The sequence below is a fragment of the Oncorhynchus mykiss genome, chromosome 21 (assembly GCF_057628025.1).
Source record: "Oncorhynchus mykiss isolate SJ-2025 chromosome 21, ASM5762802v1, whole genome shotgun sequence".
NCBI classification, from domain to species: domain Eukaryota; kingdom Metazoa; phylum Chordata; class Actinopteri; order Salmoniformes; family Salmonidae; genus Oncorhynchus; species Oncorhynchus mykiss.
Genome location: NC_143042.1, coordinates 5710414 through 5782502, shown reverse-complemented (window position 1 = coordinate 5782502; position 72089 = coordinate 5710414).

Sequence of the window (72089 nt, the reverse complement as noted above, 5' to 3'; positions counted from 1 at the left end):
TTGCTGAGGAGTGTTGCATCATCACATTTAAGCATCCAGCCAACGCTCCACTGTTCGTAAAACTTCTTATACTAGAAGACTGTGGGATTTGAGACCATGTCACGGTTTGTTCCTGGGTGAACACCTTAGGCACTAAATCTGTGCACCACCTGAAAGGCCTGAGGAAACGGAGTGTCCCGCTGAACGCGCCCCTAGGTGTAAAAAGGACAGTGGAGTTGAGAATGGTGTGTAAAGGATATGGAGGATAGGGGTCGGCTTGAATGTTTCTGAAATCAAATGCATTAGCTTACAGCATTGTCTTTCCATCAGCTCTCCTACTGAGAGGCACAGCAGAAATAGTAGGAGACGTGTCAATGCCCTGATGGTGCCAGGGAGGTAGAGGAGATGGATGGGCTGAATGAACACTGACAGACAGTGACAGACACAGACAATAGGCCTACATTTATGAGATTCTCTCCGTCATTCTTTTTCTCTTTGTCACTCATGACAGGGTGGCAAGAATGTCATGACAGAAAGTGAATCCAGGGAAGAGTCCAGGGTTTCTTATCGATCAACGGCTTTATTTACAACTATTTTAGAATGTTTACTCCAATTTGAAACCCCTTCAAAATGCACGGTAGAACTAAATGCACCGAAGAGACTATTTCAATGTATGTGAAATATAGGACTGATTTCCATAGTAATGCTGTACATACAGTAGTTATTACACTGAGAAAACTGAAGCAGAGGTCTTGACAAAGCCAAACTTCAAATAGAAAGTCAAACAGGCAGGAAAAGAAACATTCCCCTACCTGGAAAAGGTCAATGTTCTCTATTCCATGTTTAATCAGCCGTTAAAATATCAAGGAAATCAATATACAAGTAGGGTTGCAAAGCTACCGGTAATTTTCAGTAATTTTGGTAATTAACAGAAACTCTATCGTAATCTATTGAAATTTTGGTAATTTATAATTGAATATTTTTTAAATTATTATTCCAATGTAGTATTAATTTATTATATCTGTGTCGAAATTGTCCATGAGCTTCTAGTAGATAGACCTTATGGTTCAAGGTCTATCCTACAATCTAAGCTTGATGCCCTCAATCTCACACAAACTATCAATGTACCTACCAGATACCACCCCTAATCCATAAACACGGGCACCCTCATAGATCTCATCCTAACCAACCTGCCCTCCAAATACACCTCTGCTGTCTTCAACCAGGATCTCAGTGATCACTGCCTCACTGCCTGCGTCCGTAATGGGTCTGCGGTCAAACGACCACCCCTCATCACTGTCAAACGCTCCCTAAAACACTTCAGCGAGCAGGCCTTTCTAATCGACCTGGCTCGGGTATCCTGGAAGGATATTGACCTCATTCCGTCAGTAGAGGATGCCTGGTTATTCTTTAAAAGTGCTTACCTCACCATCTTAAATAAGCATGCCCCATTCAAACGTTTTTGAACCAGGAACAGATATAGCCCTTGGTTCATTCCAGACCTGACTGCCCTTGGCCAGCACAAAAACATCCTGTGGCGTACTGCAATAGCATCGAACAGCCCCAGTGATAGGCAACTTTTCAGGGCAGTTAGGAGCCAATATACACAGGCAGTTAGCTTTTTCAAACAGACATGTGCATCCTGTAGCACAAACTCAAAAAAGTTCTGGGACACTGTAAAGTCCATGGAGAATAAGAGCACTTCCTCCTAGCTGCCCACTGCACTGAGGCTAGGAAACACTGTCACCACCGCGATAACAGAATTTCAATAAGTATTTTTCTACAGCTGGCCATGTGTTACGATCTAAAATGTCCCTCCCCGGTACCCAGCACCTCTCCTCCGGACCGTACCCCTCCCAGTCCACGAGGTACTGCAGGCCCCTCACCCGGCGTCTCGAGTCCAGAATAGCTCGTACTGTGTACGCCGGGGACCCCTCGATGTCCAGAGGGGGTGGAGGGACCTCCGGTACCTCACCGTCTTGTAGGGGACCAGCTACCACCGGCCTGAGGAGAGACACATGAAATGAGGGGTTAATACGATAATAAGAGGGAAGTTGCAATCTATAACACACCTCGTTTATCCTCCTCAGGACTTTAAATGGCCCCACACACTGCGGCCCCAGCTTCCGGCAGGGCAGGCGGAGGGGCAGGTTTCGGGTCGAGAGCCAGACCCTGTCCCCTGGTGCGAACACCGGGGCCTCACTGCGGTGGCGGTCAGCGTCTCTCTTCTGCCGTTCACTGGCCTGCCTGAGAGAATCCTGGACTGCCCGCCAGGTCTCTCTAGAGCGCTGTACCCACTCCTCCACCGCAGGAGCCTCGGTCTGACTCTGATGCCATGGAGCCAGGACCGGCTGGTAGCCCAGTACACATTCGAATGGCGACATATTCGTGGACGAATGCCGAAGAGAATTCTGGGCTAACTCTGCCCACGGGACGTACCTCGCCCATTCTCCTGGCCGGTCCTGGCAATACGACCTCAGAAACCTGCCCACTTCCTGGTTTACTCTCTCCACCTGCCCATTACTTTCGGGGTGATAACCAGAGGTAAGGCTGACCGAGATCCCCAGACGCTCCATAAATGCCTTCCAAACCCGAGATGTGAACTGGGGACCCCGATCGGAGACGATATCCTCTGGGACCCCATAGTGCCGGAAGACGTGGGTAAAAAGAGCCTCTGCAGTCTGTAGGGCCGTAGGGAGACCAGGCAATGGGAGGAGACGGCAGGACTTAGAGAACCGATCCACAACGACCAAAACGGTAGTGTTCCCCTGAGATGGGGGAAGATCAGTAAGGAAATCTACCGAGAGATGGGACCATGGCCGTTGTGGAACCGGGAGGGGCTGTAACTTCCCTCTAGGAAGGTGCCTAGGAGCCTTACTCTGGGCGCATACCGAACAGGAAGATACATAGAGCCTCACATCCCTAGCTAAGGTGGGCCACCAGTATTTCCCTCTAAGACCCTGCACTGTCCTATCGATCCCCGGATGACCCGCAGACGGTAGTGTGTGAGCCCACCGAATCAACTTATCACGGACACCAAGCGGTACGTAACTTCTACCAGTCGGACACTGTGCAGGCGCAGGTTCAACCCTCAACGCCCGCTCGATGTCCGCGTCCACCTCCCATACCACTGGGGCCACCAGCCGAGAAGCTGGGAGGATGGGAGTGGGTTCGATAGACCGGTCCTCGGTGTCATAGAGACGGGACAGCGCGTCGGCCTTAGTGTTGAGGGAACCTGGTCTGTAAGAGATCGTAAATCTAAAACGTGTAAAGAACATGGCCCACCTAGCCTGACGCGGATTCAGTCTCCTCGCTGCTCGAATTTACTCCAGATTACGGTGATCAGTCCAGATGAGAAAAGGGTGTTTAGCCCCCTCTAGCCAGTGTCTCCACACCTTCAGGGCCTTTACCATAGCTAGTAACTCCCGGTCCCCCACATCATAGTTCCGCTCTGCCGGACCCAGCTTCTTCGAAAAGAAAGCGCAGGGACGGAGCTTCGGTGGCGTGCCCGAGCGCTGAGACAGCACGGCTCCAACCCCAGCCTCGGACGCATCCACCTCCACTATGAATGCTAACGAAGGGTCCGGATGCGCCAACACGGGAGCCCCAGTGAACAGTGCCTTCAACTGGTTGAAGGCTCCATCAGCCTCTGCTGACCACCGCAAACGCACCGGCCCCCCCTTCAGCAGTGAGGTAATGGGCGCCGCTACTTGGCCAAAACCCCGGATAAACCTCCGGTAGTAATTGGCAAACCCTAAAAACCGCTGCACCTCCTTTACCGTGGTCGGAGTCGGCCAATTACGCACGGCGTTAACGCGGTCACACTCCATCATCATCCCCGAGCTGGAAATGCGATAACCCAAGAAGGAAACGGCTGGTTTGGAGAACACACATTTCTCAGCCTTGACGTATAGGTCATGCTCCAGCAGTCGCCCAAGAACCTTGCGCACCAGGGAAACATGCGCGGCGCGTGTGGCAGAATAAATCAAGATGTCATCAATATAGACTACCACACCCTGCCCGTGCAAGTCCCTGAGAATCTCATCTACAAAGGATTGAAAGACGGCTGGAGCATTTTTCAACCCATACGGCATGACGAGGTACTCATAGTGGCCTGATGTGGTACTAAACGCTGTTTTCCACTCGTCTCCTCCCCGAATACGCACCAGATTATACGCGCTCCTGAGGTCCAGTTTTGTGAAGAAACGCGCTCCGTGGAATGATTCCACCGCCGTAGCGATGAGAGGTAGCGGATAACTAAAACCCACTGTGATCGAATTGAGACCTCGATAATCAATGCACGGACGCAGACCTCCCTCCTTTTTCCTCACAAAAAAAAAACTCGAGGAGACGGGTGACATGGAGGGCCGAATGTACCCCTGTCTCAGAGCTTCCGTGACATATGTTTCCATAGCCAGCGTCTCCTCCTGTGACAGTGGGTACACATGACTCCGGGGAAGTGCAGCGTTCTCCAGGAGGTTTATCACGCAATCCCACCGTCGATGGGGTGGTAATTTGGTCGCCTTCTTCTTACTAAAAGCGATAGCCAAATCGGCATATTCTGGGGGAATGCGCACGGTGGAAACCTGGTCTGGACTCTCCACCGTCGTGGCACCGATGGAAACTATACACCTCTCTGAACACTCGTCTGACCACCCCTTAAGAGCCCCCTGTTTCCAGGAAATAAGGGGATTGTGAATAGCCAGCCAGGGAACCCCCAACACCACCGGAAACCCAGGTGAATCAATAAGGTAGAAACTGATCCTCTCCCTATGATTCCCCTGCGTTACCATGTCCAGCGGAATCGTGGCCTCCCTGACCAGCCCTGACCCTAGCGGTCGGCTATCTAAGGAGTGCACGGGGACAGGTGGGTCTATCTGCACTAACGGAATACCCAATTTACGGGCGAGTCCACGATCCATAAAACTCACAGCTGCGCCTGAATCGACTAGCGCCTTATGCTGAAGAGAGGGGAAAAATGCAGGGAAAAAAATTAACAAAAACATGTGACCAACAGGGAGCTCTGGGTGAGTTTGGTGCTTACTCACCTGGGGTGGCCGAGGAGCGTTCTGTCGACCATCTCGACTCCCAGAAGGACTCCTCCAACACCGGTCCGAAGTGTGTCCTCTCCGTCCACAATAGGAGCAGGAGGAGCCCCCTCTGATCCCCCTAGATGCAGCTCCTCCCAACTCCATCGGAGTGGGAGTGGGAGAGCTGGAAGGTGGAATTAACAGGACCCCTTCTGAACGCCCGCGGGCAGCTAGCAGGTTGTCCAATCGAATAGACATGTCTATTAGTTCATCCAGGGAGAGAGTTGTGTCCCTGCAAGCCAGCTCCCGGCGGACGTCCTCCCGGAGACTACACCGGTAATGGTCCATCAGGGCCCTGTCATTCCACCCAGCACCAGCAGCTAGGGTCCTAAACTCCAACGCGAAGTCCTGCGCGCTCCTCGTCTCCTGTCTGAGGTGGAACAGTCGCTCACCCGCCGCTTTACCCTCTGGTGGATGATCGAACACTGCTCGGAAACGGCGGGTGAACTCCAGGTAGTTGTCCCGAGCCGAGTCTGGACTGTTCCAGACTGCGTTAGCCCAATCCAGGGCCCTGCCCGTTAAACAGGAGACGAGGAGGCTCACACTCTCCTCACCCGAGGGAGCCGGACGCACAGTAGCCAGGTAGAGCTCCAGCTGGAGCAAAAATCCCCGGCACCCAGCAGCCGCTCCATCGTACTCCCTCGGGGGGGAGAGACGTAGTGCGCCGGACCCAGAGGACGACGTAGGTGGAGTAGGTTGTGTCGGCAGTGGGGGAGCTGGGGTAGACGTCGGGAGACCACTCCTCTCCCATCGTTCCATCCTCTCCATCATCTGGTCCATCGCGGTACCAATCCGATGGAGGACAGCTGTGTGGTGATGAACGCGCTCCTCCATAGTGGGGAGAGGAGTGGTCGCTGCTCCTGCTGACTCCATTTCGAAGGTGCGGGCTTCTGTTACGATCTACTAGGTGTGGTGGTTGGAATCAGGCGCAGAGAGCAGGGTTCAGTCGTATCTTCACATTTATTCCCCAGCGCAACAAAAACAGTCACGCCAACACACAGGGCGTAAAATAAGTTGCCAGTCAAAAACAACAGGACTAAACAGTCCGGAGAATAAATACAGGAAAAAATCACACCATCAAAACACAGAGTAACAAAAACAAGCCCGCACAAATACCCAGCGGGACTAGTGCCCCTAAATACCCTACAAACAAATCCTAATACAAAACAGGTGTACCCAATTAACCAATAACCCAAAACAAACGGAAAGGGAATCGATGGCAGCTAATAGGCCGGCGACGACGACCGCCGAGCACCGCCCGAACAGGAAGAGGCACCATCCTCGGCGAGGTTCGTGACACCATGCTTTCCACCTGGCTACCCCTACCCCGGTCAACAACCCTGCACCCCGCACAGCAACTTGCCCAAGCCTCCCCCATTTCTCCACCAAAATCCAGATAGCTGATGTTCTGAAAGAGCTGCAAAATCTTGACCCCTACAAATCATCTGGGCAAGACAATCTGAACCCTTTCTTTCTAAAATTATCAGCCAAAGTTGTTGCAACCCCTATTACTAACATGTTCAATCTCTCTTTCGTAACGTCTGAGATCCCCAAAGATTGGAAAGCTGCCATGGTCATCCCCTCTTCAAAGGGGGAGACACTCTAGACCCAAACTGCTACAGACCTATATCTATCCTACCCTGCCTTTCTAAGGTCTTCGAAAGCCAAGTCAACAAACAGATCACCGACCATTTTGAATTCCACCGTACCTTCTCCGCTATGCAATCTGGTTTCAGAGCTGGTCATGGGTGCACCTCAGCCACGCTCAAGGTCCTAAACGATATCATAACCACCATCGATAAGAGACAATACTGTGCAGCCGTATTCATCGACCTGGCCAAGGCTTTCGACTCTGTCAATCACCACATTCTTATCGGCAGACTCACCAGCCTTGGTTTCTCAAATGACTGCCTCGCCTGGTTCACCAACTACTTCTCAGACAGAGTTCAGTGTGTCAAATCAGAGGGCCACAGGGTGCCACACTCCATCAGGGTGCCACAGGGTTCACTCCTCGGGCCGACTCTTTTCTCTGTATACATCAGTGGCTCTTCCTGCTGGTGATTCTCTGATCCACCTCTACGCAGACGACACTATTTTGTATACTTCTGGCCCTTCTTTTGACACTGTGTTAACTAACCTCCAGACGAGCTTCAATGCCACACAACTCTCCTCCCGTGGCCTCCAAATGCTCTTAAATGCAAGTAAAACTAAATGCATGCTCTTCAACTGATCGCTGCCCCCACCTGCCCGCCCATCCAGCATCACTACTCTGGACGGTTCTGACTTAGAATATGTGGACAACTACAAATACCTAGGTGTCTGGTTAGACTGTAAACTCTCCTACCAGACTCATATGAAGCATCTCCAATCCCAAATTAAATATATTTCACAAAAAAGCATCCTTCACTCATGCTGCCAAACATACCCTCGTAAAACTTACTATCCTACCGATCCTTGACTTTGTCGATGTCATTTACAAAATAGCCTCCAACACTCTACTCAACAAATTGGATGCAGTCTATCACAGTGCCATCTGTTTTGTCACCAAAGCCCCATATATCCTACCCACCACTGCGACCTTTACGCTCTCGTTGGCTGGCCCTTGCTTCATATTCTTCGCCAAACCCACTGGCTCCAGGTCATCTATAAGTCTTTGCTCATCTCACTGGTCACCATAGCAGCACCCACCCGTGGCATGCGCTCCAGCAGGTATATTTCACTGGTCACCCCCAAAGCCAATTTGGCCGCCTTTCCTTCCAGTTCTGTGTTTCCAATGACTGGAATGAACTGCAAAAATCACTGAAGCTGGAGACTCATATCTCCCTCACTAGCTTTAAGCACCAGCTGTCAGAGCAGCTCACAGATCACTGCACCTGTACATAGCCCATTGGTAAATAGCCCATCCAACTACCTCATCCCCATACTGTTATTTATTTTATTTATTTTTCTCCTTTGCACCCCAGTATCTCTACTTGCACACTCATCCTCTGCACATCTATCACTCCAGTGTTTAATTGCTAAATTGTAATTATTTTGCCACTATGGCCTATTTATACCTCCCTTATCCGACCTCATTTGCACACACTGTATATAGACGTTTTCTATTGTATTATTGACTGTATGTTTGTTTATTCCATGTGTAACTCTGTTGTTTGTGTCACACTGCTTTGCTTTATCTTGGCCAGGTCGCAGTTGTAAATGAGAACTTGTTCTCAACTGGCCTACCTGGTTAAATAAAGGTGATCAGTATGGACACATGGTTTAACGGTGCACCTAACGAACGCTCTCGCTACGTGCTGGTTTGGGAAACACTAAATAAAGATGCATCTGGTACAATCATCGTAATGCTTAAGTTACATCGCAACTGGGAAACAAGGCCCAGAGCCTCACAGGATGGCATCACAGGAGGTTGGTGGAACCTTAATGGAGGATAATGAGCTTGTGGTGATGGCTGGAGCGGAATTAGGGGAATGGTATCAAATGTGTTTGATGCCATTCCATTTGCTCCGATCTGGACATTATTGTGAGCGTTGTCCCCTCAGCAGTCTCCTGTGGATGACATATTGGCTCGCAGTGTTGGGGTCCAGAAACACAGGAGCTTCAAAGAGAGAACAGAGACTCTTTAGAGTAGATAACTATTGATGCTCAATGCTTGTTTGGTCATAAGGCAATACTCACTGTATTGGCCCATGTTCTACATCTTCTCCCAGACTGTGAACTGCAGGTTGCCGAAGTTGCTATGCCACATCGATCAGCGCTCCTGAAACAAGCTCTGGATCTGACCTTGTGTACTTGGTTCTGGAAGATCAATAAAGAGTTACTGATGTGGGGTTGGGTTAAGAACCAATAAAGAGTTATACTGATGTGGGGTTGGGTTCAGAACCATACGCTTCTGCTCCTCTTCCTCCCTCAGGGCAGCTATCCTGGCCTCCTCTTCCTCTCATATTAAGTGGTGAAGCTTCCTGAACTCCTCCTTCATCTGCATGCTGGGAAAGGGAAAACCTAGTCAGTTGCACAACTGAATGCATTCAACTGAAATGTGTCTTCTGTATTTAACCCAACCCCTCTGAATCAGAGCGATGGGGAGGCTGCCTTAATCAACGTCATCGGCCTCCAGGGAGCAGTTATTGTGGGGGTTAACTGCTTTGCTCAAGGGCAGATTTTTTTCCACCTTGTCGGCTTGGGGATTCAAACAAGCAGCCTTTCAGTTACTGTCCCAACACCCTAACCGCTAGGCTAGCTGCCTCTCTGGGCCTAGCTTCAGAGCTCCACTCCAAGCATAATGTTGAGTTTTAACCAACTACAGAATTCCAGCTGAAGATGTAGCACCTGTTTCTGGTAAGAAGGACTAAGGGGAGAGGGTCTTGGTGAGTGTACTGCATTGGCTTAAATAGAACTGCATTCGTGAGCCATTTTGTTAGTGTATTTCATTTTGTGGCCACTAGGGGACAGAGAAATGACATTTCCGTTGAGAGTGCACCTTCAAAACAGTAATAGTCCATCTGGTTAAACGTCATCACCTTTCTGCACTTTAGAGAGGAACTCCAGTTTCTTCTTCAAGATCTCCACATCTGCCTTTAATACCACCTGAAACAACAACAATACTAACAATTAAGGTACAGATTCTTTGTTAGGGAAAACATTATGGGTAAATACTGCCGTTCAAATCCAAACCCTACAAATAAAAGCTTTGGGTGAAAAAACGACTTGAGGCTGAATTCCATCTCCTCACTGAAAACCCACCGGCCTCCATTATTTGTGACTGCGGAGAAAACTGTCAGATGAATATTTATATTTTCCGATTTCCTTGGTACATAAATTCCTGTAATGTCTGACATTTACTTCCCTGTGAGCCGGTTGGAGAACGCAGCTGAGCGAAGCCTTGACGTCTTCTGTCAGCGCTGAGGAAATATGGAGGAGAGAGGAGTCGCGTGAGAAGCTTGCTCATTGTCAGAATCCATCTGTTTGTTTCTGCACCAAAATTGTGGCTCCGAAAACAATAATTTCTCTCAAAAACGCATAAAAAATGCATGAAAGGAAAGGAAGCGATCGCCGGGGCTCCGGAGGCACTTAAGAGACGGGGGCTTCTATGCCCGAGGTGGATGGATCATTGCAAAAGAGAGAATTATCCTCTCAATGGTATTCCCCATTATAATAAACTAATAGCACATATTGCTCCCCTAACTCCATACTGCTCCGAGACAGACAGAAAAACACACTTAATGAGGTACATTTAGCTGAATAATTAACTTCGCTAGACACAAAACTTTATTAGTCGCAGGGGAGATGAACAGGCCGGGCAGGGAGGTTGGCTTGGCTATTGAATGAGCAATCAAACAGCACTCTGTGACCAATCAAGAGAGAGTGTAGAAAACAGTGGAGGGACTACAGACCCTAAACCAATCAATCAAAGTGACCCAGTGTTGTCATTCTGTCACAGCTAGGTGGTGATGCTGTGACACACCATGTCACACAAGCCTCTGGGACACATCAGGTGTTGGTTTCTCTCTCAAGGGGTGCTGTTGTCAGGTTACGGTTAGAGAAAATCCTACCTGTGTGGTTCAGGTGTTGGTTTCTCTCTCAAGGGGTGCTGTTGTCAGGTTACGGTCAGAGAAAATCCTACCTGTGTGGTTCAGGTGTTGGTTTCTCTCTCAAGGGGTGCTGTTGTCAGGTTACGGTCAGAGAAAATCCTACCTGTGTGGTTCAGGTGTTGCGTTCTGGTCCTTGCTACCATGGACCCTGGTGGGGACCATCGACCGATGAGGTCATTCTCAGTGGCGTAAGTGGAGGAGGAGGATGAAGGGGGAGGGGGGTTGTTATGCGGCGATGAGGAGGAAAGAGGGCGTCTGTGTGGGGAAAGAGAACAGATTGACAAGCACCAGGGGCTGCTGCCACCGCTGCAGAGAGCAAAATGCACTTTTCCAAATGTCACCTTGCCAACCCCTTTTTAAAAAGAGAGAGAAACAGAGAAAATGTGAAAGGCCTATAATTGTGAGTGAGATGAAAATGTCAGGGGTCTGTCTGGGGGTCTGTCAGATTGAATGTTGTTTCCTGTTCCTGGGACTCTTCCTGACGCTGGAGGAGGATTGATGTGAAGGCCACCACATAGTTGTCTTCTTCTTCTTTGATGCCATTCCATTCGCTCCGTCCCGGACATTATTATGAGCCGCTCTCCCCTCAGCAGCCTCCTGTGGAACACCATGTGACTTGATGCAGCTCCACAGCGTTAGACCTGGTGCCCCACATAACATGGTGTCGTACCGTGGGCCGTTGTCAAACTCTGGGTTTACACAGGCAGCCCAAATCAAGTTTTAACTCTTAATGTCACATGTTCAGTGAAATGCCTTTCTTGCTCCAAACCCAATGATGCAGTAATCGATATCAATGTAATACTAAAATAACATAGGGTAGAACAAAAACACAATAAATAAAAATAAGAAGAATAGGAGAAAGGAAGTACGCACACAGGGTCAGTCAGATCCAGAACCACATTTACAATGTGCAGATACTGGAGTGGTGGAGATAGATCTGTTTGAGGGTAAGGTGACTAGGCATCAGGATATATGATAAACACAATAGCAGCAGTGTAAATTAGGATTGTATGGGAGCGTGTGTGCGTGTGTAGAGTCAGTATACATGTGTGTGCTTTGTTATGTGTGTGTTGGAGATTCAGTGTGCGTGAGTGTGTAGAGTCCTGTGAGTATATAGAGTCCTGTGAGTATGCAGAGTCCTGTGAGTGTGTAGAGTCAGTATAAATGTGTGAGCGTGTTATGTGTGTGTTGGAGTTTCAGTGTGCGTGAGTATGTAGAGGCCTGTGATTGTGTAGTCCTGTGAGTATGTAGAGTCCTGTGAGTATGTAGAGTCCTGTGATTGTGTAGTCCTGTGAGTATATAGAGTCCTCTGAGTATGTAGAGTCCTGTGAGTATGTAGAGTCCTGTGAGTGTGTAAAGTCAGTATAAATGTGTGACCGTGTTATGTGTGTGTTGGAGTGTCAGTGTATGTGAGTCCTGTGAGTGTGTGTGAGTCCTGTGAGTGTGTGTGAGTGCTGTGAGTGTGTAGAGTCCTGTGAGTGTGTGTGAGTGCTGTGAGTGTGTAAGAGTCCTGTGACTGTGTAGAGTCCTGTGAATATGCATAGTGTACAAAATATTCTAATGAGGCTGCCTGTGTAAACACAGCCATGAAGTTAAAACAGTTTCTCTATCTCACACAATGAATGAAATAACTCATGACTAGGATACTCAAGGGCTTAGACACAGTATGAGCAAGACAGCCATCCCACTGGGCACAGACGTCAATTCAACGTCTATTCCATGTTGGTTGATTGATTTCATTGAATTGATGTGGAAACAGCATTGATTCAACCAGTGTGTTTCCACTGGGATATTATCTGTTCTTTACATTCCACTTTCTGTAAACATTCTGAAACCCATATGAACAAGCCTCTGGCAGGTTGGCAGAGGAGCCTGTGACCAATCAATGCAGAGAGAGAGAGACTGCCCCAGGGACAAGACGGGTGACATAAACATATGCCCCTGTGCCCATACATCAGCCAGCACAAGCAAGGAGTTCCAATCCATGCCACCTCACCTTCTCTCTGTCAACTCAATAAAGCTCTGTGAAATATAGGAAGGGAATCGTCCCAGGGTAATATTTCACTCCTCTACCACTACGGTCTGTTCATATCTCACCGTCTCAATAAAGTTGACTTCCGTGTGCCAGCGGAACGGTAATATACAGAGGTAGACAGAGGGAGGCTGTGGAATATGATGGAGAGGTTCATCAGAGTAGTGTTCAGACACTTTTTGTCTGTCACGAATGGCATCCTCTTCCCTATATAGTGCCCTTCTTTTGACAAGAGCCAATGGCACCCTATTCCATATATTGCGCCCTTCTTTTAACCAGAGCCCTATGGAAGGCATTACCTGGACATGTCCAAATTAAAACACTCCTTTCCCGTCGTAAAACATTTTAAAAGGTTTTCTGTTGTGTGCTCCAATGAACACAGCCCAGACCAAGCTGACAGACTCCTTGAGACACTGAGGCCTTTTCAAGTTCAAGTATATAAATGTATTAGTCGTATGTACAGGATACACATGGTATAAGTTGTATGTACAGGATACACATGGTATTAGTTGTATATACAGGTTACACATGGTATTAGTCGTATGTACAGGATACGCATGGTATTAGTCGTATGTACAGGATACACATGGTATTAGTTGTATATACAGGATACACATGGTATTAGTTGTATATACAGGATACACATGGTATTAGTTGTATATACAGGTTACACATGGTATTAGTCGTATGTACAGGATACGCATGGTATTAGTCGTATGTACAGGATACACATGGTATTAGTTGTATATACAGGATACACATGGTATTAGTCGTATGCACAGGATACACATGGTATTAGTTGTATATACAGGATACACATGGTATTAGTCGTATATACAGGATACACATGGTATTAGTTGTATGTACAGGATACACATGGTATTAGTTGTATATACAGGATACACATGGTATTAGTTGTATATACAGGATACACATGGTATTAGTCGTATATACAGGATACACATGGTATTAGTCGTATGTACAGGATACACATGGTATTAGTCGTATATACAGGATAGACATGGTATTAGTCGTATATACAGGATACACATGGTATTAGTCGTATGTACAGGAGACACATGGTATTAGTTGTATGTACAGGATACACAAGGTATTAGTCATATGTACAGGATACACATGGTATTAGTTGTATATACAGGAGACACATGGTATTAGTTGTATATACAGGTTACACATGGTATTAGTCGTATATACAGGATACACATGGTATTAGTTGTATATACAGGATACACAAGGTATTAGTCATATGTACAGGATACACATGGTATTAGTTGTATATACAGGAGACACATGGTATTAGTTGTATATACAGGTTACACATGGTATTAGTCGTATATACAGGATACACATGGTATTAGTTGTATATACAGGATACACATGGTATTAGTCGTATGTACAGGATACGCATGGTATTAGTCGTATGTACAGGATACACATGGTATTAGTTGTATATACAGGATACACATGGTATTAGTTGTATGCACAGGATACACATGGTATTAGTTGTATATACAGGATACACATGGTATTAGTTGTATATACAGGATACACATGGTATTAGTTGTATGTACAGGATACACATGGTATTAGTTGTATATACAGGATACACATGGTATTAGTTGTATATACAGGATACACATGGTATTAGTTGTATATACAGGAGACACATGGTATTAGTTGTATATACAGGTTACACATGGTATTAGTCGTATATACAGGATACACATGGTATTAGTTGTATATACAGGATACACATGGTATTAGTTGTATATACAGGTTACACATGGTATTAGTTGTATATACAGGATACACATGGTATTAGTTGTATATACAGGATACACATGGTATTAGTTGTATATACAGGATACACATGGTATTAGTTGTATATACAGGATACACATGGTATTAGTCGTATGTACAGGATACACATGGTATTAGTTGTATATACAGGATATATAATGGTATTAGTCGTATGTACAGGATACACATGGTATTAGTCATATACAGGATACACATGGTATTAGTCGTATATACAGGATACACATGGTATTAGTCGTATGTACAGGATACACATGGTATTAGTCGTATATACAGGATACACATGGTATTAGTTGTATATACAGGATACACATGGTATTAGTCGTATGTACAGGAGACACATGGTATTAGTCGTATATACAGGATACACATGGTGTACACTGTTCAACTAAATGCTTACTTGCAGGTATGACACGGAGGCCTTTCCCCCACAGGGTCGGCTGATCCTAGAGCGTCTTAAAAGAGCTACTTCTAGCCACAGCTAACTATGGGACATTGCTGATGCAAATCGTCTGATTGATGGAGGTGGCCGTCAATTCGCCACGCACCCTCCAGCCACACCCCCTACAAAAATCATTCAATCAATCAATCAAATGTATATATAAAGCCGTTTTATATCAGCAGTTGTCACAAAGTGCTGTACAGAAAGCCAGCCTAAAACCCCAAACAGCAGCATTACAGATGTAGAAGCATGGTGGAGCGTTACGTCTGTCTTCACCACACAGATGAGGAAGACAAAGGAACACATGATAGCATAGCCTGGTGAGTTGAAACATAACCTTTGTACATTATCAAACTTTTGTGAAAACGTTGACTTCTAACTTCAGTTTACTGCCGTCTTAAATTTGACATTCAATCTTAAAGAGGCCTGTCCAAATCCGATGCCACTTTCTACTTGTCCAGAGTCGGTTGTCAGTTGATTATGAAAAAGGAACACGCTTCTTTTGGTACATATTGTCATATTTCAAAGCGTATTACTTCCAGAGCTGATGTGTGATCTGGCATTTTGCCGTACGTCAGAAACAGGGAAAAGTTGGACACCTCGCCTGCTCTCCTACTCTTGAAAACACATCAATCATGCCAGTCAGAAAATGACAGAGACCTTCCCGTTGTCATTGAGCGATACTTTCGAATGACTGATGGCTCAGCGATCCCTCACAATCCCCCAATCAACTAACCCCCCCATCGATTGCCATGTGAAAAATAAATGATAACGTTTTGAAAAACGATGCACTTTATCCTCTAGCAATTTAGAGAAACAAATCCCTTTAAACTGAGAAAAGAGAGAATCATTTCCATGCATTACAATGTGGAAAGCAGAGGATGTTTTGAATATGTTATAGATGGGAGAGGCAGCAGTGTTCCCTATAGGTGGTGTGTATATACAAAGGCTCATTAAGCTGTAGTCTCTAAGGGGAAGATGTAGCCTATAAAGACAGTACACTGTGGCATATTAATAATGACTCTGAGGGGGGCCTCAGACCCTCCCTCTATCTCAGTGGAGGCTGCTGAGGGGAGGACGGCTCATAAGAATGGCTGGATTGGAGCGAATGGAATGGCATCAAACACAAGGAAGCCTTATGTCAATAGTGTACATACTCCTCTAAGAAAACCAATGGTCATGTCTCTATCATTATCCGTTCAGAAGTTATTGGTGTTTTTAGCCTGGTAGGATGTTTTTAGCCTGGTAGAATGTTTTTAGCCTGGTAAGATGTTTTTAGCCTGGTAGAATGTTTTTAGCCTGGTAGGATGTTTTTAGCCTGGTAGGATTTTTTTAGCCTGGTAGGATGTTTTTAGCCTGGTAGGATGTTTTTAGCCTGGTAGGATGTTTTTAGCCTGGTAGAATGTTTTTAGCCTGGTAGGATGTTTTTAGCCTGGTAGGATGTTTTTAGCCTGGTAGGGTGTTTTTAGCCTGGTAGGATGGCCAGAATTAGGGTGAATAATTCAATGGAGACAAGAGAAAGAAAAGTGGTTAAAAAAACCTTCAAATTGCATCTCGTCAGGCTGGATTCTGTGTGAGACTGGCCTACTAACAGGCTCACTTCCTGTTGAACTCGTCATCTTTCTTCTCAAAGACGCAGGACATAAACCAATATAGAGGTAAGATGGATATTGATTTTGAGAAATGACAGGTAAGTATATTCATATTTTAGTATACACTTTTCATGTTCATTTAAAATTCCTGTTATTTTTTTCTCACAAAAACAAGCGTATCTCTGTGAAATGTCAACTGAGCACTGAGCGTATAACAAGCTTTTTATATTCAAAGCCTTTTACATTTAATTCAGCTCGTGTCATGATTATTTAGCTTTTTGCGACCCGCAGAAACAATTTTGAAGACGACGACCACGTAAAATCCTCAAACGTTGTTAGGAGAAACGTACCACTGCTATGTCAACAGAGGCCCTGAGGCTTATTATGGGATGGATTAGGTTACGACTTCCTGAATATAACGTTAATGATATGTTATAGGGCTTACTATGGGATGGATTAGGTTACGACTTCCTGAATATAACGTTAATGATATGTTATAGTGCTTACTATGGGATGGATTAGGTTACGACTTCCTGAATATAACGTTAATGATATGTTATAGGGCTTATTATGGGATGGATTAGGTTACGACTTCCTGAATATAACGTTAATGATATGTTATAGGGCTTATTATGGGATGGATTAGGTTACGACTTCCTGAATATAACGTTAATGATATGTTATAGGGCTTACTATGGGATGGATTAGGTTACGACTTCCTGAATATAACGTTAATGATTTGTTATAGGGCTTATTATGGGATGGATTAGGTTACGACTTCCTGAATATAACGTTAATGATATGTTATAGGGCTTACTATGGGATGGATTAGGTTACGACTTCCTGAATATAACGTTAATGATATGTTATAGGGCTTATTATGGGATGGATTAGGTTACGACTTCCTGAATATAACGTTAATGATATGTTATAGGGCTTATTATGGGATGGATTAGGTTACGACTTCCTGAATATAACGTTAATGATATGTTATAGGGCTTACTATGGGATGGATTAGGTTACGACTTCCTGAATATAACGTTAATGATATGTTATAGGGCTTATTATGGGATGGATTAGGTTACGACTTCCTGAATATAACGTTAATGATATGTTATAGGGCTTACTATGGGATGGATTAGGTTACGACTTCCTGAATATAACGTTAATGATATGTTATAGGGCTTACTATGGGATGGATTAGGTTACGACTTCCTGAATATAACGTTAATGATATGTTATAGGGCTTACTATGGGATGGATTAGGTTACGACTTCCTGAATATAATGTTAATGATATGTTATAGTGCTTACTATGGGATGGATTAGGTTACGACTTCCTGAATATAACGTTAATGATATGTTATAGTGCTTATTATGGGATGGATTAGGTTACGACTTCCTGAATATAACGTTAATGATATGTTATAGTGCTTACTATGGGATGGATTAGGTTACGAAATCCAACTTTCTGAATATAACGTTAATGATATGTTATAGACCCCACACAACGATTCAGAACATGAAGAATCATTTGTCTTGGTCAAATGTTGTTTTTTATAAACATAAGGAATTGAAACCCTACTAACTGAGAGTGGGGTGAGGGAGTGGAGAGGAGTGGTACTGATGGACATGGCAAGATGATACCCTCCTTTGGGAATTCCAGTAGTAACAGAATTCTGGTTGGATACCGGTGTTGTCTGGTCGGAAAGTGGAGGTCGCCTTTACGCCTGAATGGATTGTGGGGAATTTGCTTCAGCTGTTGCCACTATTGTAACTGTTTTGTAACATATTAATGATACCTTCTGATGCTACACACTTAGCCATTCTATTTCTGTGGAGACAGAACTCAGCGAACCCAGAGCCATTTATTCAGAATACTGTATGGCTCTGAACAACCCTGTTGAAAGTCATGGCCATTGAAAAAGCATCACAGTCACTTATTTGCCATCTAAATTGTCTTGATTGCACATGGATTATTAATGCGCATTGAAATGGATCTGTGGAAACACATTGACTATTGGCACCGTGGCCGGTCTTTTAAATGGAGAATGATTGACATATTCCGAATGATTCCAAACGACCTCTGCTGTTTAGCCTCCATCATTGAAGTTATTGGCATGTTTACAACACCGGCTAACCGCACATCTGTTGTCCCACGGATATCCATATGGTCTCCATTGATCGCTAAAGAGTCAGAGAAATGCCTTTGGACAGCAACATGGCCAGGGGTCATGGAGGGCAGTGACTGCAGTGTGAGCAATAGGTGTCCTATAAAACACATTTTATTTTCATGCAGTATTCAATATATAGGGGTTGATTCAGCGCATTGACCATGACATCTTGGAGACACACTGGGTCAATAGAGACTTAAACTGTCAGGGGATGATGGTCCGTTATGACATACTATCATCTTCAAGTCACATGCTGATGGTCAAACCATGTCTAGACTAGCGCAACATCATATTTTAGTTAACGGTGCAATCTGCAATATTTACTGTCATTTCAGTTAATGATTTATCAATTGATTCTTGAAGAATATGACTTCTAACAGCCTCATGAGCTTCGCCTGTCGTACTCCATCATATCCCAAATATAAGGTTGCTTTATTTGATTGTAAACAGCATTGGTTGTTAAGGCCAGATTAGCTGTTGTCAAATCCAACCCACCAGTGGGACGATAAGCACATTTAACCACCTCCTTCTTCCTGAGGATGAATCCCAGAAAAGACATTGCGGAAGGTGATCTTTACCAGAGCTAGTGTGCTGTACATACGAACCTTACACTGGGTGTTATTTCAATATGCATATCAGGAAATTCATTTTGTGACTTACAATTTCCTGCAAGTACATAGCGTAATCTTCCACATAGGACCGACACTGATTGCACGTGTCAGTCAGGTAATCACGGGTACTGTAGAACCCAGGAGGTGATTATAAAGACCATCATTTCAACCGAGGGGGGGATTTTACAGGAAAGGCAACATGGAGAATTGTGATCAAGACACAGGCCATGATGACAGTGGTAGCCAGAGGTCAGTGATGGACCGTGACATGCGACATGTTTTGACAAATCTCTCTGCCATTCGCAATCAGCCTCCCCTCACCCCCTTTCAAACCATAATACACCATGTTGTCTTGACAACGTAGTTGTGCGGTTCTTGTTTGTCGAAAGAGGGAATGGGGAGGGAGGTGTGGTGGGGGGGTATATATAAGGACCATTAAAGTCTCAATGGGAGGGCTCGTGCACATTTAACTGTGTGAGATTAGCACCAGGCCAGTGGAGCCACAGCAGAACAGAACACTACAGGCCCCTGGTGGTGACGCACCATTAACTCCTGACTGACGAGGAGGCCTTAATGGTAGACATCAGTCACACCCCACATCAGGCAGATGGAGGAAGAGGGAGGGAGGGAGGGATGCTTAGCCCTGTTAAAAAATACGTTGAGCCTGCTGCCCATCAGGATACCACTCAAGGCTACTGGTCTGGCATGATGTCCGTCTGACTGTCTTTAATGGGGTGTGGGACTGGCAGATGGGTTGGTGTAGTAGTCCATCACAAACCACAGCTCCTGTCAATAGAGACAGAGGGTTTGAGATAATAACGTGGGTGTAAGGTGGGTATATGGTGTGGATTGTAATGTGGGTTTACACTGAGGGGTTGATACCCTCCTTTGGGAATAACTGCAGTAAGAGTCTAGACCCACAGGAGTAGTGTCTAGACCCATAGGACTAGAGACTAGACCCATAGGACTAGAGTCTAGACCCATAGGACTAGAGTCTAGACCCATAGGACTAGAGACTAGACCCATAGGACTAGAGACTAGACCCATAGGACTAGAGTCTAGACCCATAGGACTAGAGTCTAGACCCATAGGACTAGAGACTAGACCCATAGGACTAGAGACTAGACCCATAGGACTAGAGTCTAGACCCATAGGACTAGAGTCTAGACCCATAGGACTAGAGACTAGACCCATAGGACTAGAGTCTAGACCCATAGGACTAGAGTCTAGACCCATAGGACTAGAGTCTAGACCCATAGGACTCTGGTTCAAAGTAGTGCACAATATAAGAAGGCACTATACAAGAAGTCTGATGGGGAGACTGATGGGGAGAGTGATGGGGAGAGTGATGTGCTTGGGATCAGGCCCAGCGGGACCTTATCATGTGTTATCACCACAAAACCAAACAGGCTGTCATCCTGTACACACTTCCTTGTTGAGTAGAGGGCACCAAACAGGCTGTCATCCTGTACAAATCAAATCAAATGTATTTATAAAGCCCTTCGTGCATCAGCTGATATCTCAAAGTGCTGTACAGAAACCCAGCCTAAAACCCCAAACAGCAAGCAATGCAGGTGTAGAAGCACGGTGGCTAGGAGAAACTCCCTAGAAAGGCCAAAACCTAGGAAGAAACCTAGAGAGGAACCAGGCTATGTGGAGTGGCCAGTCCTCTTCTGGCTGTGCCGGGTGGAGATTATAACAGAACAAGGCCAAGATGTTCAAATGTTCATAAATGACCAGCATGGTCAAATAATAATAATCACAGGGAGAACAGTTGAAACTGGAGCAGCAGCACGGCCAGGTGGACTGGGGACAGCAAGGAGTCATCATGTCAGGTAGTGCTGAGGCATGGTCCTAGGGCTCAGGTCCTCTGAGAGAGAGAAAGAAAGAGAGAAAGAGAGAATTAGAGAGAGCGTACTTAAATTCACACAGGACACCGGATAGGACAGGAGAAGTACTCCAGATATAACAAACGGACCCTTGCCCCCCGACAGCGTAAACTACTGCAGCATAAATACTGAAGGCTGAGACAGGAGGGGTCAGGAGACACTACTCAACACTTCCTTGTTGAGTAGAGGGCACCAAACAGGCTGTCATCCTGTACACACTTCCTTGTTGAGTAGAGGGTAACAAACAGGCTGTCATCCTGTACACACTTCCTTGTTGAGTAGAGGGTAACAAACAGGCTGTCATCCTGTACACACTTCCTTGTTGGGTAGAGGGCACCAAACAGGCTGTCATCCTGTACACACTTCCTTGTTGGGTAGAGGGCACCAAGATAGAGAGAGGGATAGAGATAGATCAATCTATCTCTCTATCCCTCTCTCTCTCTCAGGGGCTTTATTGCCAGATGAAACATATGTTAACATTGCCAAAGCAAGTGAAGTAGATAATAAACAAAAGTGAAATAAACCATACAATTAACAGTAAACGTGTGTGTGTGTGTATGTGTCTGTAGGTACAGGTACGTGTGTGTGTGTGTGTGTGTGTGTGTGTGTGTGTGTGTGTGTGTGTGTGTGTGTGTGTGTATGTGTCTGTAGGTACAGGTACGTGTGTGTGTCTGTATGTGTCTGTAGGTACAGGTACGTGTGTGTCTGTAGGTACAGGTACGTGTGTGTCTGTAGGTACAGGTACGTGTGTGTCTGGAGGTACAGGTACGTGTGTGTCTGTATGTGTCTGTAGGTACAGGTGTGTGTGTGTGTCTGTAGGTACAGGTACGTGTGTGTGTGTGTGTGTGTGTATGTGTCTGTAGGTACAGGTGTGTGTGTGTGTGTGTCTGTAGGTACAGGTACGTGTGTGTCTGTAGGTACAGGTACGTGTGTGTGTGTGTGTGGGTGACTCTCCTCCCCAGATCTCCTCCTAATCTCACTAGAATTGCACAGTGAGCCAGTGAAGCAGTGGGTGTCTCTCTCCCGTCAGCCCCCTGTAATGCTGCAACTTCCCCGTGACCTTTCTGCATCACATTCAGCAGGAAACAAATGAAAATCACACAGTTCACCAACTTGCTGCCGATGCACAAGGCAAGGTTCAGAGCTATCTGACAATACAGCAGTGTGTAATGTTATTGTTATTCCCCCTCTCTCGCTCTTATTCGCTCACGCTCTGTCTCTCTGTCTCTCTCTCTCTCTCTCTCTCTCTCTCTCTGTGTCTCTCTCTCTCTCTCTGTGTCTCTCTCTCTCTGTCTCTCTCTGTGTCTCTCTCGCTCTGTCTCTCTCGCTCTGTCTCTCTCTCTCTCTCTGTCTCTCTCTCTGTCTCTGTGTCTCTCTCTCTCTCTCTCTCTCTCTCTCTCGCTCTCTCTCTCTCTCTCTCTCACAATCTCTCTGTCTCTCTCTCACAATCTCTCTCTGTGTGTGTGTCTCTCTCTCTCTCTCTCTGTGTGTCTCTCTCTCTCTGTCTCTCTCTCTCTCTCACACAATCTCTCTTTGTGTGTGTGTGTCTCTCTCTCTCTCACAATCTCCCTCTGTGTCTCTCTCTCTCCAAGGCGAGAGGTAAATAATAGTGTGTCGCAACATGCCATGTTCTCTGGTCCAAACCAAATTAAATGAGTATCAAATGTGAACTCGGACGGCTTGGCGCTGCAACATGCCAGTGCCTTGTTTGTGCGTCTTGGAGAACATATTCTCGTTATCAGGAATAAAAAAGATAACCGGGGGGATTTCTCAACATTCATTTTTAGAGTGTGAAAGAATGTTTGGGAGACGGCCGGGGTAGACAGCGAGCGGTAGGCCAAGGAGCCTGAGGAAGTGAGATAATTGAGCAGAGCACTCAGCATATGCTTTGGTTACCAGGGTGATAGACTTTATCAAAACACTGACCAATCCTCTTATGGGAAAGGGAGAGTAAGCCCTTCCCAGTGGCAGAGACAATTACGGTCGTCGGGCAGAAATCCCAGGGTTTCCCTGTTGTTGTAGCGGAGCGATTAGCGTGTATACAGGCAGCGCTGATCAGATCAGGGCCTATGGGCATGTTGAAACCAGTCCAACCCTACGAATGCCGTTGTCAAAACACTCACGGGAGCATTGATGGAATTAAATTCCCACCGAAATTCAATCTTTGAGCCGGTCTGTAGGAGAAATGCATGTGTTTTATGGAAATTATACCGAAATGGAGCAGGGAAAAAAAATATTGCGTTTTTGAAATTGGAAAGATTATGCTTTCGCTGCTGTTTTGGCCTCATCAAAACTAATTTTCAGTCCCATAGGATCTGTGCAGGCATTCTGAGAGACACCTGAGTGGAAATACTGTCTCTCTGTACATACATAGTGCCTCTAAGTCTCTCTCCTTTGCTCTGCAGCAGAGCATGGCTTTGAGCTATATTGGACACAATGACTACTGAAGGCCATATCGCATAATGTTGTCTCTGTCTTGGCTCTCAACGACACCATTTGGACCGATGGATATATAGAGGACACCCGACTGATGTCTTCTTTGTATACGCCAAACACTCAACCATCAGTAAGATAGAGGTAGAGGTTGTACACAGACACACTGAGCTAAATGGTGTGCAGGTTGTAACCAGACCATCAGTAAGCCAGAGATAACCAGACCATCAGTAAGCCAGAGATAACCAGACCATCAGTAAGCCAGAGGTAAACAGACCATCAGTAAGCCAGAGGTAAACAGACCATCAGTAAGCCAGAGATAACCAGACCATCAGTAAGCCAGAGATAACCAGACCATCAGTAAGCCAGAGGTAAACAGACCATCAATAAGCCAGAGGTAAACAGACCATCACTAAGCCAGGGATAACCAGACCATCAGTAAGATAGAGATGAAGAGACCATCAGTAAGCCAGAGGTAACCAGACCATCAGTAAGCCAGAGGTAAACAGACCATCAGTAAGCCAGAGGTAAACAGACCATCAGTAAGATAGAGATGAAGAGACCATCAGTAGGCCAGAGGTAAACAGACCATCAGTAAGCCAGAGGTAAACAGACCATCAGTAAGCCAGAGGTAAACAGACCATCAGTAAGCCAGAGATAACCAGACCATCAGTAAGCCAGAGATAACCAGACCATCAATAAGCCAGAGATAACCAGACCATCAGTAAGCCAGAGGTAACCAGACCATCAGTAAGCCAGAGGTAACCAGACCATCAGTAAGCCAGAGATAACCAGACCATCAGTAAGCCAGAGATAACCAGACCATCAGTAAGCCAGAGGTAAACAGACCATCAGTAAGCCAGAGGTAACCAGACCATCAGTAAGCCAGAGATAACCAGACCATCAGTAAGCCAGAGGTAAACAGACCATCAGTAAGCCAGAGGTAACCAGACCATCAGTAAGCCAGAGATAACCAGACCATCAGTAAGCCAGAGGTAACCAGACCATCAGTAAGCCAGAGATAACCAGACCATCAGTAAGCCAGAGGTAAACAGACCATCAGTAAGCCAGAGGTAACCAGACCATCACTAAGCCAGGGATAACCGGACCATCAGTAAGCCAGAGATAACCAGACCATCAGTAAGCCAGAGATAACCAGACCATCAGTAAGCCAGAGATAACCAGACCATCAGTAAGCCAGAGATAACCAGACCATCAGTAAGCCAGAGGTAAACAGACCATCAGTAAGCCAGAGGTAACCAGACCATCAGTAAGCCAGAGATAACCAGACCATCAGTAAGCCAGAGATAACCAGACCATCAGTAAGCCAGAGGTAAACAGACCATCAGTAAGCCAGAGATAAACAGACCATCAGTAAGCCAGAGATAACCAGACCATCAGTAAGCCAGAGATAACCAGACCATCAGTAAGCCAGAGATAACCAGACCATCAGTAAGCCAGAAGTAACCAGACCATCAGTAAGCCAGAGATAACCAGACCATAGTGAACAGTGTAATTCCATCTGATGTCTTCTTTACGTCCTTAGACATATTGTCAGGATGAGTAATGAAGTGGAGGCTGTTCATACACCAGGGGGGGGCACACAGTCTCAGAGAAGACACCATACACCAGGGGGGGGCACACAGTCTCAGAGAAGACACCATACACCAGGGGGGGCACACAGTCTCAGAGAAGACACCATACACCAGGGGGGGGCACACAGTCTCAGAGAAGACACCATACACCAGGGGGGGCACACAGTCTCAGAGAAGACACCATACACCAGGGGGGGGGGCACACAGTCTCAGAGAAGACACCATACACCAGCGGGGGCACACAGTCTCAGAGAAGACACCATACACCAGGGGAGGCACACAGTCTCAGAGAAGACACCATACACCAGGGGGGGCACACAGTCTCAGAGAAGACACCATACACCAGGGGAGGCACACAGTCTCAGAGAAGACACCATACACCAGGGGAGGCACACAGTCTCAGAGAAGACACCATACACCAGGGGGGGCACACAGTCTCAGAGAAGACACCATACACCAGGGGGGGGCACACAGTCTCAGAGAAGACACCATACACCAGGGGGGGCACACAGTCTCAGAGAAGACACCATACACCAGGGGGGGGCACACAGTCTCAGAGAAGACACCATACACCAGGGGGAGGCACACAGTCTCAGAGAAGACACCATACACCAGGGGGGGGCACACAGTCTCAGAGAAGACACCATACACCAAGGGGGGGCACACAGTCTCAGAGAAGACACCATACACCAGGGGGGGGCACACAGTCTCAGAGAAGACACCATACGTCCATGGCTGCGTCCTGTGTCTGTTTAACATTCATGGCAATTTCATCCCAGCCTGAGCCTTTATTAAAAAAAGACCAAAGTTCTGTACAGAGACGAGCGCCATAACCCGTTCATTACGCCCGCCGCTCCTTCCTCAATTGTGTCAGTGGTCCCTCAGCTTTTAGATTGTGGCCCTCTTAGCCATGTTTATTCAAGCTGTTACGGTTTGAGGAGCAGCCATTCTTGATGCCGGCAGAGTTTGAGCGAGGAGTAGTGCCGGGCCCTGAATGCAAAGCGTTTGTCTCTGTGTGGAAAACTCACAGTTGACTAAACCCAAGATGGCAATTAGGAAATGGTCTGTGAAATGGCTTGATAGTGCAAGACTGTGGGATAGCTCACTCAAATTCATTTAAAATAACATATTTGGGGTCTCTCCCCAATTGCAGGGTCCAGGGCTTGCCGATAGTAATGAAAATTAAGCCGCCGCCACCGGCACTTGACGACAAGCTTGAAAAACATAATTGGCGGAATGTGAAGTGCTCTTCGAGAGCTCAGAAGCTCCTGTAACAATGTCGAAGCTTCTCACTGCACAGACGCGAAAGGGGGGAAAACTTTGACAGACTTCTGTAGCGACAAAAAATATTTCCTGGAATTAACCAATGAAACCAAACGATCTAGCAAACTAGCTCTGAGTGTTATGTGAATTTGTCTCTTTAGGATTAGTGGATGATGTTTTTTAGTCTTATTTTAAATGTAACGACTTTTATTACTTTTTTGGAATGTTTTTCAAGTTATTGTTTGGAGAAACAAGGAGTGAGAGAGTGGTTTAAAATATCAACAAGTGCTGTGAGAGGGAGGGGGAGAGAGAGAGTTAATAGATATAAATAACAACAGAGATGATAGAAAATGATGGTTGTGAATTATAGAGAGAGAACAACCCGATGTTTAGCTTGTTCATGTAGCTGCACTAAAAAAGGTGCATATGCTCAGTCAGACAGGGGGGGGGGGGGGGGGTTGTGTGTTATGATTAGTGTGTTATGATTAGTGTGTAGTTAGTGTGCAAACCCTGCCTCAACATCTCCCTCTGAGCCAGTGCGGCCCATTGTTTCAACCCCATGTTAAGTGCCTGTGTGTTCTCCCCGAACACATTATGAAAACCAAATAATGATCTCATGAAAGCAGACAGTTGAGCAAACATTTTTTTTTAGTTATTGTAATATCCGGGTATACTTTCTCGATACCTCTTGAGAGATTCTGTTGATTCTGTTACTTTCTGTATAGAACTTTAACGTGTAATTAATTAAATCTCAAGGAGAGAGGAGGCTTCCTCACACATCTCACCGTCATTAGAGTGACAGGACTGCTCATAGACACCAATGTGCTATCAAAAGGCAGCTGGAGTGGACAAGGAGAATACGTTGAAGGACGTAATTGAGTAACGATTTCCTCATGCAAACACATTCAGAGGCGTATCATTCCATTGTGCCTGGATGCAAGACTGTGAATACGACCCGGGCTTCAGTCAGTGGAAAACCAGAGGTATTTGCACAAAAACGATTAGCATCAGTGTTGTACAACACCACACTAATTATGGACGGAAAATAATGTTAATCATTGGAACAGAACATCAGTGTGAATGTTAATCACAAGAACAGTTTTAATGAATTGTGAAGCTAAATCTCCCCCTCCTCGCGTCTGTCCTTCTGTAAACTACAGTTTCTAATAAACTGTTCTACGGTCCCTTGAGGGCTTTTCACGCTACTGACCAGAACCGACCTGAGCCAACCTGACCTGAGCCGAACCGACCTGAGCCGAATGGACCTGAGCCGAACCGACCTGAGCCAACCTGACCTGAGCCGAACCGACCTGAGCCGAACCAACCTGAGCCGAACCGACCTGAGCCAACCTGACCTGTGCCAAACCAACCTGAGGTAACCTGACCTGAGCCGAACCGATCTGAGCCAACTTAACCTGAGCCAAACCAACCTGAGCCAACCTGACCTGAGCCAACCTGAGCTGAGCCAACCTGACCTGAGCCGAACCGATCTGAGCCAACTTAACCTGAGCCAAACCAACCTGAGCCAACCTGACCTGAGCCAACCTGACCTGAGCCAACCTGACCTGAGCCAAACCAACCTGAGGTAACCTGACCTGAGCCAACCTGACCTGAGCCGAACCGACCTGAGCCAACCTGACCTGAGCCAACCTGATCTGAGCCGAACCGACCTGAGCCAACCTAACCTGAGACTGGCCATGTTACACAACCACTACATTAGCTGGATATGTTCTAGAAGGAACAATGTGAAAAAAATATATATCCGAACCAGCACAGTACGATTCTGGTAGGCCTCGTAGCGTGAATCAGGTTGAAATCTATCACAGGCCTTACAGAGGATCTAGTTTTTATGAATCCATCCAAACGTCAGTATGTCCTTTGACTTGGGCTTCCATTGGGGTCAGTAATTATGGTTAGTAACGAGGTGGTTTGGGGGCGGGGTGTAATCAAGGGGCAGTTAAGACCCTTTATATCCTCTCTGGGGGCATAATTGGTCCTGGGCTGTTTATATGATTAAGTGCCACTGTGGGTCTGACAGCTAAGAACCACTCTCTTTTCACACTTGGCATTTCATTAAAATGGAAGGTACTTTACTCTAATGAAAAGTAAATGTGTTGCTGACTGCGACTACAATAACGTCGTTAATTTCGTAAGGATTATATTTTCTCTACGATGTTATCCGTCGATAATCAATCAATTTCATTGCCCTCGGTCCCCTAAGGGAGGAAGCCAATGTAATGTTTTATTCTCGTACCCATTTATTTGCAATTATGTTTGGGAACAAAATAATCATTTAAGGACGTTATTGGGTATAGATAGCCTACACAGCTACTTTCATGTCATTTGGGAAATTCCATGTGAAAACCATTAGTCATTTAAAAGAGCATAACCTCAGGTGGAAATGCTTGGTTGCTTTTATGTCTTTTTCAGTAAAACAAAAAAAAATAAGTGAAATAGCAGCTGAAGTCTTCCTCTATTGAGGAATGTTCTGAATAAGCTCGACCTATCCTCTGACATGTTGTCACTGCTGTACACCTAAACAAAGTCACCTGACTTCTCTTTGTGAGAGAGCTATCTGGATGTCAAAAGTCACATTTAAAGCTCACAGCTGTTGATTTATTCTCAGTGTAAATAATCTCTCAGTGTAAATACTTTGTCTCAGTGTAAATACTTTATCTCAGTGTGAGTACTTTATCTCAGTGTGAATACTTTATCTCGGTGTAAATGCTTTATCTCAGTGTGAATACTTTATCTAAGTGTGAATACTTTATCTCAGTGTGAATACTTTATCTCAGTGTGAATACATTACCTCAGTGTGAATACTTTATCTCAGTGTGAATACTTTGTCTCAGTGTGAATACTTTATCTCAGTGTGAATACTTTACCTCAGTGTGAATACTTTATCTCAGTGTGAATACTTTATCTCAGTGTGAGTACTTTATCTCAGTGTGAATACTTTATCTCGGTGTAAATGCTTTATCTCACCGTAAATACTTTATCTCAGTATAAATGCTTTATCTCAGTGTGAATACTTTATCTCAACGTAAATATTTTCTCTCAGTGTGAGTACTTTATCTCAGTGTGAATACTTTATCTCAGTGTAAATACTTTATCTCAGTGTAAATACTTTATCTCAGTGTAAATACTTTATCTCAGTGTGAATACTTTATCTCAGTGTGAATACTATATCTCAGTGTGAATACTACATCTCAGTGTAAATACTTTATCTCAGTGTAAATCAAGGCCTGCTCTAAAGGGATCAAGTCCTATTTAGAACATGCTAGGTGCTGAGTCCACCTTGAGCTTTGGAGGTGGTCTTGGTCACATGAGAAATGAGAAACACACATACATCTGGCCACAATCGAGTCTTTAGCCAGTCTTTGTAGCTCACTGATTTCAACACTACTAGTACAATACTGATTTCAACACTACTAGTACAATACTGATTTCAACACTACTAGTACAATACTGATTTCAACACTACTAATACAACACTGAATTTAACACAACTAATACAAAACTGATTTTAACACTACTAATACAACACTGATTTCAACACCACTAATACAACACTGATTTTAACACAACTAATACAACACTGATTTCAACACTACTAATACAACACTGATTTCAACACCACTAATACAACACTGATTTTAACACAACTAATACAACACTGATTTCAACACCACTAATACAACACTGATTTTAACACAACTAACATAACACTGAATTTAACACCACTAACACAACACTGATTTTAACACTACTAACATAACACTGAATTTAACACCACTAACACAACACTGATTTTAACACAACTAACACAACACTGATTTTAACACAACTAACATAACACTGATTTCAACACCACTAATACAACACTGATTTTAACACCACTAATACAACACTGATTTTAACACCACTAATACAACACTGATTTTAACACTACTATTACAACACTGATTTTAACACCACTAATACAACACTGATTTTAACACAACTAACACAACACTGATTTTAACACAACTAACACAACACTGATTTTAACACCACTAACATAACACTGAATTTAACACCACTAATACAACACTGATTTTAACACCACTAATACAACACTGATTTTAACACAACTAACACAACACTGATTTTAACACAACTAACACAACACTGATTTTAACACCACTAACATAACACTGAATTTAACACCACTAATACAACACTGATTTTAACACCACTAATACAACACTGATTTTAACACAACTAACATAACACTGATTTTAACACCACTAATACAACACTGATTTTAACACCACTAATACAACACTGATTTTAACACCACTAATACAACACTGATTTTAACACCACTAATACAACACTGATTTTAACACCACTAATACAACACTGATTTTAACACCACTAATACAACACTGATTTTAACACTACTAACATAACACTGATTTTAACACTACTAACATAACACTGATTTTAACACCACTAATACAACACTGATTTTAACACCACTAATACAACACTGATTTTAACACCACTAATACAACACTGATTTTAACACCACTAATACAACACTGATTTTAACACCACTAATACAACACTGATTTTAACACCACTAATACAACACTGATTTTAACACCACTAATACAACACTGATTTTAACACCACTAATACAACACTGATTTTAACACTACTAACATAACACTGATTTTAACACTACTAACATAACACTGATTTTAACACTACTAATACAACACTGATTTTAACACTACTAACATAACACTGATTTTAACACCACTAATACAACACTGATTTTAACACAACTAACACAACACTGATTTTAACACAACTAACATAACACTGATTTCAACACCACTAATACAACACTGATTTTAACACCACTAATACAACACTGATTTTAACACCACTAATACAACACTGATTTTAACACTACTATTACAACACTGATTTTAATACCACTAATACAACACTGATTTTAACACAACTAACACAACACTGATTTTAACACAACTAACACAACACTGATTTTAACACCACTAACATAACACTGAATTTAACACCACTAATACAACACTGATTTTAACACCACTAATACAACACTGATTTTAACACAACTAACACAACACTGATTTTAACACAACTAACACAACACTGATTTTAACACCACTAACATAACACTGAATTTAACACCACTAATACAACACTGATTTTAACACCACTAATACAACACTGATTTTAACACAACTAACATAACACTGATTTTAACACCACTAATACAACACTGATTTTAACACCACTAATACAACACTGATTTTAACACCACTAATACAACACTGATTTTAACACCACTAATACAACACTGATTTTAACACCACTAATACAACACTGATTTTAACACCACTAATACAACACTGATTTTAACACTACTAACATAACACTGATTTTAACACTACTAACATAACACTGATTTTAACACCACTAATACAACACTGATTTTAACACCACTAATACAACACTGATTTTAACACCACTAATACAACACTGATTTTAACACCACTAATACAACACTGATTTTAACACCACTAATACAACACTGATTTTAACACCACTAATACAACACTGATTTTAACACCACTAATACAACACTGATTTTAACACTACTAACATAACACTGATTTTAACACTACTAACATAACACTGATTTTAACACTACTAATACAACACTGATTTTAACACTACTAACATAACACTGATTTTAACACCACTAATACAACACTGATTTTAACACCACTAATACAACACTGATTTTAACACTACTAACATAACACTGATTTTAACACTACTAACATAACACTGATTTTAACACTACTAACATAACACTGATTTTAACACTACTAACATAACACTGATTTTAACACTACTAACATAACACTAACTATAGGCTTCCCCATTAAAAAAACGATTTAACCAAAAAAAGTGTCTGTAGTGTTGCAATCAACGTTGATTATCTCTGATGATGAAGTAATGGTGGTGTGTATTTATAGTGAACCGTCTGTCCGTCCCTCTGAGGCTTTCTGGGGACAGTATATGATCTCATGCTGGGATCATCACACAATGCCATCTCCTCTATATCAAATTAAATCAAATCAAATGTGTTTATATAGCCCTTCGTACATCAGCTGATATCTCAAAGTGCTGTACAGAAACCCAGCCTCCGGGCTGAGATTTGAGTCTCCCCTCACGTTCATTTCACTCTTTACAGATGACCGCTCAATCAGATGGGAATCAGAATACATAATCAGAATACACAATCAACATTCTCCATTCTACACTGGCATGGGATGGACTGAGGGAGGGGAGGGAGTAGCGATTGGAACCCTCGCCACGTTCCCTCTCGGAACATCTTCGCGTGTATCAGTTCTGTCTTGATGCAATGCTCTGAGAGCGAATCAAGTTCATCAGTCACGCTATTCTGAGAGGGGAGGAAAAATACACATCTCATTCTGACTAAGACAGACTTGTGTGATGTTTGTCTAAGAGTGCGTACTAGTTCGGATTGTGATGAGCTGTGGCCTTCCTTGTAAAGCTGTATACAAACTTCTAACTTATCACTTTACTAAAAGCGTGACTTTTTAAATTGGGTTTCTACATCAACATAAATTAACAAATAAAAAAACAGGGTTGTTTACATTCAATTTTTCACACGGAGATCATTTTCTATGATATTTGTTGTTATTTGCTTATGCTTACTTAGAGCAGTTGTGTGCCTGCCTGCCTGCCTGCCTGCCTGCCTGCCTGCCTGCCTGTCTGCCTGCCTGTCTGCCTGTCTGCCTGCCTGTCTGCCTGCCTGCCTGCCTGTCTGCCTGTCTGCCTGTCTGTCTTCCTGCCTGCTTGTCTTCCTTCCTTCCTGCCTGCTTGTCTTCCTTCCTGCCTGCCTGCCTGTTTTTCTGCCTGCCTGTTTTCCTGCCTGCCTGTCTTCCTGCCTGCCTGCCTGTTTTCCTGCCTGCCTGCCTGTTTTCCTGCCTTCCCGTCTTCCCGTCTGCCTGTTTTTCTGCATGCAAGTCTTCCTGCCTGCCTCCCTGTGTGTTTTATTTCCTGTCTATGGGGAGATCATTTCACATCATATATCCTTCTCTAGGTTATGCCTGGTTCTCTGAAGAACTCCAATTCCCCAGCCAGTTCTTATCGCTCTCCATTCTCAACCCATAGCACCATTCTCAAACATCATACCTTAATAAATCTTGGGACATTATACACGTGGTTTAATGATCCACAACCCGGGCTCACTTAAATGACTCGGACCTGCACTAGTTCCGTTCTGAACAGCCATAATTGCAAACTGTCTAGTGTAGACAGTGTAGACGCGTACCCTCGTCTTTCTCCTCTTAGCCCATTAGCGAAGAGTGATAATCAAACTTAACACCTGAACCGTTCAGTTGAGGTACACAGCTTCTGTAGTCAACAGGGAATATGCCTGGGACCACTGGAGCTGACTTAAATCAACACAAGATAAGTCAAAGTGTATTACTGTATAGGCCACAGGCGGCTGGTGGTAGCTTATTTGGGGAGGATGGCTCATTGTAATTGCTGGAACGGAATAAATGGAATAGTACACATTGAACACGTGGTTTTCATGAGTTTAATACCATTCCATTTTTTTTTCACTAGGCAAGTTAGTTAAGAACAAATTCTTATTTACAATGATGACCTACCCCAGCCAAACCCTAACCCGGACGACGCTGGGTCAATTGTGTGCCGTCCTATGGGACTCCCAATCACGGCCGGTTGTGATACAGCCTGGAATTGAACCAGGGTCTGTAGTGCTGCCTCTAGCACTGAGATACGGCGTCTTAGACCGCTGCACCTCTCGGGAGCCCTCCATTTACTCCATACCAGTAATTATGTTGAGCTGTCCTCCTCTCACCAGCCTCCTGTGGTATCAAAATAGATTTTTGTAAAGACAAAATGATGTAAGAACATTTCTTCCACTAGAGGGAAGTAAAACATTCTAGTTTACTAGACATACTCTAGTAAGGTATCTTTTAAAAAGCTGTGTCGTCGCTGCATCACATTGCTGAATGATTTACTCACAGAACTGAATGCCTGAAAAGAAACAACTGTTTCTTCCTTCCTGCCTGCCTGTAGTGAAAGTCATTGGAACAGTCTATTGATGAACCATCGGAACAGCCTGTTGGTGAAGCCAGTCTACCAGAAGAGTCTGGTAGACTGGCAGATCTGGAAGAGTCTGGTTGACTGGCAGATCTGGAAGAGTCTGGTTGACTGGCAGATCTGGAAGAGTCTGGCTGACTGGCAGATCTGGAAGAGTCTGGCTGACTGGCAGATCTGGAAGAGTCTGGTTGACTGGCAGATCTGGAAGAGTCTGGTTGACTGGCAGATCTGGAAGAGTCTGGTTGACTGGCAGATCTGGAAGAGTCTGGTTGACTGGCTGCTCCATGCTGACTGGCAGCTCTGGCTGCACCATGCTGACTGGCTGCTCCATGCTGACTGGCAGCTCTGGCTGCACCATGCTGACTGGCTGCTCCATGCTGACTGGCAGCTCTGGCTGCACCATGCTGACTGGCTGCTCCATGCTGACTGGCTGCTCCATGCTGACTGGCAGCTCTGGCTGCTCCATGCTGACTGGCAGCTCTGGCTGCTCCATGCTGACTGGCAGCTCTGGCTGCTCCATGCTGACTGGCGGCTCTGGCTGCTCCATGCTGACTGGCGGCTCTGGCTGCTCCATGCTGACTGGCGGCTCTGGCTGCTCCATGCTGACTGGCGGCTCTGGCTGCTCCATGCTGACTAGCGGCCCTGGCTGCTCCATGCTGACTGGCGGCCCTGGCTGCTCCATGCTGACTGGCGGCTCTGGCGGCTCCTTTCAGACTGGCAGCTTTGGCAGCATCCTGCAGACTGGCAGCTCTGGCAGCTCTATGCAGACTGGCAGCTCCTTGCAGACTGGCAGCTCTATGCAGACTGGCAGCTCTATGCAGACTGGCGGCTCCTTGCAGACTGGCAGCTCTGGCGGCTCCTTGCAGACTGGCAGCTCTGGCGGCTCCTTGCAGACTGGCAGCTCTGGCGGCTCCTTGCAGACTGGCAGCTCTGGCGGCTCCTTGCAGACTGGCAGCTCTGGCGGCTCCTTGCAGACTGGCAGCTCTGGCGGCTCCTTGCAGACTGGCAGCTCTGGCGGCTCCTTGCAGACTGGCAGCTTTGGCGGCATCCTGCAGACTGGCAGCTCTATGCAGACTGGCAGCTCCTTGCAGACTGGCAGCTCCTTGCAGACTGGCAGCTCCTTGCAGACTGGCAGTTCTGAACAGGCGGGAGACTCCGGCAGCGCTGTAGAGGAGGAAGGCTCTAACAGCGCTAGACAGGCGGGAGACTCCGACAGCGCTGGAGAGGAGGAAAGCTCCGGCAGCGCTGGACAGGCGAGGCGCACTGTAGGCCTGATGCGTGGTGCTGGCACTGCTGGTACTGGGCCGAGGACACGCACAGGAAGCCTGGTGCGGGGAGCTGCTACCGGAGGGCTGGGGTGTGGAGGTGGTACTGGAAAGACCGGACCGTGCAGGCGCACTGGATCTCTTGAGCACCGAGCCTGCCCAACCTTACCTGGTTGAATGCTCACGGTCGCCCTGCCAGTGCGGCGAGGTGGAATAGCCCGCACTGGGCTATGCAGGCGAACCGGAGACACCGAGCGCAAGGCTGGTGCCATGTAAGCCGGCCCAAGGAGACGCACTGGACCAGATGCGTAGAGCCGGCTTCATGGCATTAGGCTCGACGCTCAATCTAGCCCGGCCGACACGCGAGCTGGAATATACCGCACCGGGCTATGCACCCGCACTGGAGACACCGTGCGCACCACTGCATAACACGGTGCCTGTCCGGTCTCTCTAGCCCCCCTGTAAGCACAGGGAGTCTGCCCAGGTCTCCTACCTGGCGTAGCCATACTCCCTGTTAGCCCCCCCCCCCCCCCCCAATACATTTTTAGGGCTGACTCTCGGGCTTCCGTCCGCGCCGCCGTGCTTGCTTTGCCAACTCCATTCTCCGATAACCTTCCGCGCACTGCTCCATCGAATCCCAGGCGGGCTCCGGCACTCTCCCTGGGTCGACCGCCCACCTGTCTATCTCCTCCCAAGAAGTATAGTCCATACTGTACTCCTCTTTGGGCTGCTCCTGTTGCCTCTTCTCCTGCTGCACCTTTGGGCGGCTACACTCCCCTGGTTTAGCCCAGGGTCCTCTCCCGTCGAGGATTTCCTCCCATGTCCAGAAATCCTTATTACGCATCTCCCACTGCTGCTGCTGCTCCTGCCTCTGTTCCTTCTCCTGCTGCTGCTGCCTGTTGACACGCCGCTTGGTCCAGTTGTGGTGGGTGATTCTGTCACGGTTTTCTGTATGTGAGAAGGAGAGTCGGACCAAAATGCAGCGTGTAGATTGCGATCCATGTTTATTCAACAAACGAAACACGAATCTAAATACAAACACTACAAAACAATAAACGTAACGAAAACCGAAACAGCCTATACTAGTGTAAACTAACACAGAATAAGGACATCAAGACACTAAGGACAATCACCCACGACAAATTCAAAGAATATGGCTGCCTAAATATGGTTCCCAATCAGAGACAACGATAAACACCTGCCTCTGATTGAGAACCACTTCAGACAGCCATAGACTTAACTAGAACACCCCACTAGCTACAATCCCCATATAAACACACCACATACAAAAACCCATGCCACACCCTGGCCTGACCAAATAAATAAAGATAAACACAAAATACTTTGACCAGGGCGTGACAGTTGGTGAAGTTATTGGAACAGCCTGTTGGTGAAGTTATTGGAACAGCCTGTTGGTGAAGCTATTGGAACAGCCTGTTGGTGAAGCTATTGGAACAGCCTGTTGGTGAAGCTATTGGAACAGCCTGTTGGTGAAGCTATTGGAACAGCCTGTTGGTGAAGTTATTGGAACAGCCTGTTGGTGAAGTTATTGGAACAGCCTGTTGGTGAAAGTAATTTGAACAGTCTTTTGGTGAAAGCCATTAGAACAACCTAATCATGACGCCATTGGAACAGCCTAATGATTACACCATTGGAACAGCCTAATGATGAACCATTGGAACAGCCTAATGATGACACCATTGGAACAGCCTAATGATGACACCATTGGAACAACCTAATGATGAACCATTGGAACAGCCTAATTATGAAGCCATTGGAACAACCTAATGATAAACCATTGGAACAACCTAATTATGAACCATTGGAACAGCCTAATGATGACACCATTGGAACAGCCTAATGATGAAGCCATTGGAACAGCCTAATGATGAAGCCATTGAAACAGCCTAATGATGAAGCCATTGGAACAGCCTAATGATGAACCATTGGAACAGCCTAATGATGACACCATTGGAGCAGCCTAATGATGAAGCCATTGGAACAGCCTAATGATGAACCATTGAAACAGCCTAATGATGAAGCCATTGGAACAGCCTAATGATGAACCATTGGAACAGGCTAATGATGACACCATTGGAGCAGCCTAATGATGAAGCCATTGGAACAGCCTAATGATGAACCATTGGAACAGCCTAATGATGAACCATTGGAACAACCTAATGATGAACCATTGGAACAGCCTAATGATGACACCATTGGAACAACCTAATGATGACACCATTGGAACAACCTAATGATGACACCATTGGAACAACCTAATGATGACACCATTGGAACAGCCTAATGATGACACCATTGGAACAGCCTAATGATGACACCATTGGAACAGCCTAATGATGAAGCCATTGAAACAGCCTAATGATGAAGCCATTGGAACAGCCTAATGATGACACCTTTGGAACAACCTAAAGATGAAGCCATTGGAGCAGCCTAATGATGAAGCCATTGGAACAGCCTAATGATGAACCATTGAAACAGCCTAATGATGAAGCCATTGGAACAGCCTAATGATGAACCATTGGAACAGGCTAATGATGACACCATTGGAGCAGCCTAATGATGAAGCCATTGGAACAGCCTAATGATGAACCATTGGAACAGCCTAATGATGAACCATTGGAACAACCTAATGATGAACCATTGGAACAGCCTAATGATGACACCATTGGAACAACCTAATGATGACACCATTGGAACAACCTAATGATGACACCATTGGAACAGCCTAATGATGAACCATTGGAACAGCCTAATGATGACACCATTGGAACAACCTAATGATGACGCCATTGGAACAGCCTAATGATGAAGCCATTGGAACAGCCTAATGATGACACCATTGGAACAGGCTAATGATGACACCATTGGAGCAGCCTAATGATGAAGCCATTGGAACAGCCTAATGATGAACCATTGGAACAGCCTAATGATGAACCATTGGAACAGCCTAATGATGACACCATTGGAACAACCTAATGATGACACCATTGGAACAGCCTAATGATGACACCATTGGAACAGCCTAATGATGACACCATTGGAACAACCTAATGATGACACCATTGGAACAGCCTAATGATGACACCATTGGAACAGCCTAATGATGAAGCCATTGAAACAGCCTAATGATGAAGCCATTGGAACAGCCTAATGATGACACCTTTGGAACAACCTAAAGATGAAGCCATTGAAACAGCCTAATAATGATTAAATTGGAACAGCCTACTGATGGAACAGCCAGATGGAACAGCCAGATGGTAAAATCCATTGGAACACTCTCCCTGTGCCATTGTATTCTCTCATCGTTTCGCTTGTCATCTTGCCTGAGATTTTCCTTGACTGTGAAACAAATGTCAAATCAAAGAATCGATACAGCTTCTGGTCAAATTAACAGGTGATAATGTTCTGAAAAACAACTTCTGCCATTGTGGTCAAACCAATGTGGCTGTCACACAGGATGTGTCATTTGGGAGGGAGCTGGAGGGAGAAAATGCTGCTTTGGGGAGGGGTGGAAAGAGAGAGAGAGAGAGAGAGGGAGAGAGAGAGAGAGAGAGAGAGAGAGAGAGAGAGAGAGAGAGAGAGAGAGAGAGAGAGGCTCATAATGGATTGATTCTTACATTTCTTTGAGGGCCTGTTCTTCCTCTGAGGTGAATCGTAATTGCCCACCGGCTTTAATCATGTGTTGAATTGGCAAAAAAACAGGGGGAAAGAGTTCTCAGGTGATTGAGCATCGATCGCTCAGGGAGTCGACCTATTGCTTCTCTCTCTCTCTCTCTCTCTTTTTTCTCTTTCTTTCTCTCTCTCCCTTTCTCATTCCCTCTCCCTCCATCTCCCTCTCTCCCTCCCTCTCTTTCTGCCACAGAGCAGTAGCGAGGGGACATCAGTCTTACCTCCGTGTCACAGGGAAATGGTGGAAACACTAATTACCGTGGTGGCCAGGTGGGGAAGAGGAGAAAGAGAAGGGAGGGAGATGGAGACAGAATGAAACAGTGGGGTGCTAGAGCCTTGACTTGTGAGTGTCAGCCGTGGTCGGGAATGGAAGAAGAGATGATTGTTTTGTCAAGAGTGTGATTGGTATCTCATCTCTCACTCTGGGCGAGGAGGAGGAGGTGACGTGCATTTTAATGCTCGTCTCTCATTTGGTACAATTGTGACACTCTGAGCACTAGGATTGTGACGTGTGCACTACCCTACACGCTCCCTTCCCTCTTTCTTTATCAGGTTTAGTCGTATTCACAGAGGGGAGAAGAGAGGGAGAGGTAACTGTAATTGTATGACATTTAGATCCACTTACTTACAATTCCATTTGAATCAAGGCCCACTTACAAAGACATAAGGACAGAGTCTTTGGTCGTGTCTACACCTGACACTTACATGTGACTTCTGCTATCAGAATATCACACATTTATTTTATTTTATTTGCTTTGTGGTGTGATTGTGTTCTGATCTGTCTGACCACTTCAGGAGGTGGTCAGGGATGCATTGTGTATGGGTTTTCTCCTCAGGCTGGATGCCATCAGGCCACCGAAAACACATGCAGTGGACGATGTCATCAGCATTCATCCCGCAAGTCTCCAGAAAACGTGTGTTTTGGGACCGAGAGGCACCTTTTCATTATAACCTCGAAGGAAATACGCTCCTACCGTTTGAGGAACGTCTTTGTTGAACTCAATGCTAGCCAGCTAGCTAACACAGTATTTAGAAAAACAACTTATTGTTTGGCTAGAGTTATGCTAACCAGTTTGCAATCCCTTTAGCGAGGCATGCTAGCTTGCTGGCTAGCTACAGACTTTAGCTGGCTAGTTAGCTACAGTTAGTTAGCTACTGCCATCAGTTGTTGTTGTGCTATTATCATATTCTGCCTATTTCACCATTAGGCTGTTCACCAATGCATATACTGGCATTTGTATAATGCATCTGGACACACTGTGGACACGGTAGACACATTTAAATGTAGGTGTAAATGCATGATGGTTTTAGATGATCAGAATACTAAAGCTGCATGAACTGTCAAGTCTAGACATGGCCTTTGTCATTCATTTAACTATTTGACTTTGCTTGTCTGCTGAACGTCTGCTGAACGTCTGCTGAACGTCTGCTGAACGTCTGCTGAACGTCTGCTGAACGTCTGCTGGGCTGTATCTCTCTATCAGAGACATCCAGATACCCTGGAAGGGAGGAAGGGAGTGAGGAGAAGTGGTTTGGGGTAGTGGTGTGATAAGGGAGGTTGGGGGTGTGAGGGTTGTTGATCCATCAAGTTAGCATTAGCATTGGAACAGTGGGCTATTCCAGGATGAGCTATTCCAGTATTCTGCTGTTACCCCCCTGGGTGGGGGATTAGGGAGGGGACCGAGGCGGGGGGAGAAGGGGACAGGAGCCCGCCTAATATAAAGACCTGTTCCCCTCCTAATAGAGGCTGATGGACAAGGTGTGACACCAGGGAGGGCCACTTAAGGGCCCTAATCGCCTGGCTCGATTGCCTGCAGCCGCCTCCCGTTTGTCTCCCAACACCCACCCCCAACTAAAGGAATTGATACAGCCGCCACCACCGCTGCCAAATATCTCATATCCACCACGGCTGGCAAATCTGATGGCTTCCTACCCCCCATTAAAACTGCATTTTCCCCCGTGGGTCAAAATTGAGTTTTGGCGCTTAACATTCCTCTGTTTTGATACCTCTCGGCTCGCTTGTCTGGTATTATTCATCGTTTAGGGGGAATATTAGATTGTGTCGCTCATCCTGAGTTCATAACTGGGGCGAGGTGGAGGGCCATAAATCTAAACAGAGACCACCGGGGATTCATCACATCACAGAGAAACTAAACAGAGTGAGATGAGCTGAGGAACTTGGATAAAGTTGAGGTTTTAAAGGGACAGTTCAGTGAAATGTTTATGTGATATTAGCTTTTAGTGGCAATGTCTAGTTTAACGAAATCAAAGTGTGGATTGCAGTCTTGCCTTAACCCATAGACTGCTTTCAAGTTAAGGAAACAAATATATACATTTAATTTAGTTGAACTATCCCTTAAAAAGGTAAGGAGTTTTTTTGTGCGGGATTAATAACTTTGTATTGGTTTCCAACCCAGGAGGCAAACTTGGAATCCCTGCGATCGGAGTGATGTGATGCAACTCAACAAATACAAGTGAAATCAACTTTAGGAACACCCTCACTGCTCCAGGTGTCATCATTCGGTTACGGGCTCCTTCATCTCCACTGTTGAAGACACAACTCAGCCCTTCACCTTGACACATGTTTCTGACCACATCTGGGTCAAACACATAACTTCAAATGCTTTCATGTAGTTTAAGATTTGCCCTTTTGGGACTATGGCATTGGGTCCACTGTACCACGAACCTCAAGTAGTTGACAACATTTGACATAAGTATTTGACCCAGGGAAATACTCAGTGGAGACATATCTTTACCCTCCACATGATGCTCTGGGCACCAATACTCAGTGGAGACATATCTTTACCCTCCAACATGATGCTCTGGGTACCAATACTCAGTGGAGACATATCTTTACCCCAACATGATGCTCTGGGCACCAATACTCAATGGAGACATATCTTTACCCTCCAACATGATGCTCTGGGCACCAATACTCAGTGGAGACATATCTTTACCCTCCACATGATGCTCTGGATACCAATACTCAGTGGAGACATATCTTTACCCTCCAACATGATGCTCTGGGCACCAATACTCAGTGGAGACATATCTTTACCCTCCACATGATGCTCTGGGTACCAATACTCAGTGGAGACATATCTTTACCCTCCAACATGATGCTCTGGGTACCAATACTCAGTGGAGACATATCTTTACCCTCCAACATGATGCTCTGGGTACCAATACTCAGTGGAGACATATCTTTACCCTCCACATGATGCTCTGGGCACCAATACTCAGTGGAGACATATCTTTACCCCCAACATGATGCTCTGGGTACCAATACTCAGTGGAGACATATCTTTACCCTCCACATGATGCTCTGGGCACCAATACTCAGTGGAGACATATCTTTACCCCCAACATGATGCTCTGGGTACCAATACTCCACCAATACTCCAAAATAACTTATTGATGATGATTCAGAAGATGATCTTCCAATGTCTTTTGAATGTCCTCATTCCAGATCCCCTCAACATTCAAACAGAGATGCAGTAAGGTATATGGCCTTCCTGTGACTATTATAACTATTCTCCATTCATTGTGTCCTTGTCTTTCTCTCTCTCGCTCTCTATGTGTCTAGTGTTAAGACAGACTCAATTAATGGGATAGCTTAATCGCAGGGACCAATCAGATGCCATGTCAATATGAAAACGACACAATTACATGTATGTGATTAGACATCCCAATTTACTGGGAGGCAATCACTTCAGAGAGAGAGAGAGAGAGAGAGAGAGAGAGAGAGAGAGAGAGAGAGAGAGAGAGAGAGAGAGAGAGAGAGATCTTAATTATACCACTTCATTTACAGTCTTGAATGCAGTGCTAACAAACTGAAGTGTCAATCTCAACCTCATTTATGCCTACAGTATGGCTCTGATCGCATTACTCAATCTCACTGTAGCCAAAAGGGTGCATGACTCCATAAAGGATCCTACGCTGTTGATGATAAAGTTACTGTCGTTCCATGGCAGAGCTGGTGCTATGGTAAAGGTTATTTTTCTAATTAGACTTGATATGGTGAATTAAAAACTTCTTAAAGCAGTTGATGTAAATTCCTCACCTGACGGAATTGAATTTATTGAAGGTCGCTTGTCGGAAATGCTTATTTTTTCAGTGGTGATGTGCGTTGAATAAATGGTGATTGAATGCGGGGAAAATAACTTTGATTCCTCTGTGTGTCCTTGAGTCACACTGCCCACGTGACCTTCAATTCAAACTGAGAAGCGTTGAGTACTTTAGTATTCAGGAAAACTTAAAGAGTCACATAAATGCTTGTTTTGCAATTCTGGTAGTTGGTGATGAGTACAGAGCAAAACCAGCGAATGAAAAGGCAGAATTTTTACTACAATATTAGCAAATCATATTGATTGTTTCGCAGGATAAAAGCAAGCGAAAGTAGATTTTCCGAGCCTCGAATAAGGCCTTTGATTGTAATTACAGGCTACGATCGAATCCAGAGAGAGAGAGAGAGAAATGGCTTATCTTTGTTTCATTATCTGTGAGACTTATCTGTGAGACTTGTCGGTGAGACTTATCTGTGAGACTTGTCAGTGAGACTTATCTGTGAGGATGTGATCAACCTCTTTAGAGAGAACAACAGAGAACAAAAACAACAAGAGCAGAAAAGAGAAGGAAAAAACAACTCCCTCATTCCGATGGGATAGGACGGGATAGGACGGGATAGGACGGGATAGGACGGGATAGGACGGGATAGGACGGGATAGGACGGGATAGGACGGGATAGGACGGGATAGGACGGGATAGGATGGGATAGGACGGGATAGGACGGGATAGGACGGGATAGGACGGGATAGGAGGGGATAGGACGGGATAGGACGGGATAGGACGGGATAGGACGGGATAGGACGGGATAGGATGGGATAGGACGGGATAGGATGGGATAGGACGGGATAGGACGGGATAGGACGGGATAGGACGGGATAGGACGGGATAGGATGGGATAGGACGGGATAGGACGGGATAGGACGGGATAGGACGGGATAGGACGGGATAGGATGGGATAGGATGGGATAGGGCGGGCGGCTGTCAAGTGCCCGAAGGTGCTTTTCTACAGCTGCAGCGGCGAGGCAAGGCAACCCTGAGGCCTCCAGGCTATCACAAGATCCTTGTTTTCCAGGAGACTGGTTTGTGCATAATGCACTTTCTGGCAGAATGGAGAGAGACCCAGCTCTGAATTATGATGCGATGCTTCCTCTGTCTCATTGTAAGAATCATGATGAGGTCTCTCTCTCTCTCTCTCTCTCTCCCTATTCCTCTCCCTCTCAGGAGATATCTCTCTTTTTTAATTTTTTAATTTCACCTTTATTTAACCAGGTAGGCTAGTTGAGAACAAGTTCTCATTTACAACTGCGACCTGGCCAAGATGAAGCAAAGCAGTTCGACACATACAACAACACAGTTACACAAGGAATAAACAAACAAACAGTCAATCATACAGTAAAAAAAGGTCTATGTACATTGTGTGCAAATGAAGTAAGATAAGGGAGGTAAGGCAATAAATAGGCCATGGTGGCAAAGTAATTACAATATAGCAATTAAACACTGGAATGGTAGATGTGCAGAAGATGAATGTGCAAGTAGAGATACTGGGGTGCAAAGGAGCAAGATAAATAAATAAATAGAGTATGGGGATGAGGTAGTTGGATGGGCTATTTACAGATGGGCTATTTACAGATTGGCTATGTACAGGTGCAGTAATCAGTGAGCTGCTCTGACAGCTGGTGCTTAAAGTTAGTGAGGGAGATAAGAGTCTCCAGCTTCAGAGATTTTTGCAGTTCGCTCCAGTCATTGGCAGCAGAGAACTGGAAGGAAAGGCGGCCAATCGAGGAATTGGCTTTGGGGGTGACCAGTGAGATATACCTGCTGGAGCGCGTGCTACTAGTGGGTGCTGCTATGGTGACCAGTGAGCTGAGATAAGGTGGGGCTTACCTAGCAAAGACTTGTAGATGACCTGGAGCCAGTGGGTTTGGCGACGAGTATGAAGTGAGGGCCAGCCAACTAGAGCGTACAGGTTGCAGTGGTATATGGGGCTTTGGTGACAAAACGGATGTCACTGTGATAGACTGCATCCAATTTGTTGAGTAGAGTGTTGGAGGCTATTTTGTAAATGACATCGCTAAAGTCGAGGATCGGTAGGATGGTCAGTTTTTCGAGGGTATGTTTGGCAGCATGAGTGAAGGATGCTTTTTTGCAAAATAGGTTCTATATTTAAAAAATAGGTTCTGGATTCTAGATTTAATTTTGGAACGTTTACAGTCTATCTAGACACCTAGGTATTTGTAGTTGTCCACATATTCTAGGTCAGAACCGTCCAGAGTAGTGATGCTGGACGGGCAGGCAGGTGCAGGCAGCGATCGGTTGATGAGCATGCATCTCTCCATTCACTCTGACAATATCTCTCTTCCATGAACTCTTTCCCACTCTCTCTCTCATTCATCCCCTGCCCCTCCTATTTCTTCTCTGTGTTAAAGCCGGTGTTGACTGATTGTAACAACATCTCTAAATTGGTTGATGTGTTTCTTACCTGTACTGAGCCTCTATATGAGAGGAAAACTACAAATAGAAATACAATTACTAGAATGTACATTCTCATTCAAATGGTCGTGGTCTGAGGGACTTTATCCCTTCTAGTAATTATATGTCTTTGCCATTGACTGATGGGACTAATCCAGCTTGGCATTCCAATGGAATATAAATTAGGCATTTAATATGCAACACCTGTTACCAGTATAGTACTGCTATCAGTAATACTGCTCCTACTACTACTACCAATGCTACTGCTACTACTACCACTACTACTACTACCACTACCATTACTACTAGCACTACTGCTACTACTGGTAGTAGTACTACTACTATTACTACTATTAGTAGTACTACTACTAATACTACTACTAGTACTACTACCACTACCATTACTACTAGTACTACTGCTACTACTAGTAGTACTATTACTACTACTATTACTATTAGTAGTAGTACTACTACTACTGCTACTACTGCTACTACTACCACCACTACTACTACTACTACTAGTAACACTACTACTGCTACTACTACTACGAATACTACTATTACCACTACTACTACTACTACTACTACTTACAGACAATAGGGTGTGATGTGTAATCTAGCTTCATTAAAGTATCTTCTTCCACTGACACCCACTCTGTTGAGTCCCTCTGTGTCAGTTAACATTGGCTGCTTGGATGTTTAGAATACGAACAAACAAACACACACACACCGCCGTAGACTATCCCAGATGGTATCTCCTGCCGTGGATCACCAGGAGGGGGGAAGACATGGCACTTCAAGATATGGAGGAGAACGTCAGCAGCGTCCGCCCTGAAATATGGAGCAGTGGATGACGACAACGTTTCTTCCCTCTCTGGCGCTAATCTTTTAAAACAACAGTGTTTAATTATTCTTAATGAGATTCTCTATCGCCGCCGTGGCTACCGCCACTCATTGGGGTTTTTAACTGGGCGAGGAGGCGGCCTGGGAGCTGTATTTTAGCCGTCTTCCGTCGTGCCTGTAACTTTATCAGTCAAGCGCAGGCTGGGTGTGCCGCTGCTGTGGGGGCATGTGATTCTATCGGAGGCTCCCGCTAACTGCCGCGTTAAGCTTTAATGAAGAGGAGATTAGGACATTAGGATGCAGGCCGCATTGCGTTCTCCACACAGGGGGAGGCCTGTAATAAACACCATAACGCTTCATTTCTGCTGATCTCACCACAAAACAGATCGTTTCTGTGGGGTTTTTCATTGCCTCAATGATGTTCACGGCACTATTCATTATGGATATGCGCCAGTTAACACGATCAAGACACACCCTTTTTTTACCTCTAGGGAAGGGTCAGGAGGTCAGGGTGCTGATCTAGGATCATATTCCCCGTCCATATAATCATTATTTATTATGATCTAAAAAGGCAAAACTGACTCCTTCTCTGAAACGCTTCATGAATACGGGCCCCGAACTTGACCCCCTGAACTTTGACCTTTTCAGATAACAAGGAAGTCTTAGGTGCAAGTCTTATCTTTGTCCCACCCTAATTAATTAGTACCCAATACAGTCCTCTTGACATGAAACCCATCACTACTACAACCTATTCATACATAAAGCCCCCCTAAGGCCAAACTCACATTCTAAGTGTTTCTCTAAAGGTCTGTTTGAAGTGCACTCAAGTAGATTTTATTGCCATGCAGAGAGAGAGAGCGAGCACTGGCTGGAAATACCTTTTTTCATTCACCGACTGCAGCAGAATTATATACATCCTTGAATCAAATGTCCAAAAGGATACTAAACAGAATGACTCACACAAGCACACACCCACTCACCCACCCACACACACACACACACAAACACAGAGTGACTTTTTCCATTTTAAAGTCCCAACTGTCTGAATGGACTTTTATGAAACATCCGCTGGGGCTTTCAGCTTTCAGCAAAGTTCTATAAACAATGTGATCCACATAGAGTAGTTCAGAGAACTAGAGACTGCTGTGTTTATATCCTAGACACCATCTCCTCTCTGTCCCATAAGACACGTGATCTCCGTAGTAGTGATAATGGCCCGACAGAATTAGATCCCTTTGTTAGTCATTTCCTGGCCATTTTCAGCTCGTCACTGTCATCTCGTGCAGGGCCACAACGCCAGTCTCCACTGCTTCCTGTACTTGGGGACAGGACACCATTATCACAGATAGAACAATGAGACAGATATTTCACTGGACGTATAAATGTGAAGCATCCGCTTGGCGTTTCCACTCACTACCAAATATGGTAGTGAGAGGAAGCCCATTTGCAGGCAGTGGGAGAAGATGGAACGAGATGGATTTTGGCGGACATTCTGCAAATTTTCTCATCAATGAAACATTTTATCTCAATACAGTTTTCTATTCCCAAAACTAGAATCTGTGCTGAACAGAGTGGACAACATTTTGTAGACTTTACCCTTCGCCAAAGTATTTTTATAAATGGTTGTTTAGAAGGAGTGCAAAGGAGAATTGAGTTATTGTACACGTACACTTCACCGAGTAGGCGTTCCTTAACGGAAATATGCAAATGTATACTAGAACGTGCCAATAGGATCTTGCTAGCTTGACTCTGCCCACTACCTTGCTTGTCCAGCCCACTATGACTCTTAGTTCCCATCAGAAACGACATGCTGTGGTCTATCTTAGTTTCAAAAATCTTTGCCATTATGTTCACTTCCATCTGTTGCATTATGGGTGCTGTAGTACATCATGCTAAATACTTACTTCAGTTCTATTCTCTGCCCGAGACAAACAGATATTGCTATGAATTGGGGACATTAAAAGCCACACTTTGTAAGTTGTCCATGCCATCAAAACAGAAACAATGGAGCAAATGAATCTGATCTATGGTATTTCTACAGATTGTATCATTAAGAGCATGTCTGTCTCTGACTGTCACAGAGACTGAACCTTAGAGAAAAGCTTCACTTACTTCAACACAAAATAGAAAAAGAAGGAGAGAGACAGACGGACTGATTTAATAAGAAACAAATTGGGAAAGGAAGACAAGAACGATCAAGAGGAACGATACGTTATCAGATGGCTTTTACAACACTGCTATTGACCCAGTACTCAGAGGCCCGCTACTATGTTTTTTTTCATCACAATATCGATAATGATGGTTAGTGAGGGCAGCGATAATGATGGTTAGTGAGGACAGTGATAATGATGGTTTGTGAGGGCAGTGATGATGATGGTTAGTGAGGGCAGAGATGATGATGGTTAGTGAGGGCAGCGATAATGATGGTTTGTGAGGGCAGTGATGATGATGGTTAGTGAGGGCAGAGATCATGATGGTTAGTGAGGGCAGCGATAATGATGGTTAGTGAGGGCAGAGATGATGAAGGTTAGTGAGGGCAGCGATAATGATGGTTAGTGAGGGCAGAAATGATGATGGTTAGTGAGGGCAGAGATCATGATGGTTAGTGAGGGCAGAGATGATGAAGGTTAGTGAGGGCAGCGATAATGATGGTTAGTGAGGACAGTGATGATGATGGTTAGTGAGGGCAGAGATGATGATGGTTAGTGAGGGCAGAGATGATGATGGTTAGTGAGGGCAGAGATGATGATGGTTAGTGAGGGCAGAGGTGATGATGGTTAGTGAGGGCAGAGATAATGATGGTTAGTGAGGACATTGATGATGATGGTTAGTGAGGGCAGAGATGATGATGGTTAGTGAGGGCAGAGATGATGATGGTTAGTGAGGGCAGAGATGATGATGGTTAGTGAGGACAGTGATGATGATGGTTAGTGAGGGCAGAGATGATGATGGTTAGTGAGGGCAGAGATGATGATGGTTAGTGAGGACATTGATGATGATGGTTAGTGAGGGCAGAGATGATGATGGTTAGTGAGGGCAGAGGTGATGATGGTTAGTGAGGGCAGAGATGATGATGGTTAGTGAGGGCAGAGATGATGATGGTTAGTGAGGGCAGAGATGATGATGGTTAGTGAGGGCAGTGATGATGATGGTTTGTGAGGGCAGTGATGATGATGGTTTGTGAGGGCAGAGATGATGATGGTTAGTGAGGGCAGAGATGATGATGGTTAGTAAGGGCAGAGATGATGATGGTTAGTGAGGGCAGAGATGATGATGGTTAGTGAGGGCATAGATGATGATGGTTAGTGAGGGCAGAGATGATGATGGTTAGTGAGGGCAGAGATGATGATGGTTAGTGAGGGCAGTGATGATGATGGTTTGTGAGGGCAGTGATGATGATGGTTTGTGAGGGCAGAGATGATGATGGTTAGTGAGGGCAGAGATGATGATGGTTAGTAAGGGCAGAGATGATGATGGTTAGTGAGGGCAGAGATGATGATGGTTAGTGAGGGCAGAGATGATGATGGTTAGTGAGGGCAGAGATGATGATGGTTAGTGAGGACAGTGATGATGATGGTTAGTGAGGGCAGAGATGATGATGGTTAGTGAGGACAGTGATGATGATGGTTTGTGAGGGCAGAGATGATGATGGTTAGTGAGGACAGTGATAATGATGGTTTGTGAGGGCAGAGATGATGATGGTTAGTGAGGACAGTGATAATGATGGTTAGTGAGGGCAGAGATGATGATGGTTAGTGAGGGCAGTGATGATGATGGTTAGTGAGGACATTGATGATGATGGTTAGTGAGGGCAGAGATGATGATGGTTAGTGAGGACAGTGATAATGATGGTTAGTGAGGGCAGAGATGATGATGGTTAGTGAGGGCAGAGATGATGATGGTTAGTGAGGGCAGTGATGATGATGGTTAGTGAGGGCAGAGATGATGATGGTTAGTGAGGACAGTGATGATGATGGTTTGTGAGGGCAGAGATGATGATGGTTAGTGAGGACAGTGATAATGATGGTTTGTGAGGGCAGAGATGATGATGGTTAGTGAGGACAGTGATAATGATGGTTAGTGAGGGCAGAGATGATGATGGTTAGTGAGGGCAGTGATGATGATGGTTAGTGAGGACATTGATGATGATGGTTAGTGAGGGCAGAGATGATGATGGTTAGTGAGGACAGTGATAATGATGGTTAGTGAGGGCAGAGATGATGATGGTTAGTGAGGGCAGAGATGATGATGGTTAGTGAGGGCAGTGATGATGATGGTTAGTGAGGGCAGAGATGATGATGGTTAGTGAGGGCAGAGATACCCAACCCCCCCCCATACTTAATCAACACATGGTACATTCACAGATGGAGGATGTACCAGGCAGAGAGTAAAGACAGCTGATATACTATGTGGACTGTAGCACATAGATCACGACACCAACATAAAGATCAGCCGGTCTTGAAATGAGGATAGTAAAATCCTACGGCAAATACAGCTACAAAACCTCCCAGACAGCTGAACACTTTCTATGGATGGTTGAGTTCCGCATTTAACTCTTCAAATAAAGGTTTGATAAAGACATCATTCAGGCATGACACTGCCTGAGGGCAGCAAGGGGTTAAAGTGTGTCTGGAGGAACACAGGAAAGGGAGGGACACAGAAAGAGCTAATAAGGCTCATAGTATTGACGGCCGAGCCCTTTGACTAGATTGATGTTGGCGCAACCAGACATAAACAATACATTTCCTGCGGCCGTATGTATCAAACGTCTCAGAGTAGGAGTGCTGATCTAGGATCAGGTCCCCCCCTGTACATGTAATCTTATTCATTGTGATCTAAAAGGCAAAACTGATCCTAAATCAGCCTTCCTATTTTGAGACGCTGCTCTTTTCGTCTTTCAAGGTCCTTGATTCCATTATCAGAGAGAAGCTGATGAGACTGTTAGAAGTCAGGGGACAATGTTTTGTCAGACAATAAGAGTTCTCCAATCAACAGTTCCTTCTTCATATCCTATTCTTCATATCCTATGCCACACTTCATTAAATCACCAAACTAATGAATGTGACATTTACATTTCAAAGTGATTCTTTTTCCCCGTTCTGCACAGAAAGAAAACTCACGATGAAAGGTCAATGGAACGGGTGTGTGTGTTTGTGAATGCACGTGCGTGCGTCATTATGTTTGTGAATACATGCGTGCATGCGGACAAAACTACACGACGTGAAGTGGATAGACAGTAAACTAGAGGATGCTTGTTGATGCTTCCTGCCTGATCCACACACACACCATTACACACGCACTCCTCCCTCTCCTCCACCTCTGCTAGTTTACTGCAATGCGCCAGCAGCAGTCAGCACAGGCCCATGCAGCTGCCATGAGAGGGAGAGAGAGAGAGAGAGAGAGAGAGAGAGAGATAGCTCTCCCATTTATGACAATGAGTCTGCTACTAAGGACCACTGCAGCTCTGCTACACTCCTCCCTCTTTCTCTCCCTTCCTCCTCCATTGATCGGACAAATCATTTTTTTATATGCCCGCCCCTCATTCATAGCCTGGGCGATCTGACAAATGCATTTTTCAAATGTTCAGCGTCAATAGTCATTTAGTCTGCATCTTTGTCCCTTGAGTAAAGTCCTGGATCAATTGGGTGATGAAAATTCTAATAAATCAAAATGGGAGTGAACCGGGGCCTCATGAACCATAGGCTGCGTTCCAAATGGCACCCTATTCCCTTGATAGTGCACTATCTATGGACCATGGTCAAAAGCAGTACCACGGGCCCTGGTCAACAGCAGTGCACTATAGAGGGAACGGGGTTCCATTTGGGACGCCGCCATCGTCTGCATCCAGGACCAGAGAATGGGTGTATAAAAACCAATATGTACACTGCTGTACAGTCGTTTGTCTCAATGGGACTACTGTATATTAAAGGCACAGGACATTGATATTTGAATGTAAGCAAGAGGTAAGAGTCAATCATCTTTTTTCTCTCACAGGCAGACAAGATATCCACATGTGATTGGACATAGTTAAGAGCCGGGCTACAGTGGACCGACAGACGATCTATCCATCATTCATCCAGCCCTCTCGGCAACCCACGCATGACACGTACACACACACACACACACACACTCACACACACACACACACACACACACACACACACACACACACACACACACACACACACACACACACACAAAAGCATGCATGGACACACACACACGCACCACACACTCCAACCCACTCCCACCGCCCTGTCACCATGGCTGTGTGGAGACTACAGAACAGTTTCTGGAGCTCTGTGGGTGAGAGCCTTCGCTCATTATGACTAACAGAAACACCCTGCTGCCATAACGGCAAGACAATTACCTAATCACGGACCCCAGCTCTCTCTCTCTCTCTTTATTTCTAATGGAGGGAGTCAGAGCCATTGTGCCCAGAGACAATTTTCCTCCCAGTTAATTGTTCCATTATTGCAGCCTGGTGGAGGGGCCAGAGACCAAGCCTGACCTCGTGGACTCAGAGGGCAGGAGGAGAAGTCTCTCCAGAATGCGCTGAGGAGATTCTGGAAGTCTCCGTGGCACTATTCTAACAGAAGGGTCCAGGGAGATAATGAGACAACTGGCTGGCCACTGACAAATTACGGAGGTGGGGGACTTAACTCACACACACATTCCTGCACTCACCTCAGAAATTCAGATAGTTGTGGATGACAGCAAATGATTTTCGCGCTAATCGTGAATATAAAAGGTTGGGGTTGGGGTGAGGTTCAAGTTTGGCACTAAAATGCTGATACCCCCTCACCTCTACCCCACTCTCCCCTGGCTGGGAGGAGAAGTGCTTTCCTTGCAATCTGAGCGATTGACAAGGCAGAAAAGTTGAACTGGCTGTAAACTGACATGCTCTCCGTGCAGACAGGAAGGAGGAGGGGAAGAATGGAAAGGTAGCACCGAACGAAGGAGGTTTCAGAACGACAAGATGATGGAAGTGGAGGAAGGAAGTGACCTGAACCCTCTAACCTTATGTTCCAGGGTTATAACAACCTTATGTTAGAGGGTTATAACAACCTTATGTTAGAGGGTTATAACAACCTTATGTTAGAGGGTTATAACAACCTTATGATAAATGGTTACAACAAACTTATGATGAAGGGTTATAACAACCTTATGTAAAAGGGTTATAACAACCTTATGTAAAAGGGTTATAACAACCTTATGTTGGAGGGTTATAACAACCTTATGTTACAGGGTTATAACAACCTCATCATGAAGGGTTATAACAACTGTATGTTCCAGGGTTATAAGAACCTTATGTTACAGGGTTATAACAACCTTATGTTGGAGGGTTATAACAACCTTGTGTTAGAGGGTTATAACAACCTTATGATGAAGAGTTATAACAACCTTATGTTCGAGGGTTATAACAACTTTATGATAGAGGGTTATAACAACCTTAATAACTACCAACCCATAAACTCTCCCAGACCACTTCACCACAAGAGACTAAACAACCACAATCCCTCTCTAGCTGACCCCCAGGAGGGGATGAGGGAGGTGATGTAACAGCCGATAATGGACCCGCTAATGAACTCCCAGTCTGGTGCATTACCATACACTGACCTCTGAACCCCACAGAGGAGAGAGCACTCTCATTCTAACAGTTATACAATTACAATTAGCCTACGGTATACAACGAATTGAGACATATTACTGGATGTACCGTATACTGTAGTCAATACATATTGGAGTTAAAGTTTAGACTCTTGTTCAGTAGGCACACTGGCGGCTCTGGCAGCTCCTGAGTGACCGGCGGCTCTGGCAGCTCCTGACAGACAGATGGCTCTGGCAGCTCAGGACAGACGGGCGACTCTGGCAGCTCAGGACAGACGGGCGACTCTGGCAGCTCAGGACAGACGGGCGACTCTGGCAGCTCAGGACAGACGGGCGACTCTGGCAGCTCAGGACAGACGGGGGACTCTGGCAGCTCAGGACAGACGGGGGACTCTGGCAGCTCAGGACAGCGGGGGACTCTGGCAGCTCAGGACAGACGGGAGACTCTGGCAGCTCAGGACAGGAGGGAGATTCTGGCAGCACTGGACAGGCGGGAGCACCTGTAGGGAGGAGACGGAGAGACAGCCTGGTGCGGGGGGCTGCCACCGGAGGGCTGGTGCGTGGAGGAGACACCGGATAGACCGGACCGTGGAGGCGCACTGGAGGACTCGAGCACCGAGCCTGCACAACCCTACCTGGCTGGATACTCCCTGTAGCCAGGCCAGTGCGGCGAGGTGGGCTGGTGCCATGTACCCCGGCCCGAGGAGACGCACTGGAGACCAGATGCGCTGAGCCGGCTTCATGGCACCCGGCTCGATGCCCAATATAGCCCGGCTGATACGAGGCGCTGCGATGTAACGCACCGGGCTATGTCTGCGCACCGGGGACACTGTGCGCCTCACGGCATAACACGGTGCCGGCCCGGTGCACCTCTCTCCCCGGTAAGCACGGGGAGTTGGCTCAGGTCTCCTACCTGACTTAGCCACACTCCCCGTGTGCCCCTGCCTTTCGGGCTTCCTTGATCGCCGTGCCAACTCCATTCGCCGGTATCCCTCCTCGCACTGTTCCAGAGAATCCCAGGCGGGCTCCGGCACTCTCCCTGGGTCGACCGACCACCTTTCTATCTCGTCCCATGTTGTCACCTCCTCCAGATAGCGCTGCTCCTTACCACGCTGCTTGGTCCTTTGGTGGTGGGTGATTCTGTAACGTTCGTCGTAGGTGGAAGAAGAGGAGGACCAATGCACAGCATGGTAAGTGTCCATATTGAGAATTTATTACCATGAACACAAAAACAAAATAACAAGAAGGAACGAAACAAAACAATCCTGTACGGTGAAACAGGAAACAATCACCCACGAAAAGCCTACCTAAGTAGGATTCTCAATCAGAGACAACTAACGACACCTGCCTCTGATTGAGAACCATACCAGTCCAAACGCAAAACACAACATAGAAAAAGGAACATAGACAACCCACCCAACTCATGTCCTGACCATACTAAAACAAAGACCTAACAAAAGAACTAAGGTCAGAACGTGACAACTAGGGACCAATCAGGTCAGTGTTATTTTTCCAGAGACACACAGAGACAACTAGGGACCAGTCAGTTCAGTGATGTTTTTCCAGAGACACACAGAGACAACTAGAGACCAATCAGGTCAGTGTTATTTTTCCAGAGACACACAGAGACAACTAGAGACCAATCAGGTCAGTGTTATTTTTCCAGATACTTTTTTTTAATGGATCTATCAATTTCCTCATTTCATTGTCTTCTGGGCAGACTGTTTGACTGTACTGTTTAATGAGGTGGTGTATGAGGGATTGTTGGGCATGTGTATAGTGGAGATTACAGTGTTTTCTATGAGGTAGTGTACAGTACAGAACATGGGGTTGTAACATTACTTGTGCCGCCCTCAGGCCTGCAAAGAGTAGAACAAAAAGGGAGGAAACTATTGTATGAGAGAACATAACCACCTTGCAGTAAGTATCACTTCATCTCCCTCTCCCCATCTGCCTCACCCCCATCTCCCTATCACTCTACCCTGTCTCCCTCTCCCTCATCTGCCTCTTCCCCATCTCCCTATCACTCTACCCTGTCTCCCTCTCCCCGTCTCCCTCTCCCTCTCCCTCTCCCCGTCTCCCTCTCCCTGTACCCCATCTGCCTCTCCCCGTCTCCCTCTCCCTCTATCCCATCTCCCTATCCCTCTACCCCATCTCCCTCTCCCCGTCTCCCTCTCCCTCTCCCCGTCTCCCTCTCCCTGTACCCCATCTGCCTCTCCCCGTCTCCCTCTCCCTCTACCCCATCTGCCTCTCCCTGTCTCCCTCTCACTCTAGCCTGTCTCCCTCTCCCCATCTCCCTATCCCCGTTTCCCTCTCACTCTACCCTGTCTCCCTCTCCCCATCTGCCTCTCCCCGTTTCCCTCTCCCTCTACCCTGTCTCCCTCTCCCCATCTCCCTATCCCTTTACCCCATCTCCCTCTCCCTCTCCCTCTACCCCATCTGCCTCTCCCTGTCTCCCTCTCCCTCTACCCCATCTGCCTCTCCCTGTTTCCCTCTCCCTCTACCCTGTCTCCCTCTCCCCCATCTCCCTATCCCTCTCCCTGTCTCCCTCTCCCTCTACCCCATCTGCCTCTCCCCGTTTCCCTCTCCCTCCACCCCGTCTCCCTCTACCCCATCTCCCTCTCCCCGTCTCCCTCTACCCCATCTCCCTCTCCTCGTCTCCCTCTCCCTCTACCCCATCTGCCTCTCCCCCATCTCCCTATCCCTCTCCCCGTCTCCCTCTACCCCATCTCCCTCTCCCCGTTTCCCTCTCCCTCTCCCTCTACCCTGTCTCCCTCTCCCTCTCCCCCATCTCCCCCATCTCCCTCTCCCCCATCTCCCTCTCCCTCTACCTTGTCACCCTCTCCCTGGTCTCCCTCTCCCTGGTCACCCTGGTCTCCCTCCCCCTGGTCTCCCTCGTCTCTCTCTCTCTCTCTCTCTCTCACTCTCTCTCTCCATCATCCAGAGAAAGCTGAAAAAAGAATAGACCATAAAATACATGATAAAAACCTTTTTTGGAGGAACGCACAAAGAAACCTTTAGATAGGAATCAGTCTTGGGCTGCCACTCTTCCCCAGCTCCGCTTCGAGGCAATATTGGCGCACGACTTGACATTTTTCTTATTAAACCCATCGAAACCCTCAATCAAAAAACGAGAGCTGTCTAAACATTATTCAGCTTTAACAATGGATGACATGCTCTGCGCTTCAGAAGGAGGGAGAACAGTGGGATGAGAAGGAGGACTCCACAGCTAATTGGCTGATGATGGAATTTGAGTGTCTCTCCTTGATTATAAAGCAGCGGCTAAGTGTTATTGATTAGGGCCGTACGGGGGGATGTCTGAGACTCGTGAGGTATTAGGAGCTCCAACTGCTACCGAGTCCTGATCCTGAATTATTCAACAGGCATCTGACAGGCCGCCTCTCGGCTGCCAAGCCAACTCTCCCTGGGTACCCTGGGAGTAGCCTCTGTCTCCCCCTCCTCTACACCCCAAGCCCCCCTCTCGAGCCACCCTGACTAGAAGTTAGAGGATAGTGGGATTGTTGTTCCAGCGCTCATCGACCCTGGGCCACAGAGGATTAATCTATGAACTGCAAGGCTAGAGACTAGTGTAGTGTTTATATTCCTTGAGTCATAACCAGCATCCGCCAACCACAAGACTCAGTACTCCCGGAAAGTGCTCTGACCAGGAAGTAAACCAGAGTACCAATACCAGGATCTCCTGGATGCTCAGAACTTGAATGGAATTGAGTATGGCAAAGTAGCTACTCTGAATGCACTGAAGAAGAGCTGGAAATGTTATAAGAGTTAGGCGTATAATGAAAGTCGAGCCCGAGTGAAATCCGGCACGGGTCGGATTGCAGAATGAAAATGAATATCAGAATAGCTCCTGATTGATAGGCAAAATGAATAATATATATGTCATTCTAAATTTACCCAGAATACCAGAGAGGAAGTGTCCAGATGATTGAGCACTCTTTCCTTCCCACAAAGTTTTCTCTCTCACTTTTCCCTATGTAGTGCACTTCTTTGACCAGACCCCTATGGGCCCTGGGTAAAGGTAGGGCACTGAATACGGAATAGGGTGCCATTTGGGAAGCAGCCTGAGCCCCTGAAAGTGGCCGGCAGACACATAAACAACACCAAAACAGATCTCATCGAAACAGCCATTCATCTTGGTCGGCCCTTTCCAGTACAGGGGGGGCTACTCTGGTGTAATGTATATTTGTTTTTCCTGATTGCAATTATCCTGGTGATCAATGAGTGGGATCGATATTTTACAACAATTAACATTTAATATCCTTCCATAGCCACTTACTCCATTAATGGCTGATTGATTATTCAGACGTTGCAGCCCTGAAGCCAGAGTGGCACAAATCTATTCTGTGTCTGTCTGTATGGTGGATGAAACTAGCCTGACAACTCACACTAAATTCTTCATTTGCTCTATCATTCGCTAATTACTTCAGTCTGAGACTGACATCATTGAAGTTGTTTGTGGTGACGAGGGGCACAAGGGACGTTGTACAAAACAAAGTCACCAGCGATTGGATCGTCTCTAACTAATCAGCGTATTAAAGCCAATTACACGTTTTCAAAATGCTGCTTTACCCACGTGTGTTCTGATTATTGCCCAAACCATCGGTTTCTGGACCAATCAGACGGTCGCAAATGTGTTTGTATTCGGTGAAGGGTCGGGGAGGTACTAAGATCCAGACTCATTGCGGAGAAGAAATGGAACATTCATGAGCGTGGCATAGCGTTTGGCCGGAGCAAGGAGTCTGGGTCGCCAGGCAAGGATGAAAACACTGCACACAGCCTTCTGACTCCGTCTAACAGACTGTATTGATGGGGACAATTTCTCTCTGCTCATTCACTAGCCTACTCCTTCATTCCCTTTGCCTTTCTCCCTCCCTCTATCTATTTTTCTCTTTCTGCCTCATTGCATTCTTCTCTTGACTCAAACTCCCCTCCCTCTGTCTCAGTCTGTAAGTTTCCTCTTCCTATCCCCCTACGCTTTTCATTCTTTCCATAATCTAATCAGCAGTGATGGGTTTTTTTCTCTCCGCGAGAGAGAAGCCACAGCTTTCCATTTCAATCAAGCCGGGATGAACCTATAATGCAATGGTTTCCTCTGAATTCAGACCCTGATTCACTTTTTAAGCCCCATAGACCGCAGATGACAGATAAACACACTGCTCTGACGCTTTTTAAGCTTTGCTTTGCTACTCATTGTCATAAATGGGAGAGCTAGCTCTCTCTCTCTCTCTCTCTCTCTCTCTCTCTCTCTCCACTTTATGTGAGGGAGAGAGAGAAAAAAGTTTGGGTAAGCAAAAAAAAGTCAAGAAACAGCCAATTAAGAATTCTCTCAGGTAAACATCTACTGAGATGCTATCGGCAACCGGGCGGCAGGCCTACACCGGGGAATCAGCGAGAGCACTCTGCAACGGCTCCCTCCGCCTTAGAAATGCCTTTGATACAGTGGTGGTGACTCGGATCGGGGGAGGGTTTCGCTTAATAAACACTTTGTTTTCTGCTGACGATCAGAGGGATAGATGGAGAGATACAACCAGGGGATCGATTGGCTGATTTGTTTCGAGCAGTACCATCTCCACTGCATATCCCCCCACACCACCTAAACACCCCCTGTGGGGATTAGAGAGATGGAAAGAGAGGAAGGAGGAGGAGGTAGGAGGGAGGAAGAGGGACCAGGAGGAGGAAGAGGGATTGGAGAGGATAGATGAGTAAAAGTGAGGATAGTGAAAGAGAACGAAATAAAATGGCCAGAGAGATGGAGGGAGAGACTTAAAGGAGGTGTGTGAGCAAGACAAATGAGCTGATCGTGGACTATAGGACAAGGGGGGCCGAACAGGCCACCATTAACATCAACGGGGCTGAAGTGGAGCGGGTTGAGAGTTTCAACTTCCTTGTTTTCCACATCACCAACAAACTGACATGGTCCAAACACACCAAGACAGTTGTGAAGAGGGCACGACAACACCTTTTCCCCCTTAGAAGACTGAAAAGATTTGGTATGGGTCCCCAGCTCCTCAAAAAGTTCTACAGCTGCACCATCGAGAGCATCCTGAACGATTGCATCATGGAAACTGCTGGGCATCTGACCGCAAGGTGCTATAGTGTGTACGGCCCAGTACATCACTGGGGCCAAACTTCCTGACATCCAGGACCTATATACTAGGTCTAGGACCAAAAGGCTCCTTGACAGCTTCTAGCCCCAAGCCATAAGACTGCTGAACAATTCAACCACCCAGACTGTTTTTACACTGCTGCTGTTCTCTGTTTCTTGTCTATGCATAGTCACTTTATCAATTACCTCAACTAACCTGCTGCTATTCTCTGTTTCTTATCTATGCATAGTCACTTTATCAATTACCTCAACTAACCTGCTGCTATTCTCAGTTTCTTGTCTATACATAGTCACTTTATCAATTACCTCAACTAACCTGCTGCTATTCTCTGTTTCTTGTCTATGCATAGTCACTTTATCAATTACCTCAACTAACCTGTACCTCCACACATTGACTCAGTACCGGTACCCCCTGTATATAGCCTCGTTATTGTTATGTAAATGTATGGTACATTTCTGGGAGACCAGATGCTGCTGGAAGTGGTGTTGGAGGGCCAGTAGGAGGCACTCTTTCCTCTGGTCTAAAGAAATATCCCAATGCCCCAGGGCAGTGATTGCAGGGTGCCGTCTTTCGGATGGGACATTAAACGGGTGTCCTGACTCTCTGAGGTCATTAAAGATCCCATGGCACTTATCGTATGAGTAGGGGTGTTAACCCCGGTGTCCTGGCTAAATTCCCAATCTGGCCCTCAAACCATCACGGTCACCTAATAATCCCCAGTTAACAATTGGCTCATTAATCCCCCTCCTCTCCCCTGTAACTATTCCCCAGGTCGTTGCTGTAAATGAGAACGTGTTCTCAGTCAACTTACCTGGTAAAATAACGGATAAATAAATAACAAATTGTGTTACTGTTTTTTCCCCATTATTTTTTACTTTAGTTTATTTAGTAAATATTTGATTAACTTGAACTTGAACTTGGCTAAGGGCTTGTGTTCGGCGCTTGTGAGAAATAATGTCATTTGATTTGATTTGATTTGGGGGGTGGGAGAGGATTTGAAGGGATTCTCCTCACATCCCTTATCACTAACCCCTGACAACCTCACTCTCCTCACATCCCTTATCACTAACCCCTGACAGCCTCACTCTCCTCACATCCCTTATCACTAACCCTTGACAGCCTACACTCTCCTCACATCCCATATCACTAACCCCTGACAGCCTACACTCTCCTCACATCCCTTATCACTAACCCCTGACAACCTACACTCTCCTCACATCCCTTATCACTAACCTCTGACAACCAAGACAGCCTCATTCTCCGCACATCCCTTATCACTAACCCCTGACAACCTACACTCTCCTCACATCCCTTATCACTAACCTCTGACAACCAAGACAGCCTCATTCTCCTCACATCCCTTATCACTAACCTCTGACAACCAAGACACCCTCACTCTCCTCACATCCCTTATCACTAACCCCTGACAGCCTCATTCTCCTCACATCCCTTATCACTAACCCCTGACAGCCAAGACAGCCTCACTCTCCTCACATCCCTTATCACTAACCCCTGACAACCAAGACAGCCTCACTCTCCTCCAGGTGTCTACACCATAAATCAAATCACTGTGTTTCTTATTTTATCTTCCTTATCTCACATCACACCCCTTATCGCTAACCCCTGACAACCAAAACAGCCTCATTCTCCTCACATCCCTTATCACTAAGCCCTGACAGCCTACACTCTCCTCACATCCCTTATCACTAACCCCTGACAGCCTACACTCTCCTCACATCCCTTATCACTAACCCCTGACAACCTACACTCTCCTCACATCCCTGGTCACTAACCCCTGACAGCCTACACTCTCCTCACATCCCTTATCACTAACCTCTGACAACCAAGACAGCCTCATTCTCCTCACATCCCTTATCACTAACCCCTGACAGCCTACACTCTCCTCACATCCCTTATCACTAACCCCTGACAGCCGAGACAGCCTCACTCTCCTCACATCCCTTATCACTAACCCCTGACAACCAAGACAGCTTCCACTCGACTCACATCCCTTATCACTAACCCCTGACAACCAAGACAGCTTCCACTCGACTCACATCCCTCATCTTTAACCCCTGACAGCCATATTTTCTCTCTCTTTTCTCCTTCACAGTAACTTTATTCAGGAAGAGGGGAAGGGGGAGAGGAGGGGGAGTAGGAGGAAGAGGGGAAGCAGGGGAGGAGGGAGAGAAGGGAGAGGAGGAGGAGGAGGGAGAGAATAGCTTGAATAATAGTATAGCCATTTTGAATATCTTTACAAAAGAGAAAAAGGCCCTGGCCACATAATAACAGTACTGCAATTGTATATGCAAAGACTCCAATGACTATTAGGACTGGGGTATTTCATCCTTTGTGTTGAGCTGATGTCACTCAAAAGCCTTGGAGAGTGACTGGGAGAGCGAATCGCTCGGCCCCCTTGGCTCTTTAACCATCAGCGGGGCTGAATTATTGTGCCACACCCAACTTGACCAATAATTATACAGTTCATTATAACATCTAGCCTGCTCTAGCCAATTAGCAATCAAATTACTGCTGGAGCAGCCAATCATTTGTTGGGGAACTAACAGGAAATTGTGGGGGTCTTATCGGAGCTTGGCCCACTATGTGCAGTAATGACTACAGGTCGTTATGGCAGCAGCTCCGTTCAGAATGAGAAGAAATGATAGTGCTTTATCGCCGGCGTTGATCGTGACAGAACTATCAAAGGCGCCAGTAGCACTGTTCATATTGATCCTGTCATTATATTGTAAATGGCTGCAGCCTATCACACGGCTCAGGAGAGAGATTTCTCCAGATCGTCCTTAACAGAAACAAGCGATGGTCGTTCAATGACTTCCACGTGTTTTTTACAGAACGAGTGAAAACGGGCAAAGGGATACATTTAAATGAAAAGCCCCCTATCAAACTGTGTCGAATGGCTCTGTCAGCTATAGTGTAGATATAAAGTATTCCAACGCTGCGATGAATATTTGATCACATCTACAAATGAAAACCGGATGGAAGGAACAATGCTGAAACGAGCGGCAACCACCCGAGCGAGACTGATTCAGAAAACATGAAGTTTTCAAACTTTTCTAAACTTTCCAACCTTTTTTATCATCAATTCTCCGAGGCTTTGCACCAAAGGAGGGGAAAAGGTACATCATATAATAATAACAACGAGACCCAAGAAAAAGGAAAAACACCGCCGGAGGTGCAAAAGATAAGATGCAAGAAATAAATGAAATGTGTGAAGGTATAACTGTTCCTGGGTCTGGGAAGTATAAATATGTATTATTAACAGGCAACGTCGGCGCTCTGCTGCGGGCTTCTCCATTCTTCACAGGAAATAGTTATGGACTCCACGTTCCAACCAATCAAATTTCCCCCTGGGCAAGTGGTTTTCTATGGAGCGTAATGTAGTAATCTCAGCCAATCCCTTTTGTGTGGCTGACGTGCCTTTTGGTCAGAGACAGAGAGGGGGAGCAGGGGAGTAGCGAGAGGGAGAGAAAGTCATGCAGTAGTGTCGATGGCCGGTCGGTCACAGCCAGTAGCCTGCAATATGCAATAAAGCCCTCAGAACTCCATTTTGTGCCACATTTACCACATCACATTACGTTCCACCAGTTTCATCACCAAAGGACCTTTTCTATTTTTCTGCGACACTGACTGCAGCATTACTCTCTTTAGTTCTAGTGTGCTCCAGTATTTGAGGCTTTTATTTGCAGCTGTAAGTAAACGTGGGCCCCTTTTATAATGTAATATAGTCTGACGTTTTAATAAGAGACGATCCCACAACTTGGACGGCGGAGAATGTCAGCAGATTTGTGATGATGGTGCCAAGAGGCACAAAGACTTATCTTCATTCTGTGTTTTCTCCTGGTGCCTCTCTCAAGGCCCAGAGTTTGACAGGCTGGGGGGAATAATACTGTCTCAGTACCTGGTCAAAAATCCAATATGATTTTTCCCTGATTAGAATATGAAAGGAATGGAGGCGTGTGTCGTCCCATAAGGGTCGGTGTCTAACTCTCGGCACCAGATACAAACCAAATGAAAGATGACAAGGGTTTTGGTCATGGTGCAGTCTGAGGTGCCCTGTAGGCCTTGTCAGGGCAACAGTGGAGACTGTAAACAATATGTCATCATAATAGCATACAGCACTGTGTGTGTGTGTGTGTGTGTGTGTGTGTGTGTGTGTGTGTGTGTGTGTGTGTGTGTGTGTGTGTGTGTGTGTGTGTGTGTGTGTGTGTGTGTGTGTGTGTGTGTGTGTGTGTGTGTGTGTGTGTGTGTGTGTGTGTGTGTGTGTGTGTGTGTGTGTGTGTGTACCCACAGCATGCCAAACAAAACATTGGTGTTCTGTCTCTCACCTGGTGTGTTTTCTATTCCGGGCCGTGCTGAACACTGTTCTCTTCCAAGACTACCTGACTGAGACACATCTCTCTTCAACTGACTACTGAACTAATATGTAGTTATTACAGAGGTAATGCCTTCATGAGATGGAATTGCTCTTTTGATAGTAGATGAAGGGAGGGATAGTGAAGTGTGTTAATAGAGTTTCAGGTGATATTGCAGTTCCTCCATGCTGGGAGGGGGGCTCAGAGTGGAACGTTTTGGAACCTCTGATCTGAGGAACCATCAAATCCAAAATCCAAATGTTAAACACAGAAAAAATATAATTTAATCTTGTCAAACGCTGCACAAAGCAATCAGAGCACTGACTTCAGATGGGCAGATTATAATCCAATATAACCTCATCCCAAATCAATCCTGGGCTATTATCCTGCAGGATTAACTCTGGGACAGCCATGTATCCCTTTTCTAAGAGGGGCTTCTCTAAGAGGAAGGGACAGCCATGTACCACTTCTCTAAGAGGAAGGGAGAGCCATGTACCACTTCCCTAAGAGGAAGGAACAGCCATGTACCACTTCTCTAAGAGGAAGGGACAGCCATGTACCACTTCTCTAAGAGGAAGGGACAGCCATGTACCACTTCTCTAAGAGGAAGGGACAGTCATGTACCACTTCTCTAAGAGGAAGGGACAGCCATGTACCACTTCTCTAAGAGGAAGGGACAGCCATGTACCACTTCTCTAAGAGGAAGGGACAGCCATGTACCACTTCTCTAAGAGGAAGGGACAGCCATGTACCACTTATCTAAGAGGAAGGGGCAGTCATGTACCACTTCTCTAAGAGGAAGGGACAGCCATGTACCACTTCTCTAAGAGGAAGGGACAGTCATGTACCACTTCTCTAAGAGGAAGGGACAGCCATGTACCACTTCTCTAAGAGGAAGGGACAGCCATGTACCACTTCTCTAAGAGGAAGGGACAGCCATGTACCACTTCTCTAAGAGGAAGGGACAGCCATGTACCACTTCTCTAAGAGGAAGGGACAGCCATGTACCACTTCTCTAAGAGGAAGGGACAGCCATGTACCACTTCTCTAAGAGGAAGGGACAGCCATGTACCACTTCTCTAAGAGGAAGGGACAGCCATGTACCACTTCTCTAAGAGGAAGGAACAGCCATGTACCACTTCTCTAAGAGGAAGGGACAGCCATGTACCACTTCTCTAAGAGGAAGGGACAGCCATGTACCACTTCTCTAAGAGGAAGGGACAGCCATGTACCACTTCTCTAAGAGGAAGGGACAGCCATGTACCACTTTATTTTACCTTCCTTTAACTTGGCAATTCAGTTAAGAACAAATTCTTATTTTACAATGACAGCCTAGGAACGATGCCTGAACAACTTACTTGTTCAGGGGCAGAACAACAGCTTTCGTAACTTGTCAGCTCCAGGATTTGATCTTGTAACCTTTCGGTTACTAGTCCAACGCTCTAACCACTAGGCTACACTGCCACTTCTCTAAGATCTCAAATCAAAGTTTATTCGTCACGTACACAGGTTACAGCAGGTATAAACGGTGCAGCGGAATGCTGACTTGCACCTCCCTCAACAGTCTGAATATAAATATCATTCATCATCAAAAGTAAGCCAAAAATAACAAGTAAGATGAAGAAAGTATACTATTCTATAAGGGCACAGGAAGAGACCCAGATGCAGACACGGGAGGCAGATGGTTCGAGTCTCTGATATTTATTGTAATCCAAGGGGCAGGCAAGAGAGGTTGTGGACAGGCAAAAGATCATAACAAGGTCAGAGTCCAGGAGGTACAGAGTGGTAGGCAGGCTCGAGGTCAGGGCAGGCTGAATGATCAGGCAGGCTCGAGGTCAGGGCAGTCAGTATGGTCAGGCAGGCTCGAGGTCAGGGCAGTCAGTATGGTCAGGCAGGCTCGAGGTCAGGGCAGTCAGTATGGTCAGGGCAGGCAGTATGGTCAGGCAGGCTCGAGGTCAGGGCAGTCAGTATGGTCAGGCAGGCTTGAGGTCAGGGCAGTCAGTATGGTCAGGCAGGCTCGAGGTCAGGGCAGTCAGTATGGTCAGGCAGGCTTGAGGTCAGGGCAGTCAGTATGGTCAGGCAGGCTCGAGGTCAGGGCAGGCAGTATGGTCAGGCAGGCTCGAGGTCAGGGCAGTCAGTATGGTCAGGCAGGTTCGAGGACAGGCAGTATGGTCAGGCAGGTTCGAGGTCAGGGCAGTCAGTATGGTCAGGCAGGCGGATTCAGAGTCAAGGCAGGCAAGGGTCAAAACCGGGAGGACTAGGAAAAACAGAGAAAAGGCAAAAACAGAGGCAATGAAATAACACACTGGTTGACTTGACAAGACAAGACGAACTGGTAACAGACAAACAGGGAACACAGGAATAAGTACCCAGGGAGAAGATGAGGTGCAGATGCATTATTTATCCTTACCTGTAAAGCCATTCATTACGCTGAACATCGACAGTCCAAAACAGATTGATGGATAGTTATCTTGTTAGGGTGAAAATGATTCAATAGGCACAATACACAACTTTAATGGATGGTTAGATTGATGGTGCTGAGAAACAGGGTTGTTAGCGGCAACCTCACTAATTAACATCAATATCAATCAGAAGTGTCTATAAAGAAGGGTGTAAGGGCTGGAGAGTGTGCTGACTGCAGAGTGTCTGGGGGAGGGAGGGAGGGATTTCTTTACAATATCATACTGTAGCAAGGCATGTTCACATGTATGGAGAATGCAGTGTGTCAAAGACAACCCCTAAACCAAGAATCCTTTGTTCGTGAGTGTGTTTCCTCACTGCCTGAGGCTTACTTGTCTTAAATGTTAAGCTTAAGTGGGGGGGGGGCAGTTGAACAGCACCACAGCGTGTATTGGTTCTGGGACAGAAGGCAGGCTCGAGGTCAGGGAGGAGAAAGGCCCGGTCGAGAACTGCCTTTTGGGGAGAGAGAGGAGGCCCCCCTCCTCCGTTGGAGATGAAGAGGAGCGGCACTCTGTTCTCACGAAGACGTCTGACCATAGAGATCCTAGTATATTACTAGAGGGGCTATGTCATAAACCCTCACATTTCAAAATGTTTGTGGAATGGCAGCCCTATTGGTCAGGGAGGCATAATCCTGTAGAGACATAATCCTGATTGTAATTTTGTAGGAAAATAAAACTAAGGCATGAGATTTGTCAGAAATTGTGTAATACAATTATTGTCAACCTAAAATATTGCCATATAATTATAAATACCATTTTCTGTATAAATAACCTCTAAAATATATGTAAACAGACCATAAATGTCTAAATTGTTGAGTGCTCCTACAGAGCCTTCAGAAACCCCCACGTCCTGACCATAGAGAGCCTTTGTTTTTCTATGGTATAGTAGGTCAGGGCGTGACTGGGGGGTTTTCTGGTTATTCTTTTCTATGTAGGGTTCTAGTTTAGTTTTTCTATGTTGGTGTTTGGTATGATTCCCAATTAGAGGCAATTAGAGGCTGGTTATCGGTGTCTCTAATTGGGGATCATATTTAAGTCGCATTTTTTCCACCTGTGTTTTATGGGATATTGTTTTGAGTTAGTGCATGTTGCACCTCTGTTGTTACGGTTCGTTTCATTTATTATTTGTTGTTTTTTGTGCGTTTTCAATGAAATAATATGTGGAAACCATATCACGCTGCAGCTTGGTCCGATATTTATTCCAGCGAACGTGACACTTACTCATTTTGTTCTGTTGAAGCCTGAATTCAAAATGGATTAAATAGATGCATTTTCTCAATCCTCTACACAAAATACCTCATACTCATACTCATAAGTGAAAACATGTTTTTAGACATTTTTGCAAATGTCTTGAAAATGAAATACAGAAATATCTCATTTACATAATTATTCCCACCCCTGAGTCAATACTTTGTAGAAGAAACTTTGGCAGCGATTGCAGCTGTTAGTCTTCCTGGGTACGTCTCTAAGAACTTTGCACAGCTGGATTGTGCAACAATTGCCCATTATTCCTTTCAACATTCTCTGACAAATTGGTTGCTTATCATTGCTAGACAAACATTTTCATGTCTTGCCATAGATTTTCAAGTAAATTTAAGTCAAAACTGTAACTCGGCCACTCAGGAATATTCACTTTCTTCTTGGGAAGCAACTCCAGTGTAGATTTGGCCTTGTGTTTTAGGTTATTGTCCTGCTGAAAGGTGAATTAATCTCCCAGTGTCTGGTAGAAAGCAGACTGAACCAGGTTTTCCTCTAGAATTTTGCCTGTGATTAGCTTCATTCCGTTTCTTTTTTATCCTGGAAAACTCCCCAGTTCTTAACGATTACAAGCATACCCATAACATGATGCAGCCTTTTCAAGCCTATGCTTGAAAACGTGGAGAGTGGTACTCAGTAATGTGTTATATTGATTTGCCCATAAACATAACACTTTAATCAGGACAAAAGGTTAATTGCTTTACCACATTTTTTGCAATATTACTTTAGTACCTTGTTGCAAACATCATGCATGTTTTGGAACATGTGACTTAATACATTTTTACTCCTGAACTTATTTAGTCTTGGCATATCAAAGGGGTTCAATACTCATTGACACAAGTCATTTCAGCTTTTCATTTTGTATTAATTTGGAAAAATTTGGAAAAACAATATTCCACTTTGACATCATGGTGTATTTTGTGTAGGCCATTGACAACACATCTCAATGAAGTACATTTTCAATTCAGGCTGTAACACAACAAAATGTGGAAAAAGTCAAGGGGTGTGAATACATTCTGAAGGCACTGTATATGATACAATATGAGTACTTGTTGCATTTACAACTTGTCTAAATCCTATCATCAACTGATGTCAGCCAGTGTACTGTATGGCTGTGGATTGACTAAGGAGCTGATCGTGGACTACAGGAAAAGGCGGGCTGAACAGGCCACCATTAACATCAACGGGGCTGAAGTGGAGCGGGTCGAGGGTTTCAAGTTCTTTGGTGTCCACATCACCAACGATCATGGTCCAAACATACCAAGACAATCATGAAGAGGGCACAACAAAACCTTTTCCCCCTCAGGAGACCTAAAAGATTTGGCATGGGTCCCCAGATCCTCAAAAGGTTCTACAGCTGCACCATCGAGAGCATCCTGACCGATTGCATCACCACCTGGTATGGCAACTGCTTGGCATCTGATTGTAAAGCGCTACAGAGGGTTGTCCGAACAGCCCAGTACATCACTGGGGTCAAGCTTCCTGCCATCCAGGACCTATATACTAGGCGGTGTCAGAGGAAAGTCCATTAAATTGTCAGAGACTCCAGTCACCCAAGTTATAGACTGTTTTCTCTGCTACCACACAGCAAGCGGTACCGGAGCACCAAGTCTAGGACTGAGAGGCTCCTCAACAGCTTCTACCCCCAAGCCATAAGACTGCTGAACAGTTTAAAAAATCGCCACTGGACAATTTACATTGACATTATCTATGCATTGTTACTTCACCCCCACCTACATGTACAAATTACCTCAACTAACCTGTACCCCCCTACACTGACTCGGTACCGGTGCCCCCTGTACATAAGATTATTATTGTTATTCTTATTGTGTTACTTTTTATTTTAGTCTACTTGGTAAATATTTTCTTAACTCTTCTTGAACTGCACTTTTGGTTAAGGGCTCTTGTAAGCATTACACGGTAAAGTCTACACTTGTATTCCACGCATGGGACAAATATAGTTTGATTTGATTTGATTGACTGCATTGTTTGAATGGAATGTTGGTATATTGGCAGTTAATTTGAAAACTTAATGAAATCATTCCTCTAAAACTGGCTGGCTAACTAGCTAACAAACATACAGACAGATAATTCCTCAAATTCATTATTTTATAATATCTTATCACAGCACTGGAAAACCATGGTTGACCAACTCCCTGACCAACATGGCTGACCTTTATTCATCATAAGAAGGTTCATGGCCATTCTAGTATTCGAATTCCTAATTCTATAGGCCTGAAAGGCCTGCCTATAAATGAGGAGCAGTACTCTGTTTTCAGGAGGAAGACCTGACAGCCTTGTCTTTAAAGGAGGAGCAGTACTCTGTTCTCAGGAGGAAGACCTGACAGCCTTGTCTTTAGAGGAGCAGTACTCTGTTCTCAGGAGGAAGACCTGACAGCCTTGTCTTTAACGGAGGAGCAGTACTCTGTTCTCAGGAGGAAGACCTGACAGCCTTGTCTTTAACGGAGGAGCAGTGCTCTGTTCTCAGGAGGAAGACCTGACAGCCTTGTCTTTAAAGGAGGAGCAGTACTCTGTTTTCAGGAGGAAGGCCTGACAAGCCTTGTCTTTAAAGGAGGAGCAGTACTCTGTTCTCAGGAGGAAGGCCTGACAGCCTCGTCTTTAGAGGAACAATACTCTGTTTTCAGGAGGAAGGCCTGACAGGCTTGTCTTTAAAGGAGGAGCAGTACTCTGTTCTCAGGAGGAAGGCCTGACAGCCTTGTCTTTAAAGGAGGAGCAGTACTCTGTTCTCAGGAGGAAGGCCTGACAGCCTTGTCTTTAAAGGAGGAGCAGTACTCTGTTCTCAGGAGGAAGACCTGACAGCCTCGTCTTTAGAGGAGGAGCAGTACTCTGTTCTCAGGAGGAAGACCTGACAGCCTTGCCTTTAAAGGAGGAGCAGTACTCTGTTCTCAGGAGGAAGACCTGACAGCCTTGTCTTTAAAGGAGGAGCAGTACTCTGTTCTCAGGAGGAAGACCTGACAGCCTTGCCTTTAAAGGAGGAGCAGTACTCTGTTCTCAGGAGGAAGACCTGACAGCCTTGCCTTTAAAGGAGGAGCAGTACTCTGTTCTCAGGAGGAAGACCTGACAGCCTTGCCTTTAAAGGAGGAGCAGTACTCTGTTCTCAGGAGGAAGACCTGACAGCCTTGCCTTTAAAGGAGGAGCAGTACTCTGTTCTCAGGAGGAAGACCTGACAGC